The sequence below is a fragment of the Nicotiana tabacum genome, chromosome 3 (assembly GCF_000715075.1).
Source record: "Nicotiana tabacum cultivar K326 chromosome 3, ASM71507v2, whole genome shotgun sequence".
NCBI classification, from domain to species: domain Eukaryota; kingdom Viridiplantae; phylum Streptophyta; class Magnoliopsida; order Solanales; family Solanaceae; genus Nicotiana; species Nicotiana tabacum.
Window position 1 is genome coordinate 100687285 of NC_134082.1, and position 72089 is coordinate 100759373.

General features: G+C 40.0%; 2 protein-coding genes across 3 annotated transcripts; one reads left to right on the forward strand and one right to left on the reverse strand.

Annotated features, from left to right (window-relative positions):
• Positions 1-35616: 35616 nt before the first annotated feature.
• Positions 35617-36255, forward strand: LOC107806279 (uncharacterized). The gene has a single exon (XM_016630409.2). The coding sequence runs from the start codon at positions 35617-35619 to the stop codon at positions 36100-36102; it is 486 nt and encodes a 161-aa protein (XP_016485895.1). The 3' UTR covers positions 36103-36255.
• A 524-nt stretch (positions 36256-36779) lies between these two features.
• Positions 36780-43062, reverse strand: LOC107806264 (wall-associated receptor kinase-like 14). 2 transcript variants are annotated; one of them, XM_016630396.2, is made up of 4 exons: positions 42791-43062; positions 41878-42593; positions 38617-38691; positions 36780-38201 (listed from the first exon to the last, which is right to left on the reverse strand). In XM_016630396.2, the coding sequence occupies exons 1-4, from the start codon at positions 42805-42807 to the stop codon at positions 36913-36915; spliced, it is 2097 nt and encodes a 698-aa protein (XP_016485882.1). In that variant the 5' UTR covers positions 42808-43062; the 3' UTR covers positions 36780-36912. The 2 variants fall into 2 exon arrangements, with proteins under 2 accessions (XP_016485882.1, XP_016485875.1); XM_016630389.2 differs by having other exon boundaries at positions 41878-43062.
• Positions 43063-72089: the final 29027 nt, after the last annotated feature.

The window sequence follows — 72089 nt, forward strand, 5'->3', positions numbered from 1 at the left end:
TGAAGTCATTTTACACTTGTTCCGACCAAACAGACTCTATTGGGGATTTTTCTATGAAAGGAAAAAGATGAAAGGGAACAGAATAAAGACAAAGGAAAAAAATGACTCTTTAACAAAAGAAACTATAAATAAAAACCTATCAAATGCAGATACCGACTCTAATGGTCATGACATGCACATGTGGCCTATCCTCTACCGTCAATCATCTTTCAAGATCTTTAATTGGCGATTGCCCATCTGATTCTCAATCTTATTCGACTTGTAGTGCCCGAAGGGTTTTCACTATCAAGTCTCTCTCATTTTTGGTTTTCTCTCAGCTTTCATCGCCTTATGGTGCCTGTGAAGGTTTTCAGCGATAGGACTCTGTCATTTGTATCACTTTCCAGCTGGGGATTCGGAGTGTTGCCGGTATGACTCTTTCTGCCGGGGATTAGAGTCCTTTCCGCTGTGGAATAGAATGTTATGCTCACCGGTGAGACTCTCATTTGTCTGACTTGGCATCTTTTAAAGACTGATCAGAAGGTCTTTCTTTGGACCGTAATGTGGGTTTTGGATAGGGCTAGAAATAAAAGGTATTAAAGGCTCAAAAATGCATCGATTTTGGGTTATTAATTACAACCTTCGGAAATAGATTTATTTACAACAAACGCAACATTTGCCCCAGTTTCTTACTTGGGGATATTTTAATTGATTGATATTTTTTCATTTTTTCCAAAACTATGACTGAGCCGTGAAGCGCCTACGTATCCTCTTTGAGGAATCAGGTCAAACGTAGTTCCCAATTCCTCTTTTTTCGTTTGACTTTTTTTTTTTGGTTATCATTTTTCTTTTCTTTTCTCTTTTCTCTTTTTTTCGATTTGTTGTTTTCTTTTTTTTTATATGTCATGCTTGCGTTTTCTAGTCGTTTTTACTGATTCCGAACGAGGGGTACGAAAGAAAAACAATAAGGCTCAAAAGGGGTTAACGAAGGATAAAGTGTTTAGGTAGCAGAACAAAATGCCTTCGTCATTCCAGTCTTCAAAACATGCCAAGTGCAAACAACACAATTGAATATAGATTTATAGTCTCTTCCGATGGTGCTGGACTTGACAATTATATTCACACGTTTGCTTTTTCATTTGTCATTTCTAAAGCACCGTTGGGCGACACTCTCACTTCTCATTATCATGAAGACCCTTATGTCAATTTGGCGAATCTTGCCTTTAACGGTTTTCTTTATGTTTTACTTGCCCCAGTTCCACATGACTCGAGCTCCGAATAATTTCAAACCGTCCTTATTTCCTTTAAATGTTCTGATCACCTCTCCAGGGTTTTATGATTAACTTTAAAGACTAGGCCCAAACTGTGTGCGCATGTCATGTCACGAGAATCGGCGCTGAACAAAATGATAAAAGGACTAAACAAAAAGATGACTGGAAACAATAAAAGACCGGCTTTTGTATTAGACTACCGGCGAAATGGTTTGAATAATAAAACAAACAAAACAACCAGAATAAAATCCTAACACAACCTCGACAAAACTTAAACAAACTGATATGACAAACTGGAAAGATAAAAAGGTTTGACACAAGACAATATTCGGATTACAACCCTAAGAATAATCCGGACAACAGAAATGACAACAAATAAAGCCACCACAAGCTTCTCTCTTGCTAACCAAGGAACAGAGCGTCCTCCCACTTTATCAAAATTGGCATCTTAGCCATTGAGCGTTCGCATCAATACTGCCAAGACCATTATCAGCTTTAATATCATCAACCTCCGTCAACAAGTCCCCAATAGGATTCGAGTGCTTCTGTTATCAGACCCGATTCCCGCAGAGTGTGTATCATGAGGTGCAAGTAAAGGATTATGCGCGATATTATGGGTGTCATTGTCCGGCTTACCACAAACCAACCACCTTCTTTCTTTGTGATTCAAAACAACATGTTAAAATGGACTCAGTCGGTCCCATTATTAACAACATTTTTTTTTCATTTTTTTTCTTTTTCTTTTTCTTTTTCGATTTTTTCATTCATTTTTTTTCTTTTCTTTTCCTTCTTTTTTTCATTTTTTGTTTTTATTTTTGTTGTGGTCGAATCTTATGAAGATTGCCTACGTATCATGACCCCGCATGAATCAGACCTTGCGTAGTTCGGACCAATAAAAGATAAACAATACTAATCATTTTTTTTTCAATTTACATATTAAAATAAACTGAAAAAAATCAAACAAACCACATATTATAATTAAAGATTCATAAACTCAAAAACAAAAGGCTAGCTCCCTTTCTCTGTTCGACAAATGCAACCAAATGGTTATTTTTGCAAATGTGGCCCCTTCCAAATTTCACATGAATTTTGAGGCCGGGAGGGTTATTTTATAACACTTTACAAACTTGTCCGTTCTTTTACGAAAATAACCTTTCGACAACTGAAAGATACTCTAAGGCTATTTCGGCAAGAACGGTTTAAGACGCGGCCGAAGCTGGCTCGGCTTATTATGACAAAATTCAAACGGTATTTTTTTCTTTTCAAATTATAATAAAACCTGGTGTTGCAAACACGGCCCTTCAGCGCCTCGGGGACGAAGATTTTTAAGACTGTGCGGGTCAACTGGACCAAACTCCTAAACATGACCCAAAAGGTGGCTGTTTATGCAAAGTCAGCCTTCCGGCGTCCCCTTCGGGAACATTCGGCTATTTATGACAAACAACATCACCTGATTTATTTATGACTCTTTTTATCATTTTTCAAAAATAGAAAACTCAATATTGCAAACACGGCCTTTCAACGTCTCGGTGACGAAGATTTTAAGGCTGTGTGGGTCAACTGGACCAAATCTTAAATATGACCCAAAAGTGGCTGTTTATGAAAAGTTAGCCTTCCGGCGTCCCCTTCGGGAACATTCGGCTATGTCTTGATAAAACAGCGTCACCCGACTTCTTAGAAATTTGACATATATATTTTTGCTATTTTGTTTTTGTAAAAGGGGAAGTTGGACATCACCCGACTTATTTATGACAAAATTAAAAATCTTGACATGTTTTTTTTTTTGTTTTTTTTATTTGTTTTTGGCTTTTTTAGCAAAAAGGGGGGTTGGACCCGACGAGGGTTGCCTACGTATCTCACATCCGATGAGAATCAAACCCGCGTAGTTCGGGCCTCGTGAATAAGTAAATGAACTAACATTTTTTTTAATTGGAATTTGTGAAAGAACTGCTTCAAAAGAAGAAAGGAAGTATATATATTTTTTGATTGATTTCTTTTTGAAAGAAAGACTTGTAAAAATTCCTTTTCTTTTGATTTGCACTTTGAGAATTTCAAAAGTAAAAAGAGGATATTTTTTCCTAAATTTTCATTTGTTTTTTTTTATTCTAAAGAAAAAGAAAATATATTTGGAATTTTACTTTTAATAAAAGAAATGCTTCTAAAAAATATTTTTTTTGAATTTTGAATTTTCTTTTCAATTTTGAAAGAAGAATCAAAATATTTTCGGATTTTTTTTTATTTTTTAATTTTTTAAAAAAACGTTTTTATTATTTTTTGTTTTATCAACAATGGAAAATAAAGATATTTATATTATTTTTGCAAGACATGTCTTTTTGGAATTTTACTTTGAATTTTTTTGGCAAGACAAATACTCTTTGCAACAAATAAAGATATATATATCTTTTGGAAATAAAAAAACTTTTCGGATTTATTTATTTATATATATATATATATATATATATATATATATATATATATATATATATATATATATATATTTGCAACAAATAATAAAACCACTTTCAACGCCCAACTCATTTTCATGGCAAGACAAACTATTTTCCTTTTCTATTTTTTTTTGAAAAACAAGACAGAACAACGACTCTTTTTTTTCTATTTTTCCTTTGATTTTAATAAAACAAAATAATAAGACATTCCTTTTTTCATTTTCTCAAAATTTCGGCAGAGTTTTGACAGTATTTGGGTATTGGTTTTTTTCAAAAATAAACAATCAATTCCCTAACCGCTATATCTTTTTTTCAATTTCAAAACATTATTCCTGATATTCACAAGTCAGTCAACACACAAGTCCGAATCAAATAAATGCGCAAGTAGTAGCAAGTAAGATGCATCAGGATGGTCATTTTCATTTTTGGTACACCTGTCCTAGACAGACTCAACCCCTGTGTTGAGCCTCCAAAGTCAAATGCACGTGATGCAAACAAACGTTCCTACTAGGGATCCGGCATGAAGTCACGTTATTCTAAGTTCGTAACCTGGGTATATGTTCTAGACTGTGTACCCGAGCGGACAACTCGAGTCGAGGAGGGGCAACTTACCGGGAACCAAAAGGCCGTCCGGCTTCGTAACTTATCCGTCCTCTTTCTTATTTTGGGTATTGACACTAACAGAATAGGGAGCCTCGACCAGCGAGCTTCTCCCCGGAGGTAAGAAGAGAGAGGTTTCGGCACAGTTTATATACAGTTCAAATAATATCGAAGCGGTAAAAGCAACATTTAGCACATTAGGCTCAAATATGTAAAAATCAGATAGAACCAAATATAACAATTTATCTAAGCTCGAATTCTAACCCTGAACCAGTGGTTCTGGGTCGAAAATCCCCAGCAGAGTCGCCAGAGCTGTCACACCTCCTTTTTCCGTACCCGCGAGGGGACAAGGGAGTTTTTTCCAATTAAAGGACAATCGAAAGGGGATTTATTTGTTTATTTCAGAGTCGCCACTTGGGAGATTTAGGGTGTCCCAAGTCACCAATTTTAATCCCGAATCGAGGAAAAGAATGACTCCATATTACAGTCTACGTACCAGAAATTCGGATAAGGAATTCTGTTAACCCGGGAGAAGGTGTTAGGCATTCCCGAGTTCCGTGGTTCTAGCACGGTCGCTCAACTGTTATATTCGGCTTGATTATCTGATTTTATACAAATATGAACTTATGTGCAAATTTTAACTTTTTACCGCTTTCATAATTATTATTATTATTTTTACAAGGAATTGCAACGTTGTGAAAATATATCTCGAACCGCATTACAATCAATGTACCCGCGGTCGTCGACACACTTTGACTCCGTTGAGATTTGGATTTGGGTCACATCAATGTGCACCCGTGTTTAAGGAAATTAAATTATTAATGGCGCGCCTAAAGCGACTAGCGTATCATTTACTTTGGGTAGGGCCGTGGAATTTTGCTAAACGGTCCATCCCGAAATCTAAGTAAATTTAAAACAAGTATTTACTGAGGGCCCCGCAATTTTGTATTTTTATTCGGCGAGGCTCATCTCGTTCTTATTTTTTAAAAGGAATTTGCAACGTCATGGAAATGCATCTCAAACCACGTCACAATCAATGTACCCGCGATTAGAGACACATTTCGACTCCGTTGAGATTTGGATTTGGGTCACATCAATGTGCACCCGTGTTTAAGGAAATTAAATTATTAATGGCGTGCCTAAAGAGGCTAACGCGTTATTATCTTTGGGGAAGGCAGTGAAATTCACTAAACAGTCCATCCCAAATTCTAAGTATTTATTATGACTAATTATTGAGGGCCCCGCGATTTGCATTTTTATTTGGCGAGGCTCGCCTCATTTTATTCTTAAGGATAAACCTACAATGACTATATTTCTCTATTAAGTTCGTCTCTAAAATAAAGGAAAATTTCTTAATTATTTACATGCTGAAAAGCGTAACTTATTTATTAGTTCACGGCTAATGCGAATGGAAAATTGCGATCGAGTTTGTACAAAGAAAAACTGCTTTCATTTTATATTCTATTATTCAATAATACCAGAATGCGAGATTGACATACCATAATATCAAAACAGATTAACTACTCTTTGATTAACTAACATTTATTATATGAAGAAATTATACACATGCAACCCCATTACTTATTAATAAATCGACTACATTTTTATATAAAGAAAGGAAAATTATATTCAAACAACAAATCTAAACAGTTTGGATTCAACAGGAACAACGCCTGATTAATATTTCATTTCACTTCAAGCCGAGAGTGTACAAATGTGTACCTGGAAACAGCAGTACAAGAACAAAAGAAGGAGAAATCAGCAGCAATAATACTACAGCAACAGCAGATTCAGCAACACCGCAAACCAGTAACAACCAGTAGAATAAACCAGTAACAAGATTGAAAACTCAGCAGTGCCAAAGCGCAATCACAGTCAAAGCAGAAGAGAGAAAGATACAAGATGCAGTAGTTTCTGATTTTGAATCACACTCGAGAAAAGACAAACAGAATTTATTCAAGTAGAAGTTCAAGTTCTCTTTCTCTTTTACTATCACAAACTCTCTCAAGTATAAAAGTATGTCAACTCTCAAGTGTAAAAAATCTGTCAACTCTCCACCCTTTTTTCCTCTCAATGTTCAAATTCTAGTCCCCAAAAACTCCTCCTAAAATGTGTCAAATGACCCTATATATATAGCAAGACAAGTCTTCAATTCCCAACCCCAAAATTATTCCCCCAATGGCATGCTTTGTCCCACTACTTAATGTTTTCTTTATTTTAAACTTTGTCCCCCATGCCTACATTAAATAAGTACATCCACCCAATCCCATTATAATTTGTCTCCCATGCTTATATTAAATAAGTACATCCACCCCATTATGTTTTGTCTTGTCCCCCATTATATTAAACAAGTACATCAAAAACCCCACCCCATTATATTTGTCCCCCATGCTTAACATAAAGAATCAAAATAATGTTCAATTACCAAACTACCCCTCCGACCTTATTGCAATTACAAATCTACCCCCGAATGCAATACAATTTACCAAATTACCCCTCTGCTCTAAACAATCAATTAATCATAACTCAACCAAAATATAGTCAAGATGACCAATTTCTCAACAATCTTCAACAACAATTTACATGAACATGATGAACAATACAAACTCCAAATTAATGGAAATAAATCAACCATATCGGGAACCAATCCTGGTTAATTTAGACCATTAATGGATGAACAAAGAGACAATAATACAAACAACAATATGCATGATTCAAATTAAATCAAGCAAATCACAAACAAACATAAACTCACATTAAATCACTGAATTTATACATGAACTTCAAACCAAGACGAACATGAATTAAATCTATCTTTAAGCAACAAACATGACGGATTCTAACGATTCAAACAACATTAATATTTTCTGGAAAATACATAACACATGAAACAAATTGAAGAAATAATTAATTAAATTTCAATTTGAATCTAACAAACATTAAACCAACAAATATTCACTTAAACAACAATACAAACACGAAATAACATGAAAAACAATTAATTAATCTTTCATTTGGAATCTGAAAAATTAATTTAACAAACAACACATGAACATGAACTAAAAATTAATTCAAACGATAAACAAAACAAACATTTGCCGATTTTAGATTCGAAAATATCAAAACAAAATACGGACAAAATAAAATTCAAAAACTACTAACCGGACTGAAACGAAGAGTGTATGGACTGACTCGACGAACCTCGGCCAAAGTTCGACCACACGACGATGAACGAATTTAAGAAGCAAACCAAGCAGCGCCAAAGTAGTAGCAGCAGTTCGGCGCAGCGGAAGGGATGAAACAGGAGCAGAACTCGTCGAGCCATGGACGTCGAGGGTCATCCATGGACGTCGAACTCGACTTTGAGCTTGATGTTGCATGACGACGATGAAGCAGGAGCAACTGGGAGATGAAGCAGATGACCAACAAACACGAGCAGACGACAGTAGCAGCAACTCGGAGGAACTGGGAGATGGAGAAGGCAGTGACAGCAGTAGCAGCTGCGCGAGCTTGAAGCGGAACTGAGGTTGCCATAGACGACGCAGTAGCGATGGCGACGAGGTCTGTTTGGAGGTGAAGAAGCAGCAGCTGGGGGGGACTGGACGTCGAGCAGCAGCAGTCATGGTGAACTGCTTGAAACCGCGAACGGGAAGGAGGAAGCAACAACGATGGTCGACGCAGTAGTTGTTGTTGCCGTGTCGCCGAGCTGGAGGGTGAAGGAGGAAACTATAGACGTTGGTGTTTGGAAGGCGAGGGCATCCATGGTCGTCGTTTTAGGGTGGTGTTGACAACGGACAACGACGACGAAGGAGGGGACTATTTGGTCGAAGGACTGGACGATGCCATGGGAGGCAGCCATGGTTATCTTGGGTTGAAGGTTTTGGAGAAGAAGAAGATGGAGGGGGGAGGCGGATGTTAGTGTTAGGGTTTTTTTGTTTTGTTATTTTTTGTTTTGTTTTTGTGTTTAGACCAAAAAATGAAGAATGGGGTTGGGTATTGGGTTAATGGGGCGGACCGGGTCGACCCGGTCTGAAGTGGACTGGGTCATGGAGAAGATTGGAAAATTTTTTGGGCCTTTGGCTTACAATTGAAGAAGTGACCCAATCCGATTTTTCTTTGTATTTTTGTTCTCTTTTCTTCTTTTATTTTCTGAAACTAAATTATAAAAGTACTTAAATTATTATTAAGAACTAAATTAAGTTATAAGAGCGCAAATTAACTTCTAATAACAATTAACACACAATTAAGTAATAATTAAGCATAAAATTGTTCATTTGGACATTAAATGCTAAAAATGCAAAAGATGCTTATTTTTGTAATTTTTAATTTTTTGTAAAACTAATTTAATTACTAATAATTGTAGAATTAAATCCTACATGCAAAATGCGACATATTTTTATATTTTTTGTTAATTTAACAAATAAGCAAACACAAACAAATACAAATAATTATCCAAAAATATCACAAAAATACTCAAAATTGCGCACCAAGGAAAATCATTTTATTTTGCATTTTTTGGGAGTATTTCTCATATAGGGCAAAAATCACGTGCTTACAACCACCTCCTGAACACCCTAGGACCCCCTCACTCTCCTGAACATGGATCTATTACCCCCTAGCCTCGAATCCCCTTCCTTCATCTCGAATCTTCATTTGAAGATTCGAGTCTAACCCGGACCTATACCAAACCTCACCATCTTCATACCAGACACTCCCCTGACCCCCCTCGTGACCAAACCAGGCTTGGTTTGGTCCGAATCTACCCACAACTTCTAAAAAACCAGATCTGAAAATCCAGACATTAGAACACATGAACCTGGGGAATCCGGCTAGCCTTAACGAGGGTTTGAGGTCTAATAGACCTTAATCAAGGTGTTCTCATGTGAGAACACCCTGATTAAAGTTTGTTCGGCCTCAAAGGGTCAGGGTTGAGTCAGATTTGGATCAACTTTGTTTGGACATTTCTCGGTAAGTTTTTCTTTTCATTTTTGTTTTATTCAATTGCTAATTAAATTGTCAACATGTTTTGTTGTGTTTGTTTGTTATTTTTGCTATTTTTCATTCGGATTTCTTCCATCTCTGTCAAAGACCTTTTATTTGGTCGATTGTTTTCTGTGTGTTATTTGAACGTATCCTATGATAAACATGTCCGATTAAGATAGTCGTCGCATAAATAACTTATATAGGTTCCCAGTGATTGACCAAAGTTGTCCGAAGCCCTTCAGGTCCCTGTATGTATTGGTTTATATGAACGACTGATTGTTACCTGTTATAATTAGTATAGTCGACTTGATAAATGTCGTCGATTAACTTCCTACGACTGAATGTTCAAATATTCTAATTCGTACAACTTCACGTAAGTGAATGGACCTGTTGATTGTTAATTGGATGCTTGACATTAGCTGTGACTACTAGCTTGTAACTGCATTGTTAGCAAATTAAAAGAATCAGGCTAGGGCAGTCTTGAATTGAACTTTCAGAAGTTCAAAATGCCCTGATGCTGCAAGGGGTTTAAGGCAGTAATAATCAAGGTTAACAAGGGTAGTCTGGGGTTCGAGAAAAACAGGAAAAAGCTTAGTTTAAGTGAGTTGACAAGTAGGGTACTAATTTAGGATTAAACTAATGCAAATGGGGAACAAGACACAAGAGTATGGGGGTTTAAAAATGAATACTTAAATGAACCCATAACTCTTGATTAAAGAATAAGGCCAAGCGTGGGGAACAAATGGCTGGCATCAAAAAGATGCTTAGGCGTGGGATTTAATAGGTATGGGCAGTCTGCAAATTGGCAGGATCCAGGCAGCTTGACTGCACTGGTTGTTTGGCTTATAAATAGGCCATTTCAGAACTTAAAAGAGGCTGGAAATTTTAGTCTGGAAGAGAGGTCTTGTGAGTTGAAGAAAACTGAAAAAAAAACAGAAAGAAATTTCCAGAAATACTGTAACTGAACATTGTCCAAAAATTGCACAAAGAAACCAAGTTGGTTATCCTAACTGGGATTGTTATTTGTTCCATTAAGAGAAGTCTGTGTTCTTCTGCTGTGATTGTCACTACACTAAGCTTTCTGTGTGCTGTTGGTTTGAGTTTTAGTCTCCTTGATTGTCGAAACTGTGCTGGTTACTTGCTGAGCCTTGGTGGTTATTGAACTTCTGTGGCTATAGCACAAAAAATTTCTGTTTCCTTTCTCGACTGGTTTTGTTTCCTATCCCGTTTTCCTGGGATTATTAGTCCATTGCTCGATCACTTGTTGAGCTTCATCATTGTGGCTATTTTGGTGGTTGCTGTGTTGTTGTTGTGTATCTGCTGTTGCTGTGTTTGTTGCATATTACTCAGCTGATCATTCCCCTTTTGCTTTTGCTTGGCTATACCAGGTACACGTTCTAAATTCACTGATGTAATGATACGTTTGGAGCTGTATAAAAGCACAAGGTTATGGTAGTCCAAACATGAGCATGGCTACCTTTATTCTGCTGATCATAGTTTAGAATGTTGGTATTTAACATGTAAAGTTTAAATTTCAAACTATGTAATAAGATAGTTTCTCAGTCCATAAGGAGTTTGGTCTAGCAATCCATTGTTGTATGTAAATCAGTAGGAAGTTAGGTGGATAGTAGTAATACTCGGCCAGAAATGGCGTCGCGTCTGTTAAAATGAACGCAGTAATCACACTTGTTTCGCTTTGATCCTTCAGTAAATATGCGTATCTTGAGGGTACACTAGGCAATCTGAATTACAGCCAAAATATAAAAATCGCATAGCTAAACACGTGATAACACCACTTGAGTTAGACAGGATCACCATGCAGTCGTTTCGTTTTGTTAGTGTCAAGCATGTGATGAATAATTAACTGAACCTCATACGTATGCTCGTTAATATATATGGACGAATATGCCTAATTCTTCGCCTAAGGATAATCCGTTTCGATACTGTTGTGCGTCAATCCCATGTTTCAGTTTTCTTGAATAATAGAATATAGAACGAAGGTCATCCCTCTTTGTACAAACTCTGCTGCAATTTCCTCATTTTTGTGTCAGTTGTACGCTAATAGCTAATGAGTTGCATTTTCTCACCATGCAATCAATCAAGGTATTTTCTTGTGTTTTTTTTAGAGACAAACTTAATAGAAGAATGTAGCTGCTATAGGATATCCTTTTAAAATAAAGACGAGATGAGCCTCGACAAACAAAATGTACAAAAGTTGCGGGGCCCTCTAATGTGTAAATATATCAAAGTATTTAGGATTCGAGATGTGCCGTTTAACGAATTTTTACGACCTTCCTCAAAATAACAAGACGCTAGTTGCTTTAGGCGCACCTCTAATAATTTATTTTCCTTAATTCGGGTGCACATTTATGCGACCCAAATCCAAATCTCAACCGAGTCGAGATATATCGATAGCCACGGGTGCATTTATGTAACGTGGTTCGAGATATGTTTTCACGACGTTGCAATTCTTGTAAAATAATAATAACGACAAAAGCGGTTAAAAGTTTAAATTTGCACATATGTTCAATTTGTATAAAATCAGATAATCAAGCCGAATATAACAGTTGAGCGACCGTGCTAGAACCATGGAACTCGGGAATGCCTAACACCTTCTCCCGGGTTAACAGAATTCCTTATCCGGATTTTTGGTACGCAGACTGTAATATGGAGTCATTCTTTTCCTTGATTTGGGATTAAAATTGGTGACTTGGGACACCCTAAATCTCCCAAGTGGCGACTCTGAAATAGATAAATCAATCCCATTTCGATTGTTCTTTAATTGGAAAAAACTCTCTTGCGCCCTCGCGGGTGTGTAAAAAGGAGGTGTGACAGCTCTGGCGACTCTGCTGGGGACTTAAACCCAAAATCTCTGGTTCAGGGATAGAATTCGAGCTTAGATAAATTGTTATATTTTGTTCTATCTGATTTTTACATATTTGAGCCTAATGTGCTAAATGTCGCTTTTACCACTTCGATATTATTTGAACTGTATATAAACTGTGCCGAAACCTCTCTCTTCTTACCTCCGGGGAGAAGCTCGCTGGTCGAGGCTCCCTATTCTGTTAGTGTCAATACCCAAAATAAGAAAGAGGACAGATAAGTTACGAAGCCGGACGGCCTTTTGGTTCCCGGTAAGTTGCCCCTCCTCGACTCGAGTTGTCCGCTCGGGTACACAGTCTAGAACATATACCCAGGTTATAAACCTAGTATAACGAAACTCCATGCCGGATCCCTAGTAGGAACGCTTATTTGCATCACGTTGCATTTGACTTAGGGGACTCAACACAGGGGTTGGGTCCGTCTAGGACTAGCAACCTGATATGAAAGGACCATCCTAATGCATCCTGTTTATTTTCCGTGCATTTATTTGTCTCGCGCCCGCATGCTGACCGGTGTTTGAATATTATGAATAATGTGAAATTGGAAACAAAAAAGAAGAAGAAATAGCGGTTAAGGAGCTAATTGTTTATTTTTGGAAAAAACCAATGCCAAAATACTGTCAAAACTCTGCCGAAATTTTGAGAAAATAAAAAAAAAACGTCTTATTAGTTTGTTTTATTAAAAGCAAAGGAAAAATAGAAAAAAAAGAAGAAAAAAAGGGTCATTGTTCTGTTTTGTTTTTCAAAAATATATAGTTTGTCTTGTCATAAAAATGAAGATAAAAAAGAGTCGTATTTTTTTTAAAAAATGTTTTTTTATTATTTTTATGAAAATCTGAGTAATAATATGAAAATCCGAGTAATAATAATAAAATATATATATATAAATATATGTCTTTATTTGTTGCAAAAATATTTGTCTTGCCAAAAAGTCTTGAAAAGTTTTTAGACCCCTAATTTTCAAAAAAAAAAAAAACAAATGGTCGAAGATCTAAATAAAGTTTTTATTTTATTTTATTCACTTGGCATAATCACCCTAATAAATGTGCAGGATGAGCACGTTACAAAACGAACCTTTTTCAATAATGACCAAGATCCCTTTTGAGTTGCGGTTATGGTGGAACGACTTAGGCAAAGAAGGGCAAGACAAAGTAAGGAAATATCTGAAAGGGCTCCCGGACCTACTAAACGTTTAGCCTCGGGGTGATATTATCAGATCATTGGTCACTTGTTGGGATTCTGCACACAACGTGTTCCATTTTTTGGACTTCGAGCTCACCCCGACGTTGGAAGAAATAGCAGGGTACATCGGAAGTGATGAAGCCCCTTTTAGGTTCAAATACTTGATTGCACCTAGAGCTGTCACGGTACACCGGTTTCTGGATTTCCTAAAAATACCTCGAACGTTCCACCATCCAGATCTTGCCAAAGGGTTCTGCAGTCTCCACCTCATATATGCTGGATACGGCCACGTGGGCGGGTTCAATAAGCCGGATTTCAAACTATGCAGTAGAGGCAACCGACAAAAGTGGGACGAACACAGGCTAGTGGCTTTTATGACAGCCTTTCTGGGTCTTATAGTGTTCCCTAGGAAAGATGGAAACATTGATCTAAAGGTAACCGGGGTCGTCAATACTTTGCTTACCCAAGATAAAAGTACTCTGGCGCCTATGATTATGGCTGACATTTTTCGGGCTCTCACTGCTTGTCGAGCCAGGGGCGACTTTTTCGAAGGATGTAACCTACTGTTGCAAATATGGATGACCGATCATTTATGCTATCGCTCCTCGCTCTTGGGTTATGGTTCGCCCGAGAAAACTTGTATTGGAGAATTCTACACGAGAATCAAAGGGCTCAATTTACCTGAGGGAGTCATATCATGGACCTCATTTCTCCGAATTCTCACTGCCAGCCAAATCCAGTGGACGCTCGGATGGTCACCTATTGAGGAAATCATATACATGCCGGCAACCCGGCCTCACTTTCTGTTGATGGGACTGAAAAGTATCCAACCCTATGCACCGTATCGGGTTTTGAGGCAACTTGGGAGGTACCAAGTGGTACCGAAAGATGAAGATTTGAGTACCCAAGTGATTGAAATCAGTCCGAACGGTCATTTCCCTGAAGAAGAAGTTCGCCAAATCTGGAGTGAGTGCCAACATCTGACAGCGAACACTTGTGTGATTGATACGGCAAAAGGGGAAGTCGCCCCAGGATATCATTCTTGGTTTAGAGGTAGCTTGTCCTACGAAAGACCGGCTAAGAGACCGCATCTCAAAGATTTCGTAGAATCATCCCAAGGGCAATGGAACTGGTTAGCAAAAGAGAAGGGTTATCGGGCAGAGATTGGTGATTTGAAGCTACAAATGGACAACCTGAAATTCGATAACAGCGTACAAATCGCGGCGGATCGGAGCGAAAAGAATAGATTGATCCAAGAGAATGAAGAACTTAAGGCCCAAATCCAAAAATTGAGATTGTCTCTTGATGAGCAGCCTAGAAGTCGATCAGACCAGCAGTTGATAAAGGGTTTGAAAAGAGAAATCACGGAATGGCGAGACGGGTTAGAAGAATCCGAAAAGGTCATGGCAGAGTTCAAGGCACAGTGGGGAGCAAGAGTAGATAAGCATCGCCGATGCTTGAACCAATTGAAACGTGACCACGAGAAGACTGTTGCCAAAATAAAGAGAGAGATGGATACACTTGAGTTTAAAGCAGTTAAGCAGGCCAGGGATTTCCAAGTGGAGAGTAGATACTGTTACGACTTGTTGGCCCAAATGAAGACAGAAGTGCGGCAGCTGAAGAATCAGCATATACAGGACTCACAGTTATTCAAGACGTGTAGTGATCAGATAAGACACCTACTCATAGAGAAGAAACAAACCAGAGATAAGATCAGGGCCATTGCCCACGCCATCATCAGACGGTGTCGGCGGTGTGAGAACATGACCAACGTTACTATTCTCTCAGCAGTGATGGGTTATGTCAAATAGACCATGCACGAGTTGGAGCATCTCGAAAGGGATCTGGCACCTAGAACCGCGAAAAGGCCGAATGATGCCTCGCGGGTCCTTAAGTTGGAAAATTAACCTTTGCTCGAGTCTTGTTTATTTAGGCTTTGATGTTTTCCCATATGTTGTTTTCTATTTTTCCTTCAATAAAATAGGGTCAAAGAACCGTGGAGTCTGTATTGTTGTTATTCCTTGTTTGAAGTAATTTGTAATGGCAAAATTTTGAGAATGAATTTAATGATTTCACAAGAATTTTGTATTTCTTTACTTTAAGGTAGAACTACGCCTGGTCTGATTCGTGCGGGGACGTGATACGTAGGCAATCCCCATAAGATTCGACCTCTCTTAATAAAGAAAAAGAAGATACAAAAAATAAAATAAAATAACAGAAAAGGGGACAAATGAGCAAACCGGGATGACGCATGTTGTTCGAAGCAAAGCATGTAGAAACAGTTAACTGCCTAAGAGCATTGCATCCTCTATGTGTTATGATCAAATCTGTTAAACTCTAACGCTAACAAAAGTTTGTTGTTGTCTGATCCAGACAAGTTAGTTGTTAAAGAACTCTGGCAACACACTCCTATCAAACCAGATCCAAAGGACCGATAGCAACAAGCATGACTAATTCAGAGAATAGTAATGAGGAAGAGAGGTCGATGAGCCAGTTGTTAAAAGAAGCGATGGAAAAGATTGAAAGGATGGGACTAGAGATGAATGCAATGCAGCTAGCCCTAGCCAAAACACAAAAAAGCCCTGAAACACTGGGACACACGCCGGAATACCCTCACTCTGGCCCTTCCACAAGCCGCCCAAATCCCCTTTATCATCAAGAAAGAAGCCCTCATGATTCCCAAGCTCCACCACCCCATCAACCTCTCCCAACACCCAATATTCCCATTTTTGTGGGACCAACATCAGCCCCTTTGCAAAGAACGACCAGTGAGCCATTGTTTCAGGCTCACGATACACAGTACTATCCCCCGAGCCTATGTTTCATGCCCCCGAACCACAGGCTTACAATCCACATTTGGAAGTGCCGGCAGAGATTGAAAAGCCGGCTAAGGCCCCTGAACAGGATGAAGTATTGAGAAAGTTCAAAAGCCTGGAGCAGTCCTTCAGGAACTTGCACGGGCTGGGCAACCAAGTCAGCGTAGCATACAAAGATCTATGCCCTTTCCCAGACGTCCAACTCCCGGCTGGGTTCAAGATGCCTAAATTTGATCTATATGAAGGGCACGGTGATCCCATGGCACATTTGCGGGGATTCTGTAGCAAAATGAGAGGGGCAGGCGGCAAGGATGAGCTGCTGATAGCTTATTTCGGCCAAAGTCTGAGCGGATCTGCACTAGAATGGTATACCAGGCAGGATTCCAGTAGGTGGTATACTTGGGATGATCTGGCGCAGGCTTTTGCAGGTCATTTCCAGTACAATCTTGAGATAGTCCCTGACCATCTCACATTATTAAGAACTGGGAAGAAACCCGGGAAAAGTTTTCGCGAGTTCGGGTTCCGCTGGAGAGAACAAGCAGCTAGAGTCGATCCTCCCATGAGAGAGGGAGAGATGGTGGACTATTTCTTGCAAACATTGGATCCAACCTACTTTGGTCACTTGGTGACAACAGTTGGAAAATCTTTCAACGAGGTAGTCAAGATAGGGGTCATGATAGAAGAGGGTCTGAGGTCTGACAAAATCTTGAACTACTCGGCACTCAAGGCCACAACCCAGGCTATTCAGAACGGCACGGGAGGTGCGCTGAGAAGAAAGAAAGAAGATGTTGCCACGATCGAGGCAGGCAGTTGGTCCAGGGCTGACAAGCCATACTACAACCAACCCAGACCTCACAGGTCAAACTACCCATACAACCCACCACAAAATTTCTATCCACCTCGAGAACCACATTGTTCCGTACACCAGGCCCAATCGTACACTCAGCCTCCGTTTCGCCCGCAATGGCGCGCGCCGGCTCCCCAGAACATATATACGCCACCACAAAACACCTACCCTCCACCGAGGGCGTATAGAAACCCTTCAGGGGCAGGCTTTCGGGGAAATCCAGATGCTAGGAATGACAGGTTGTGGAAACAGAGAACCTTCACGGAGTTGGGAGAAACCTACACCGCTTTGTTCCACAAGCTGAGGCAATTGGGTTTGGTTAGTCCTGTCCAGACTCGAGAACCAAATCCTCCACCTCAGAATTTGGATCGATCGATAAGTTGTGAATACTGCTCAGGGATGCTCGGGCATGATACCGAGAAGTGTTGGAAATTTAGGCATGCCATACAGGATCTTATTGACACCAATAAGATCGAGGTCCAGACACCGGAAGCTCCTAACATCAACCAAAACCCACTGCCAGCGCACCACGAGACTCACATGATTGAGTTGGTGTATGAGGGAGGAGAGTTGAGAAAACCATCACAAACAGTGATGATGATCCAAGCCGCCCCGAAAGAAGTCTCAACCAGTGGGGGAACGAGGGTACAGTCACAGGGAGAAAGCGTCAAGCCAGTAGTGATATTGGGAAAGAGCCCGTCCGCCATAACAAGCAAACCCGAGCCAAACAAGTTGGTATTATCAGGGGTTCCGCCCGCACCTGCTGTTGTGTTAAATGGGGCATATAGAGAATTGGTCACCATAAAGCCTGTAGTCCAGCTGTCGATGATTGATAGCAAGGCTGTGCCTTAGAAATATGAAAAGGCGGTGGTGATGTACAGGGGAAAACAGGTGGAAGAAGTTAGTTGTGAAGCGCAAGGGCTGACTCGATCGGGTCGATGTTTTGCTCCGGTGGAGCTAAGAAGAACCAACCCAGTTGCAACCAAGAAACCTGTGTCCGAAGAAGAGGCTGAGGAGTTCCTGAGGAAGATGAAAGCGCAGGACTACTCCGTGGTCGAACAGCTGAGAAAAACACCGGCCCAGATCTCGTTGTTGTCATTACTGATCCATTCTGAGGAGCATCGACGGGCTTTGATGAAGATATTGAACGAAGCTCATGTACCCAATGAGATTTCTGTAAACCACTTGGAAACCATTGCCAACAAGATTTTCGAGGTGAACAGGGTAACGTTCTCAGATGATGATCTGCCGGTGGAAGGTATGGAGCATAATAAAGCTCTATACCTAGCTGTCAAATGTGAAGACTCGGTGGTAACTCGAGTATTGGTGGATAACGGCTCAAGCGCCAATATTTGTCCACTATCCACCCTGAACCAGTTAAAAATCGACCACGGAAGGATCCACAAGAACAGTATCTGTGTCCGAGGGTTTGACGGAAACGGAACAGCCACTGTAGGGGATGTTGTACTTGAACTGACCATTGGTCCGGTCCTGTTTACCATGGAATTCCAGGTGTTGGACGCCACAGTATCTTATAACCTGCTGTTGGGACGACCATGGATTCATGCAGCCAAAGCGGTGCCCTCCACCCTACATCAGATGGTGAAGTTCGAGTGGGAAAGACAAGAGGTCGTATTACACGGCGAGGATACAACGTGCACCACGGGCAGAGCCATTGTACCTTTCATAAAGACCACTGATGACAAAGGTCCTTGGGTCTACCAGATTTTCGATACAGGGTCGGCCAACAAAATTTCTGAAGGAGAAATCGTCCCGCACCCTAGGGTAGCTGCCGCAACAGTCATGATGGTCTCAGAAATGCTGGGTAATGGATTCGTGCCGGGAAGGGGCCTGGGAATCAAGCTTCAGGGGATTGTCCAACCTGTCACCTTACCTAAAAATCTGGAAACTTTCGGATTGGGGTTCAAACCAACCGCAGCAGATAGGAAGCAAGCGCGAAAAATGAGGAAGAGGGTTTGGTTTCTGCCTAAACCAGTGCCACGTCTCTCAAGGTCTTTTGTCAAAGCAAGTGCCAAGGGGTCACCGGTCCCAAAGATTCTAGGACATTTGATCGGTATAAATGAGGACCTGAATCAGAGTTTTGAGAGGCTATTCACGGATGTCAGTATGGTGGAAGTTGGAGAAGGTTCCAGCAGAGCAGAGATACAGTTTGTGGGGCCTGAGGCCAAAACCAACAATTGGACTGTTACTCCTCTTCCGGTCCGAGGGGAGTCTTGGTAGTAGGCTTTGATTTATGTTTTGTTTGTTTGTTTTGTTCGGATTATTCCATGGTGTAATCCAAATTTTACGTTTGTCTTGTAAAAGTGTGAACCCTTTTATCCCGCAAGTTTAATAAAGTTCTCTCTTTTTGTCCTATTTTAATTTTTGTTTTGTTCTTTTTCTTTCTGAACAGTTCTCTTTTTACTGGTTCTAATGACATGGCATGCACAGCGGATCTTCGACCTAGTCTAATAAATCAATCTGAATCTGACTCAATGATGCAAGAGGACGTTTGTGACAATGAATCTGAATGTGACGAAGGTGAAGCCCTCGAAGGGATAAACCGAGAACTGTACCAATTTGAGGAAAAACCCAAACCCAACCTAAATGACACTGAGGCTGTGAATCTAGGAGACGCTGATAACGTCCAAGAAACCAAAATTAGCATCCACATTGAGCCGAATGTCAGGGAATAATTGATCAAAACCCTCACGGAATTCAAGGATGTTTTTGCATGGTCATATGACGATATGCCTGGATTAAGCACCAATTTAGTGGTTCACAAACTGCCCACTGACCCGACATACCCTCCGGTCAAGCAAAAACTAAGGAAATTTAAAACAGAAATGAGTGTAAAGATCAAAGAAGAGGTGATTAAGCAGTTGCAGGCGAAGGTCATTCGGGTCACTCGATATCCCGAGTGGTTGGCCAATGTGGTACCAGTCCCAAAGAAGGATGGAAAAATCAGGGTGTGCGTCGACTACCGCAACCTCAACAAAGCAAGTCCCAAGGACAATTTTCCGTTACCCAACATTCATATCCTGATCGATAATTGCGCGGGGCGCGAGATCGGATCCTTTGTGGATTGCTATGCGGGTTATCATCAGATCCTAATGGACGAGGAGGATGCGGAAAAGATAGCGTTTATTACGCCATGGGGAACCTACTGCTATCGGGTAATGCCGTTCGGATTGAAGAACGCCGGGGCAACGTACATGCGAGCAATGACTGCTGTGTTTCATGACATGATACACAAAGAAATCGAGGTATACGTCGATGATGTGATCATAAAATCTTGGCGTCAGGAGGACCATGTAGCAGACCTAAGGAGGTTTTTCCAAAGACTCCGAAGGTATGATATCAAGCTTAACCCGGCCAAATGCGCATTCGGGGTTCCATCAGGAAAGCTGTTAGGGTTCATCGTCAGTCGACGGGGGATTGAGTTAGACCCATCCAAAATTGAATCCATCCGAGATTTGCCACCACCAAGGAACAAAACAGAGGTGATGAGTTTGCTGGGTAGACTTAATTACATCAACAGGTTCATCGCTCAACTCACAGTGACTTGTGAGCCCATATTTTGACTGCTAAGAAAGGATGCTGCGGTAGGTTGGACGGCAGAGTGTCAGGAGGCCTTCGACCAAATCAAAGGGTATTTGTCTAATCCACCCGTATTGGTCCCGCCTAAGCCTGGGAAGCCCTTAATTCTTTACCTGACGGTCCTAGAAAATTCATTTGGTTGTGTACTGGGACAACATGATGACACAGGAAGGAAGGAGCAGGACATCTACTATCTTAGCAAGAAATTCACAGTACATGAGGTCAAGTACACTCAACTCGAGAAAACATGTTGCGCCCTAACTTGGGTAGCTCAGAAGTTGAAGCACTACCTGTCTTCATATACTACTTATCTCATATCCCGTTTGGACCCATTGAAGTATATCTTTCAGAAACCTATGCCCACGGGAAGGTTAGCAAAATGGCAAATTCTGCTCACAGAGTTTGATATCGTCTATGTGACGAGGACAGCCATGAAAGCCCAGGCGCTGGCCGATCATTTGGCAGAGAATCCCGTTGATGAAAAGTACGAGCCCTTAAGAACGTACTTTCCCGACGAAGAGGTAATGCATACAAATGAGATGGAATTAACTGAGGAACCGGGTTGGAAGCTTTTCTTCGACGGAGCTGCAAATGCAAAAGGGGTTGGAATAGGAGCAGTACTCATTTCTGAAACAGGACGCCATTATCCTGTTACGGCTCAACTACGCTTCTATTGCACCAATAATATGGCCGAGATGAAGCTTGCATTCTGGGTCTGCGCTTGGCTGCTGACATGGATGTCCAAGACGTCTTGGTCTTGGGAGACTCGGACCTCTTGGTACATCAAATTCAGGGCATATGGGAAACATGAGATCTAAAGCTCATACCATACCGACAATGCTTGCATGATCTGAGCAAGCGATTTCGATCGGTGAAGTTCAAACATATCCCGAGAGTTCACAATGAGGTTGCTAATGCCTTGGCCACCTTAGCATCAATGCTGCACCACCCTGACAAAATGTATGTTGATCCTCTGCACATCCAGGTCCGTGATCAGCACGCTTATTGTAATGCCGTAGAAGAGGAGCCAGATGGCGAACCCTGGTTTCATGATATCAAGGAATACCTCGGAATGGGGACATATCCAGAACAGGCCTCTGGAGACCAAAAAAGAGCCCTTCGGCGTTTGTCGAATAGTTTCTTCCTCAGCGGAGGAGTGTTGTACAAAAGAACCCCGGATTTAGGATTGTTGAGATGTATAGATGCCGGTCAAGCCACGACGGTTATGGCAGAGGTACATGCTGGAGTTTGTGGGCCACACATGAGCGGATATGTATTGGTAAGGAAAATCCTTCGAACAGGGTGTTATTGGCTCACTAGGAACACGACTGTATCACTTTCGTAAGGAAATGCCATCAGTGCCAGATACATGGAGATCTGATCCATTCTCCGCCAACAGATTTACATACGATGACAGCACCCTGGCCGTTTGTAGCATGGGGCATGGATGTCATTGGACCTATCGAACCAGCAACATCCAACGGCCACAGGTTCATTCTTGTGACCATTGATTACTTCACCAAATGGGTTGAGGCTAAAACCTTCAAGTCGGTAACCAAAAAGGCAGTGGTGGACTTTGTTCACTCCCATATCATCTGCAGATTTGGAATCCCAAAAGTGATCATCACGGATAACGATGCGAATCTTAACAGTAGCCTGATGAGAGAGGTATGCCAACAATTCAAGATTACCCACCGCAATTCCACCCCATATCGTCCCAAGGCGAATGGAGCGGTCGAAGCAGCCAATAAGAATATCAAGAAGATACTGCGAAAGATGGTGGAAGGATCCAGACAATGGCACGAGAGATTACCCTTTGCTTTGTTAGGTTACCGCACTACTGTTCGGACTTCCATAGGTACAACTCCTTATTTGTTGGTGTACGGAACTGAAGCCGTAATACCGGCGGAGGTCGAAATTCCATCCCTCCAGATTGTCGCTGAAGCCAAGATTGATGATGATGAATGGGTCAAGGCTCGGTTGGAACAGTTAAGCTTGATAGACGAGAAAAGATTGGCGGCAGTGTGCCATGGTCAGCTGTACCAGAAGAGAATGGCAAGAACATACAATAAGAAGGTGCACCCTAGGAAGTTTGAAGTAGGGCAGCAGGTACTCCCGCATCAGGTCGAGGCAAAAGGCAAATTCGCCCTAAATTGGCAAGGGCCTTATATCGTGACCAGAGTATTGTCCAACGGTGCTTTATGTTTGACAGATATCGAGGAGAGATGTGTCGACATGGCTATCAATTCTGATGCAGTCAAGAGATATTATGCGTAATTTCTTTAATTATGGCAATTATTGGTTCGTTTGTTTGTATTTGACATTTATTGGATAATGAGATAACGGAGGCAATTCTTTTTTCTATCCAAACACTTTTAACCCTTGCTTCCCCTTTTGAGCCTTAAGTTATTCTTTCATACCCCTCTTTTTGAATCACTAATGGAAAAGACATGGAAAAAAAAAAAAAAAAAAAGAAAAGAAAAAAAGAGAGAAAAAAAAGAAAAAAAATCTTTAAAGGAAAATGAAAAGAATGAGAAAGAAAAGAAAAAAAACAACAAAGAAAAAAGAAGATAAAATCATAAGAAATACAAAACCGTGGGAACTACGTTTGACCTGATTCCTCAAAGAGGATACGTAGGCGCCTCACGGCTCGGTCATAGTGTGCATCACAGTGTATATAGGATGCATAATGTACATAGTGTGCATAATAGGCACAGTGTGCGTAACGCACGTAGCTCAACCTAAGTGTAAAAATAAGATTCCCCAAGCAAGAAAACTGGGGCAGAGGTTATGTTTTAAGTTCCAACAAAGGTTTGATTCCAAAAGTTGTAGCACATCACCCATCAAATTATTTTCATTTTTATAGCCTTTCTTTAGCCCCACACCAAAACCAACATCAACGTCCAAAAGACCTCCCGATCAATGTCCAAGAGATACCAAGTCAGGCAAATAAGGCCGAGAATAATACACCGATCACCAGCAAAGAAGAGGATCGTAAGACTGGGAATGAATTGATGGTCAAAGGAATCTCCAGAAGAGAGGGTCGTATCAACAACACCCCGATTCCTCGAAAGAAATAAAATGAGAGAGTCTTATCGGTGAAAACCTTCACAGACACCGAAAGGCGACGTAAGATGAGGGATATAAAATGAGAGAGTCTTATCGGTGAAAACCTTCACAGGCACCGAAAGGCGACGTAAGATGAGGGATATAAAATAAGAGAGTCTTATTGGTGAAAACCTTCACAGGCACCATAAGGCGCCGGGAGATGAGAGAAAGAGAGAGTCTCATTAGTGAAAACCCCTCGAAGGGCACTATGAGGCGACAAGACAGATCAACAAAAAGCGACCACATTCGCAATGAAATGGACACTCATTTATCATCCCCAGCAAGTCAGACCATCGGGCAAGTCGATTGATATGAATAGACTGGGTCGGGAATCTATGGTGCACGTCATGATCACGGGGACCAGTCATGTCCTCCAGATAAGTTCTTCTGAGTTTCTTCTCCCACCAAATATTGTTTCAGAAAGATCTTCTCCTTTTTCTATCTTTTATTTCTCTTCCTAAAATTTGTCTTGAAAAGGATTTTTCAAAGCTTACTACCAGAGACCGAAGGGGAATTCATCCAAGGCAGGATAACACAAACAGTCTTAAAGGCCGGCCCCAAGCAATGTAATGATCATGCCTGGCAGTTTTGGAGGAAGTAAGCTCCTAAAGGGAGTGGTTTAGAGAGTAAAAACAGACTCCCACAGCATGTGCTTAAAGAGCAGGAAAGGGGATAAATTGAAAACCGGCCCCAGCAGGCTAGAAACCCCCAGCAAGCAATTTTGTCCACCGACCAATTATGGAGGCGTAGAGCAAGAAAAGGGGAAGAGAGAAAAATCATCCGCCAGAAAGGTGCCTTCTACCACCACGATTGAAACTAACTAAATCCTTTTGTCTGCTGCAGGAAAACAAAGGATTGATAATGGCAGCAAGACGCAACGCCAGGGAAATCACCAAAAACCAGGGCAGAATTTTTTTTTACCGATCGTCGAAAATTTTCTCGGAAGAACGGGGAAACAATTTCAATACTTTTAAGTTCTAGGTCGCCCACCAGTATAATGCGGGAATACATTTAAGTTCTAGGTCGCCCACCAGTATAATGCGGGAATACATTTAAGTTCTAGGTCGCCCACCAGTATAATGCGGGAATACATTTAAGTTCTAGGTCGCCCACCAGTATAATGCGGGAATACATTTAAGTTCTAGGTCGCCCACCAGTAAAATGCGGGAATACATTTAAGTTCTAGGTCGCCCACCAGTAAAATGCGGGAATACTTTTGAGTTCTAGGTCATCCACCAGTATAATGCGGGAATACATTTAAGTTCTAGGTCGCCCACCAGTATAATGCGGGAATACTTTTAAGTTCTAGGTCGCCCACCAGTATAATGCGGGAATACATTTAAGTTCTAGGTCGTCCACCAGTATAATGCGGGAATACATTTAAGTTCTAGGTCGCCCACCAGTATAATGCGGGAATACATTTAAGTTCTAGGTCGCCCACCAGTATAATGCGGGAATACATTTAAGTTCTAGGTCGCCCACCAGTATAATGCGGGAATACATTTAAGTTCTAGGTTGCCCACCAGTATAATGCGGGAATACATTTAAGTTCTAGGTCGCCCACCAGTATAATGCGGGAATACTTTTAAGTTCTAGGTCGCCCACCAGTATAATGCGGGAATACATTTAAGTTTTAGGTCGCCCACCAGTATAATGCGGGAATACATTTAAGTTCTAGGTCGTCCACCAGTATAATGCGGGAATACATTTAAGTTCTAGGTCGCCCACCAGTAAAATGCGGGAATACATTTAAGTTCTAGGTTGCCCACCAGTAAAATGCGGGAATACATTTAAGTTCTAGGTCGCCCACCAGTAAAATGCGGGAATACTTTTAAGTTCTAGGTCGCCCACCAGTATAATGAGGGAATACATTTAAGTTCTAGGTCGCCCACCAGTATAATGCGGGAATACTTTTAAGTTCTAGGTCGCCCACCAGTATAATGCGGGAATACATTTAAGTTCTAGGTCGCCCACCAGTATAATGCGAGAATACATTTAAGTTCTAGGTCGCCCACCAGTATAATGCGGGAATACATTTAACTTCTAGGTCGCCCACCAGTATAATGCGGGAATACATTTAAGTTCTAGGTCGCCCACCAGTATAATGCGGGAATATATTTCAGCTCTAGATTTTGGAATCAGTAACCCCACCTGAAGGCGGAAGGTTACAACAGAGACCCCCAAGCAGGAAACAAAAAATCCCCAGCACCAAGAAGCAGAAGGCTGCAAAGGCAAGCGCGCGACTCAAAAAGAAGAAAGAACGCGCCTCAAAAGAAGCAGTTTGGGAGCATTATAGCATGCCCAACATAACAATTTTGATGAAGAAAGTCATACCACTGAAGAAACCATTGAAAGGCTTAAAGAAGAGGGCCATGTTCCCAGCAGATCAAACGAAGTGGTGGAAACTGGCATTCAGAAAAGGCGAAGGACCAGTATCATCCCCCAAGTTCACAAAAATAAAGGCATCGGAGGAAAGCGTTAGCGGATAAGAAAGCAAGGCAACAAGAACAAGTTGAAGATAGATGAGATCTCATAGTCTAGCTTAGCTTCTTGTTTTTCCTTTCAGAACAATGTAACAGGGAGATCGGTTGAGCGGTAGCATCCTACAGCAGCATGCAACAGCGCACAACAGCAGCGAGCACTACAATCACACGGTAGTCCCAGCTACCAAAATTTCCCGAACTACATTGACCTGATTCCTGTTCAGCCCAGGATATGTAGGAAACCACTGAAGCAAAGGTTCGGTCAAATCTTTTTTTTAAAAATGCTTCACACGGAGTACTCGGACGAGCAAAAATCGCCCGTTTTATCTTTGCGCGAAAACCCTTCGTGTCTTCGTGCAAAGAGAGGCAGCTGTAAGCACGTGATTTTTGCTTCACGGACAAGTACTCCAAAAGAAAACAAAAATAGTGACCAGTGACCTCGCTGTACAAATTTTCCAATTTTTCATGACATGTACTGCTAGTCATTTGTGGTTCATCCCATTTTTTGCATTTTTTGATCTTATCAGTCAAAACACAAGGTATGTCTGTCATAGTAATCAAACCGTAATTCAGTAGTTAAAAGAAAATTCAAAAATATGTGCATTGTTCGTTCTAGGTTGTGATTTAACTTACTTGAACATTTTAATTTGGTGTGATAATGGTGTTGAAGTGTTACATTGTTGTTTGTTTTAATTTCATTTGTTTTGCTATTTATTTGTTATTTTTCATTTTTTTGTTTTAAAATTAGAAAAAAAAATAAAAAGAAAAGAGTTGAAAATCGGTTTGGGCCCAAAAATGAAACGAAATAGGCCTAAAATCGGCACTCAAGTCCTGTCCAAATCCGGCCTGCCCAAGCACCAATTTAAACGACGTCGTTTCAGGCAAGTCGATCTGAGCCGTCTAAGCCTCTTGATCCAACGGTCCACATCCGCACCCGTGACCCGACCTGTTTAGCCGGTCCAACCCAATCCGTCACTTAAACCCAAACGACCCCGTTTTAATACCAAACGACCTCGTCTCACCCCTCATCATCAGATCCAAGCCGTTGAGATCATCTGATCCAACGGTTCAGATCTAAACCCCTAGACCATATATAAGCTTTCTATCACACCCCACGCCCCCTAGTCGAACCCCCCTTCACTCATCTCCTTCCTCACCAAGCCCTGAAACCCCCCGAAACCCTAGCAGCCGCCCTAGTTTCCCCTTCACCAGAACCCGGCGGCATGAACGCCGGTGACCACCTCCTGAACACCCTAGGACCCCCTCACTCTCCTGAACATGGATCTATTACCCCCTAGCCTCGAATCCCCTTCCTTCATCTCGAATCTTCATTTGAAGATTCGAGTCAAACCCGGACCTATACCAAACCTCACCATCTTCATACCAGACACTCCCCTGACCCCCCTCGTGACCAAACCAGGCTTGGTTTGGTCCGAATCTACCCACAACTTCTAAAAAACCAGATCTGAAAATCCAGACCTTAGAACACATGAACCTGGGGAATCCGGCTAGCCTTAACGAGGGTTTGAGGTCTAATAGACCTTAATCAAGGTGTTCTCATGTGAGAACACCCTGATTAAAGTTTGTTCGGCCTCAAAGGGTCAGAGTTGAGTCAGATTTGGATCAACTTTGTTTAGACATTTCTCGGTAAGTTTTTCTTTTCCTTTTTGTTTTATTCAATTGCTAATTAAATTGTCAGCATGTTTTGTTGTGTTTGTTTGTTATTTTTGTTATTTTTCATTCGGATTTCTTCCATATCTGTCAAAGACCTTTTATTTGGTCGATTGTTTTCTGTGTGTGATTTGAACGTATCCTATGATAAACATGTCCGATTAAGATAGTCGTCGCATAAATAACTTATATAGGTTCTCAGTGATTGACCAAAGTTGTCCGAAGCCCTTCAGGTCCTTGTATGTATTGGTTTATATGAACGACTGATTGTTACCTGTTATAATTAGTATAGTCGACTTGATAAATGTCGTCGATTAACTTCCTACGACTGAATGTTCAAATATTCTAATTCGTACAACTTCACGTAAGTGAATGGACCTGTTGATTGTTAATTGGATGCTTGACATTAGCTGTGACTACTAGCTTGTAACTGCATTGTAAACAAATTAAAAGAATCAGGCTAGGGCAGTCTTGAATTGAACTTTCAGAAGTTCAAAATGCCCTGATGCTGCAAGGGGTTTAAGGCAGTAATAATCAAGGTTAACAAGGGTAGTCTGGGGTTCGAGAAAAGCAGGAAAAACTTAGTTTAAGTGAGCTGACAAGTAGGGTACTAATTTAGGATTAAACTAATGCAAATGGGGAACAAGACACAAGAGTATGAGGGTTTAAAAATGAATACTTAAATGAACCCCTAACTCTTGATTAAAGAATAAGGCCAAGCGTGGGGAACAAATGGCTGGCATCAAAAAGATGCTTAGGCGTGGGATTTAATAGGTATGGGCAGTCTGCAAATTGGCAGGATCCAGGCAGCTTGACTGCACTGGTTGTTTGGCTTATAAATAGGCCATTTCAGAACTTAAAAGAGGCTGGAAATTTTAGTCTGGAAGAGAGGTCTTGTGAGTTGAAGAAAACTGAAAAAAACAGAAAGAAATTTCCAGAAATACTGTAACTGAACACTGTCCAAAAATTGCACAAAGAAACCAAGTTGGTTATCCTAACTGGGATTGTTATTTGTTCCATTAAGAGAAGTCTGTGTTCTTCTGCTGTGATTGTCACTACACTGAGCTTTCTGTGTGCTGTTGGTTTGAGTTTTAGTCTCCTTGATTGTCGAAACTGTGCTGGTTACTTGCTGAGCCTTGGTGGTTATTGAACTTCTGTGGCTATAGCACAAAAAATTTCTGTTTCCTTTCTCGACTGGTTTTGTTTCCTATCCTGTTTTCCTGGGATTATTAGTCCATTGCTCGATCACTTGTTGAGCTTCATCATTGTGGCTATTTTGGTGGTTGCTGTGTTGTTGCTGTGTATCTGCTGTTGCTGTGTTTGTTGCATATTACTCAGCTGATCATTCCCCTTCTGCTTTTGCTTGGCTATACCAGGTACACGTTCTAAATTCACTGATGTAATGATACGTTTGGAGCTGTATAAAAGCACAAGGTTATGGTAGTCCAAACATGAGCATGGCTACCTTTATTTAGCTGATCATAGTTTAGAATGTTGGTATTTAACATGTAAAGTTTAAATTTCAAACTATGTAATAAGATAGTTTCTCAGTCCATAAGGAGTTTGGTCTAGCAATCCATTGTTGTATGTAAATCAGTAGGAAGTTAGCTGGATAGTAGTAATACTCGGCCAGCAATGGCGTCGCGTCTGTTAAAATGAACGCAGTAATCACACTTGTTTCGCCTTGATCCTTCAGTAAATATGCGTATCTTGAGGGTACACTAGGCAATCTGAATTACAGCCAAAAGATAAAAATCGCATAGCTAAACACGTGATAACACCACTTGAGTTAGACAGGATCATCATGCAGTCGTTTCGTTTTGTTAGTGTCAAGCATGTGATGAATAATTAACTGAACCTCATACGTATGCTCGTTAATATATAAGGTCGAATATGCCTAATTTCTTCGCCTAAGGATAATCCGTTTCGATACTGTTGTGCGTCAATCCCATGTTTCAGTTTTCTTGAATAATAGAATATAGAACGAAGGTCATCCCTCTTTGTACAAACTCTGCTGCAATTTCCTCATTTTTGTGTCAGTTGTACGCTAATAGCTAATGAGTTGCATTTTCTCACCATGCAATCAATCAAGGTATTTTCTTGTGTTTTTTTTAGAGACAAACTTAATAGAAGAATGTAGCTGCTATAGGATATCCTTTTAAAATAAAGACGAGATGAGCCTCGACAAACAAAATGTACAAAGGTTGCGGGGCCCTCTAATGTATATATATATCAAAGTATTTAGGATTCGGGATGTGCCGTTTAACGAATTTTTACGACCTTCCTCAAAATAACAAGACGCTAGTTGCTTTAGGCGCGCCTCTAATAATTTATTTTCCTTAATTCGGGTGCACATTTATGTGACCCAAATCCAAATCTCAACCGAGTCGAGATATATCGATAGCCACGGGTGCATTGATGTAACGTGGTTCGAGATATGTTTTCACGACGTTGCAATTCTTGTAAAATAATAATAACGACAAAAGCGGTTAAAAGTTAAAATTTGCACATATGTTCAATTTGTATAAAATCAGATAATCAAGCAGAATATAACAGTTGAGCGACCGTGCTAGAACCACGAAACTCGGGAATGCCTAACACCTTCTCCCGGGTTAACAGAATTCCTTATCCGGATTTCTGGTACGCAGACTGTAATATGGAGTCATTCTTTTCCTTGATTCGGGATTAAAATTGGTGACTTGGGACACACTAAATCTCCCAAGTGGCGACTCTGAAATAGATAAATCAATCCCGTTTCGATTGTCCTTTAATTGGAAAAAACTCCCTTGCGCCCTCGTGGGTGTGTAAAAAGGAGGTGTGACAGGGAATATTTAGCTAAAGTTATAACAAATTTGGAGGAGTTTCTCTTAAAAATTTGGATTAAAATCTTGCTTGGAACAAGAACACACATGAAAATTGTGAAGAACACCAAGACCACTAATTATTTTGTTTATTAAATAGATTTAACATAGTTTTTTCCTTTTTTTTTACTCAAAATAATATATGTCTTTTTTTTATTCGTCATTCGCCACGTCAGCAGCGAGTGCATTGCACAAAATTTGTAAGTTTGGCTGATTGTCAAAAAAGTGCTCAATTAAAATAAGTTTCGGGTAGTATAAGTGCTCAATAGGAACTCCCTTAAGTTCAGGTATCTAAATGAAAAATCGTGCCAACTTTAAATGTCTCTGTATGTATTCAGCCTAATATGAATGACATATTTGTATATAAACTCTTCGAGAGCCTTCATTAATTACCCACAATCTAATATTTATCGGACATTAGTGGTGTCATATGTCTTCTAAACAAACAGCTAGCTCTTCAGGAGTTGTTGATATATTTTGTACTATCAAATATTGCTCAGACACTTCTGGTATTATGAGAGAAAATCATAATCAAATTAACATTATAAAGATAATTTTATATTTATAAATGCAATAAATTAAGAATTTCAGTATTTTTACCACCAACTTTGTGACAAATATCTCATTCAGGGAGAAACGCCATTAACATCTGAATATTTTATATCAAAACGGTAACCACATAGTCATTACATCCTTCAGGGAAAGATACATGAGTTGTTATGTCCTTCGGGTAACTCGATAACTAACCATAACATATTGATATGGTTATTGTAGAAAGCATTCTACAAGAATACTTTTGTCTTGAAATGATATTTAATAAAATTATCCAAGATGTTTTACGTACAACAAGTGCGTGCGGTAATGATCTTTATACCACAAAAATAATATTTATATCTTCTGTTATTCTAGTTCTCCAGGAGGTGAGTTGTGATATTTACACCGCTTTATAATATTTTTCTGCTTCAAGAGGAATCGATTGGGTTACTTCTTCAGGGGCAAAAATGAAAAATTGAGTATATATTCTCTAAATCATATTACCTCTTCTCGAGGTGAATCGTAATATATTTGCATCAAGAGCGCATTCATATTTAGAAATTTATTAATATTGTCACATTTATTTCAGAGAATGAATTAGTATTATCAAAAGTTCTCATCCTTTAGGAAATCGAACATAATTATCTGAACATGCACTAATCACATCAAATTGTGATACTTCAACCTCTTTTAAAATATTTACTACTTCAGGAGTAAATCGAGACGTGCATTTAATATAGAGAATATTTATGCAGTTTTTCTTCAATTGTAACCATAGAAAGCCTAAATTATCATTTATGGTGGTCATATGCATATATAACTTCTGGTGGTTAACAAAATTAAGTTACAATGAGATATACAAAATATAACCACTTATGGTGGTTGTATATTTCTTGCAAACTCTGCTGGAGTTTAAGTGGATCTAACAATGTTATTCACTTTGTAATTTTTTATTAAGATAATAAGGATAAAAACAAATACCAAAATATGTACCGTATACGTAGCATATAACCAAACAAGCGATGATAAAAATATTAAATTAAATATAAACAAAAGACTCAAATTACTTCACACAGGTTTGGCCACTCACGCTTAAATTAAATCGGAGATGAACACTGCTCGAGTGTCAGCTGCTGCTGCATCACGCTTAAGACCTTTCTTCTTCAATATAAAACTTGTTCCAATAAACAAACTTGATGATACTGCCAGAATTAACCCTCTGTTATGGTCCGAAATTGTCATCCTCTTTCCCTGTCCGTCTAAGTTCTATCCTTTACTTTCTTCTTCAACATATACAACAAGGTCAAATGTGTACCAAATGCACAATTCCAAAACAATATCACGATAAAGACCTTAGAAAAGACAAAATTGAAAAAATCACATGGGACCAGCCAACAACTCAAGCTAGTAATTGAAGATTTAAGGGTCAATGGATTCTGAGTTGCTACAATCAATTACTATATATAAATCTTTCTAAATCGATTTTACATATAGATACATAGATCCGTCGAAAAAATGTAAGGGTTTAGGAGAGGGAGATCTGAAAATTGATAAGAATTAGGAAATTAATTTCGAAGTAAGTGTTCAAAATGATAGAGTCTCGTACTGATAACGTGTTATAAAATAAAGACTGTAAAGTAAATAAATCGAAGACAAGTATAGAGGAAAATTGATATTTTTATTAAACTTCAAACTAATGTACATAATAAACTGAAATTTCTTCTATTTATAGAAGAAAGGAAGCTGCTGTTAAAGCTGCTATTATACCAGATATGGATAATCTTCTGCTGAAAGTAATGTTTATTCATAACGGAGTAGTGAAATGATAAGTTTATTGTACCCGATATGGATAATCTTCTTTCGGGGATAATGTTTATCCATAACGGAGTATCGAAAGGATAAACTTATTGTATCCGGTATGGATAATCTTCTACCGGGGATAATGTTTATCCATAACCGAGTACCGAAGTGATAAGCTTCTTCAGGAGGCTTATTTCCAATAGAGCACTAAATAGATAAACATATTTACGGTGGAGTCCATATGGATAGGCTTCTTCAGAAAGCTTATTTACAACGGAGTACTAAATGAATATCCATAATATAATATATTTATAACACAACTCCCAATTTTGTTACAGATATATGAAAATATTTCTTCGGACCTAGTGCATACATTACACGGAGAAATTTAAAATTAGCTTGATTTACAATTGCTAATTGAAAATTAGTCATTATTTTAAATTAATTGAAATTTAATTACTTTTTTATGCGATAATAAAATTTAGACAAAAATGTCCTAATTAAAATCCCAAAAAAATTCCAGCACAATATATTGGAGTTCGAACTTTTTTACATATGGAATTCCTACATAATATGTTAGATACCTTGTATGTGAACTCCAGCATAATATGCTGAATTTCGCATACAAATTGTATTTGAAGTTTAAACTCCAGCACAATGTGTTGGAGTTTCATAATTCATCACATTATGCTGTATTTTTCGTGTATCAGCTAAGGGTATATTTGTCCTATTTTAATTTCTGCATTAAATAGTGACTATTTTTCCATTAATTTACAAATACTTGCAGTATTTTTTAATCGGAAAAGGGCTAAAAATATTCCTATTGTTTGGTAAATGATTTGCTTCTACGCTCCGCCCATCTTTTAGTCCAAAAATATACTCGACGTTATCTTTCGGACTAAAAATTCCCCTGCGACTAATGGAATTTTCTGTGGTCCCTTTTTTAATGTGTTGCCAGTATGTTATTGGGCCACGTGGCTCTCATGTCCATATCAAATTTAACCCGCTCCAGATTTAAACTAGCCCCAGATTTGGATCTGCCTTAAATTTTTGGATTGAACCTGTTCTTTAACCTTCAAATTTGCTTTGAAAATTACCCAAATCCATCTCAAATCTATTTCAAACTCCCTCAAATTTCAGATTTAAGCTCCTATTTGTGTCCCCAACAAAATCTAATAAAACACATTCAAAATAAGTTACAATTTCAAAAAAATCCAATTTCGAACCAAAGATTTCAAAAGAGTTTTAACAAAATTACAACTCCATCTTCAAGGTTCTCATTCTTAAATCAATTTGCATAGATATATTTAGGCTCGTAGCACACTAATCAGCTAATTCCAACAAGTGATAAATGTTCACATTAAAATAAATTTTCACTTCAAACAGGTCTTCGAAAAGCTCTTCGTCGAAAATCTCCTAGTTTGCTATCGCTTTGGAGACTATTTGAGAATACTCATTATCATGTTGAGTGAAAAACTTAGAGAAAAACTATCCACTATTGAGCACCCCTTGGAGCTTCGCTTGAAAAAACTTCCAAATCTGAAATTCGTTCTCAAAATTGATTGGGTATTGCTGGGAATTAATTGTTGAACCTTAATATCAAATTTGGTTGGAACAAGAATTTGGTGCTCCACTTGAAAAACTTAAGCTGTTGATTTTTATTTTTTATTTTAGAAAAGTGATGGAAATGGAGGAGAAGGATAGGATCTACGGTTAAGATTGAAAAACTTAGTGGGTTGATCCGGAACAAGTTTAAATCTGGAGCAAGTTAAATTTGATCTGGACAAGGGAGCCACGTGGCCCAATTACGTGCTGCCAACACATTAAAAAGGGACTACATAAATTTTTGTTAGTTGCAGGGGTATTTTTAGTCAGAAAGATAACGTAGTGTATTTTTGGACCACAAGATAAATGGAACATAGAAGTAAATTATTTACCAAACAATAGACGTGTTTTTGGCCTTTTTCCATTTTTTAATTACCAAATCAAAAACTGGTTAGTATATGCTATTTCGACTATATTATGCCATGTTAGTTTATCGTGATTAAATAATAGATTGAGATAAAAATATGTTAATTTAAATTTATTAAATTAAATTTATTTTATAAAAACAGGTCATCCATTTATTGGTTTGATGCATAAATTGGTGTAAGGAATTATATTTTCAGTGTTGTCTAACCTTTAATTAATTAAACAGTTTCAATCCTACTATAATTTCTTCATCTTTAACTCCGTTCTTCATTATTCACGAGTCGATTTTCGGAAGGATTGAAGTTGTCGTTTAATGCATCATTTAAGTATGGTACCAATATACCAAGAGTCCACACTATTTTTAACACATCACTCTAGAAAATTTATATTGAAAAAAAAAACAGAAAGAAAAAAGAGAAAAAGGAAAAATTTCGGAAAGAAAAAAAAGCCTTTTCAGGTTCGAGTATTTATATTTATTTATATGTCCTTCTGTCCGTTCAAAAATATCCGACCACACACTTCGCTGTGGTATCGAGGGAGCTTTGCTAGCCTCAATTTGATTGCAGAGAAAGAGCAAAGCCATGGCTTTCACCACCAGCTCAATCTCCGTACGGACATTCCCAATTCGTTGTGTGCTAGATGCAAACACAACTCCTACTAAACAGGCGCCGGTGGTTCTCCCCGGTCGGAGGCAGTTAATATCTTTGCTGACGGCGACAACGGCACTGAAAGCGCTGGAAATGCCGTCAAAGGCAGAGGATATTGGTCTCTTCGGACTGAGAAAGAAGCTGAAGAAAGTAGAGGAGGAAGCAGAAGTGTTAGTGAAAGAAGGATTCGAGGCAGCAGATAAGGGAATTGTAGCAGCAGAGAAGGGAATTGAAGCGGCGGAGAAAGGATTGGTGACGGCTGAGAAGGGGATAGAAGCTGCAGAGGAGAAGATTGAGAGCTCGGTGAGTTTTGGAGGGTTGGCTCAAGCTGGAGCAGTGGCTGGAGCTGAATTAGTTGGAGTTTTGGTCGCCTCAACTGTTGTTAATGGTATTTTAGGACCTGAAGCTCAAAAATCTTGAAAAGATTCTTGCTTTTCATGTAATATTTCATTTTTGTTACTGTTATTTGCAAACTTGATTGTGCTTTGCTAAATGCGAAGGCTGGCATTCTGATACGTATATTCCGATTTGTAATGTCACTTATAATTTTATTATATGTAGACTTATTTAACATATCCGGTGGACTAGAATTCTTGAAGATGATGCAATTGATGCAAGAGTGTTCTTATTGAATTCAAAGAGGAAATCGAGATAGTCGTCAAACTTTTTTAGAAAGTTCCTTTCCGTGAGCCGAGGTCTACTGGAAACAGGCTCTCTACCTTCTCAAGATAGGGACAGGTTTGCGTACACGTTAATCCCAGACCCCACTTGTGAGATTCTATTGTAGAAAGCTCCTTTCCCATGAAGGATGGGAAGGAAAGAATGCAATCTCATCCGTACCAATTTGTTAGGAGTATTTGAAACTTCTGATACATTCTCTGATGCTGATTGCTGAAGCAAATTGTGCAATAGGTAGCTAGATAGGAATGCACAGATATGTAAGGAATACTTAAATTCAGGCACTGCAATACGAATTCGGATGTAGTCACTGATCTTTCTGGTAGTTTTTGGCACTTGTCCAATCACTATTTCACATTCCTTTTATGTATGAAGCTGCAGATGCAAGAAAAAAGCTAGTACTAGTTCGAGCATGTAATGACAAAGAGGACTGTTGTATTACTCTTTGGTACGAGTCACTATATAATAAGATAAGAACAGGTGGTAAACTGGTAATAGATTACAGGTGATCACCTCAGTTTTCTACCTAAAGCAGACTTTCTTTTCAAGTCATCATCGACCAGCACTACCCAGTAATCTGTTTGTTGAAGGAGGACTCTCTTCGCTTAACCAAGGATCCTGCACTGAAACAGGGGAACTATCCTTTATTTCCTCCATGGTTGACAGTGCATTCCCTATCTTCTGCGGAAAAATCAACCTCCTACTCCCAACTCCTCCTTTCTTAGTTGTTGTACTACGAAAAGATGTCTCGCTCATACTACGCGGAGATGAGCAAGAGGAATTCACTGATGATGTCATACATATATTGTCCTCCAATGATGTCCAACTGCTGAGCCTGATCTGTTCTAGTTCATCTGCCACTTCTATCATTGAAGGCCTCATATCTCTATGAAATGCGAGGCATCTGAAAGCTAGCTCCGCAATTCTATGAACTGATGATAGAGTCCATGCATCCCTGTGTGGCTCAAGAAATGGATCGATTATCTCATCCACACGACCTTTCCCAATTCTGTCAATTGCAAGTGCAGCCAAGTTAATCTCACTGTGTGGTCTAGAGAAATCAACCACCTTCAGTGCTGTAATGATTTCTATAAGAACCACTCCAAAGCTGTACACGTCACTCTTGTCGGAAAGATGGTAATTCTGATGGTATTGAGGATCCACATATCCTGGAGTGCCTTGTGGTGCTGTAGAGATATGAGAATCATCTGTCATGCCAAATCTGGAAAGACCAAAATCTGCTACCTTTGAGTTGAAGTTGTAATCTAAGAGTATATTACTAGATTTGATATCCCTGTGGTATATTGGTGGATTCATTGCTGAGTGAAGGTGAGCTATCGCTTGAGCAGTTTCTGTGGCGATAGTGAGACGTATTGTCCATGGAAGTCCTGAACCCCTTTCTCTCTGTAGATGCTGAGCTAGAGTTCCATTGGGCATGAATTCATAAACAAGAATCTGTTCACCATTTTCAATACAACAACCTAAGAGGCGGACTAGATTTGGATGGCTTACAGAAGACAAAAGTTTAATCTCATTCATCACTTGTTCAACGCCATCTGGATCTCGATGTCTTAGTTTCTTAATTGCAACCCATTCATCACTGTGGAGCTTTCCAGCATAAACTGTGCCATAAGCACCTATACCCAGCCTCTGTTTCTCAGAGAAACTATTTGTTGCTTTCTCAATTTCTTTGTATTGGAACATAGGAACACTGGAGCTACCTGCAGCTTCAGAAAGAAGGCGCTTCGCGCTCATTCTTTTCTTCAGAGATGCAGAACGTCTTCGAATGCAGTAGCAGAGAATAGCCAAAGCAGCCATTAAACCAGCTCCAGCAATAATCCCTGTAAGTGATCGACAATTTCATTAAACCAGGAAGAGGTCAAACTCGCCATTTACATTGAATCCAGTAAAATTAAATCAAGAGGCTGTAAAAGTAGCAAGCTTGGAAGTTTACGGATCAGCAAGTTCAGCAACTCTTTTGCAACTTTGCAAAACCAAAATCTCTTACATAATAAGGTCATAAAACCAACATGTGCCGGCTATCAAGCTCATTTAAAGAAAACTAAAGAGTGCACATTTGGTAACTGAGCGGTGTCGCCAAAATGAAGCAGGAGGATCAGGGATGATTCAGCAGGAGATGCTAAACTGAACACTAGTGCATTAAACGACTGGAGAAGTAATGGTTCCATACATCACAGGGAATTGGGCGAAAAATCAAAGTAGCTATTTACTAGTACCAATTTTAGGAAAAGTTACCTCCAATGAGCACACCAATTCTTGTAGTTCCACCACATCGGCCAGACAGGTATCTTGAAGGATTGCATTTAGATACTGATGGAGACATAAACACAAAAAGGAAGTTATTAAAGGATGACATACTGAAAATAACATAGAGAAAGAGGTAGAGGGATATATGACCAAAATATCAGGGTTGAGGTTGGGGGCAAAAATTATTTCTTTTCTGGACATAGAATTAATTGAATATATAGGTAAAAGTATTTTAGAAAAATGTATGCCCTCCCAGTTATGAAGCAAGTACATGATCAACAAATGAAACCAGTTCTCCGAAATCTCCAAGTCAAGATGTTTCTTTTTAACACACAATTTCCTGGACATTGAATTAACTGGTAAATGAATCAGTTTCAACTTTCATCCCTTCAAATTATGCTTGATTCAGGCGAAGTACTAACTTGTCTTAAATTAGACTGGCATAATAATGAACTGTCTCTCACACAGGTAGGAAAGGGATCACTTAGCCTGCTCTTTATCTAAACTCTATCAATTACAATATGGCAAACTTGTATTAGAGTCTTAACTATTAAATTATCTCATTACTCATTAACCAATTTGGAAAAGCGCCAATGTTGGTGCCTGATCTATCGAAGGTCCTGCCTTCTTCTACTATCCCTCCTCCATTATTCAAGTGCCAATTCTCTCCAAAAAAAGAAAAAAGATAAAAAAAAAAAAAAGTTTACTTTTAGACTTGGCATTGATTCAAGTCCCTGTTACTATAATGTTTACTCAACAATAAAATATGAAATTATTCAGCAATGCAGGTCCTCTTGATCCTCTGACTTTCACCCGTTCAAACTTGTAGACATCCAGTTACCATGTGCTCCTCCGTGTAATTAATTTAAAATACAACAGAATCATTGAAGCTGTTGACGCTGGGGATTATCCAATTCACAATCTCGGAGTTGAATAATTCTGACCTTGTCAGCAATCACATTCACCGATCTTGGAGTCAGACAAGGCCAAAACAAATCAGTTAAACTCTTATTTATTTCCTTTTTTCAGTCAGATCTTTGTTCGTGTCATGTAAGACCCAAGAAATCCCCTTTCTGCTATGTATGCAATTGGGTAAGAGAACTAATTAACTCTTCAAGACAAGCAAATTCCTTTGAGTGGAGATAGAGGGCTCAATATCACTAAATTACACAATTTAAGCTCATCGAGCACAAACTTGTCATTTTGATTTGAACTAGACAAAGTTACAATACCACTTTGAATAGGCAGCCTCATAAATACTTCATTAGTCCCTGTGATCATCTTATTAAGGAAGACCATATATTTTTACGATCTATGTTAGAGGTGAATCTGTAATTTAAAATTCGTGGAAGAGTAAAATATTGCAACTACTCTGTATAAAAGTTACAAACTTAGTATAAACATGACACTTTTTGCAAATATTACTTAACTTTATACTATTTGGTTTTAAGTCAAGGGCAATGAAAACTATGGCCCTCATTGTCCTAATACTCCCTCCGTCCCATTTATGTGACCCTTCTTTAGTATGTTCCGAAAAGAATAGACATATTCTAGAAACAATCTAATCTTAGTGGGCGTTTGGACATAAGAATTGTAATTTTCTGAAAAAAGTAATAAAAAAAAGAAAAATTTCAAGTTAAAAGTGGTATTTGAAAATTAGAGTTGTGTTTGGACATGAATACAATTTAGAGCTATTTTGAATTTTTGTGAGTGGTCTGAAGTGAAAATTTTGAAAAATAACCTTTTGAAGTTTTTTCTAATTTCGAAACATTCCGAATTCAATTTCAAGTGAAATTTGAAATTTCCATGGCCAACATTGATTCCAGAAAAAAGTAAAAAGAAATGAAAAAATGAATCTTTTTTAATGGCCCTTATAATCTCGGTTTTTACCTTTAATGATATAAAATTTTATTGTCATAAAAATATGATAACATGTTTGAGATCACATGTTTTAAATTTTCTTTCTTTTTTATGCTTCGTATAGAAACAAATATTTTTTGCATAAAATACGACGGATTGAGTAATATATTTGCCCCGGATCCATATGGCAGGAAGAAGAGAGGAAAGGGGACGGAGTTGTGAGTAATACCTAAAAGCCAAATACACGGAAATGCTGGCAGCTGAAGGTAGGAACCTGGTGGGGGAAAAGTAAGTGAGACCAAGTCCCACATGTGGAAGTCGACATTCAACACTCGACAGCTTTAGAACGCAAATTAATTCAACAAAACCAAAATGTAGAAAAGGCTTTATTGACTACACCAGCCGCATATGCACTACTACTTTTAAACACAACTTGTGCAATATTTGGATTTCCTAATAAACTTAATCACACTAAAATAATCATTGTTTAATCATAGTCAATTCCTGTAAACTCATGATTCACTAATAAATGCCCATACTATACCTCCATTGAAATCAACAGCTTTTCTTATTTGGCGTGTCTCTACTGGTCAAACCAAATATAAAAAACTACACTAGTCTCATCATCTCTCACGTCACATCTTGCCCATAGTCAAACAACAATTAGGCCATCTAGCAATTATCTTTGAAATTTACCCGTAATTTGATAAGCATTGTTTTTTATTGGATTGATATATACCAAAATAAGGAGACATTTTGAATTCGACTATCAGCATTATCCATTAATGATATACTTCCAAGTAATTGGTTTGAAAGATCAAACCTATACGTCAAGGTGGAGAGAGTCTCAATTATTGAATTCAACTAAACCTAGTATTTTTTAATACGCCGTGCAAATATGTTATATGACAAATTACTAAAATTTCAATGAGTATTGAGTTTTAATCTTGTAATTTCAAAAGCGACAATAATTTCATTGGTAAGATCGAAGAATTTAAATATTGAACCCATCCACTTTAAATTTTGAATTGGCATCTACATGTATCCTCTCTATCTAGTAAATAAATGTGTCATATCTCTTAACATTTAAATTAGATTGTTCACAATTCAACATTAAAGTGTGTGGATATGAATTCATCGAACCCAATAAATTTGACTTATACCTTATGTGTTCAAAATTCACTAAATAACTTCAAATAATTGATTTGAAACTTAGTAAATCAAATGGGTTATAATGAAATTCTGAATTCGAACCCATAAAATTTTAATTTTGATCCGCCAAATGATAGAGAGCAAATAATGTTGCAGATAATTATTTTAACGTTCAAAAAACAAAGTGAAAAAGAAAAAAAGAAAAATTTAAAAGGAAAACGGAAAAGTCGAACTAACCTTTCCGGCAACCATCACCGTCGCGGAAACCATCACCTACGAAACCATCTTTACACCGGCACCGGAAGCCGTTTCTGTTCCCCGGAAGAAAAATATTTGTACAATTCGCATGTTCATCACATGCACAATCTCCTTCCAATCCCCACTCTAATTCAATCGTCTGAAATTCTAAGTACATCGAAGAGCTCTTCTTTGTATTATTATCCATACCAACCAATATGGAGGAGACCACAAGTCCACACCCTATATTCTTCAGTTTCCAGTAATCCAAATAATCAGCAGTCGCCTCTGAATAACAACTCACATTCTCATTCTTCGAATCACACGACGGTATGTTCAAACGCGCGCTTAAAAGGTCCGATGGTATGGTACACTCGCTCTTCGGGACTGTACAATTCTGTAGAAGCAGCCCGTTTCTCCAAGTCATACCGTAATTGGTTCCGCTAAATTGCTTAAGATCCTCAATCGGACGGCGGCAATTTACTGGAAAGTTGACCATTAATGTATCTGAAGTCACATTTTGTATTAGATATTCTCCAATTCTAATTTCTCCACTTTGAGTACAATTCAAGCGAATCGTACAACCCTCTGAGAATCCAAATGGATAAGGAACACGCTGGCCATTAGAAGCAGCTCCACTGTACTGATTGCACTGAGTTGAATTAGCAGCACCAACTGATGATGATGACCAGACCAATAAAATTGAGAAGACGAATCTGATAATTGTTTCATCAAAAACCATGGTTCGAATTAAAGAGAGGTAAAAGAAGAAGAAGAAGAAGAAGAAGAGTTTGACTTAAGGGAGGACACTTAATTGAGGGGAATTAAAGGGGAGCAGTTGAGGATGGTGGGAAGTTCATTGTTTCTCAATAAATGCTAATTTCTGAATTCCATATACAAGAGGAAAGAGTACCGTGGGACTGGTTTCATCAGTATTAATTAATGTTGTGCTTAGCCTCTTAGCTAGTAGCTTTTACTTCCCCCTCTCTTTCTTGCTCTGCAACTTTTCTTTTCTCTGATTGGTAGCAATTAATAAGAGTCCAAAATTTGAAATACCTGAGCTTCAAACGCCTCTCGTAGAAGCTGGGTTTAAATTGGTTTCTGTAGATATATGAAGCTATCCAACAGTAATCTGAATATCAGAGATACAAGGAAAAGTCGCCAGTTGCATTTCCATTTCTCACTTTCCTTAATTTATATTTTTTAATTTTTAAAATATGAATTTAAATGCGCCTTTGCAAATTGGTGCATTTCTCACTTTCCACGACGGATGTCCAGGTCATTTTCCACTTTCCTCAATATTCCTTCCTGTCTGATAAAATCCATATTTATGTTTTAAATTTTTTATATACTACTTAAAAAGGATATTTGTAAGAGTAACTTTACTCATAAAATTAACTGTTTAAATTTCTTTTATCTGTCATTAAGCATTTCACATAGCTAATAACTTCATTATTGAAGTAGTGAGGGTAATCTAAACAAAAGTAAAATAGATTACTAGATCTTTTAAAGTCAAATATTTCAATATGTCTAAATCAACAAATATTGAAACCAGATTTAATTTATTTTCTTTCATTTACATAGTTAAGTTGGAGTTCATCTGTACAGTAATCTATCAGTGAATATGGGATCATTAAAGTTCAATGTACTACTATTCGTTGAATGGTGACACCTTTGCCACTATCACAGAGGCAGAATTGGGATTTTTAGTTTATGAGTTATGTACCAATGTTCTTTTTATTTACTAGGTTTTAGATATATTATTTATATAATTTCATATAAATATAAGATTTAATTCATAGACGCTGAGTTCTACTGAACCCAGAACTAATAAAGGATGGCTACGCCCCTGACCATCGAATTATACTTTTAGTGAATAACTTGTAAATTTTGAAACATTTATAATGTCATGCATGTAGATATAAGTGTTGTGTCATGCATAGGTACTGTCATGGGCTGCTTTCCAGACATGCCCCATGACCCCTTGGCCGCGCCCCATGGCGGCCTAGCAAGCCTCACAATGCCTAGCGCCATGGTCGGCCCCGTGGTCTTGGCTGCGCCAAGTGACAAGCGCGCATGTGCCTCTGTCGCCCCACCGATGCCTCTTGCCAGCGCCCAAGGGCTGGCCAATGACAACAGCGCCGCGCGCCCTGACAATGCCGCGCGCGCAGATCCTGATGCCTCGCCAGCGCCTAGCTGCAGGCCCATTCCAGCAGCGCCTCGCGCACAGACCCTGATGCCAAGCACCAGCGCCCAGCCTCAGGCCAGCACATCAAGTGTCGCGCGCGCCCACAGCAACGCGCGCGCAGACCCTGGCCCGCAAGACAAAGATGCTGCCATCGGACTTAGTTTTACCTTGTAATAATCTAAGTCCTTTTCATTGTAATTATAAGCTAGTTTTCATCATTTTCATTTCAGTGTGCTTCTACAGCTTTATTAGGACTAGTCTTGTAATGTTGGTTTATTTTTTTTTAAGCATTATTAAGGGGGACCAAACAATCAAACATTTTCAAGCAAGCATTTTCTGGTGTCTCTCCCCCTCGACACCGCATCATTGTAATCAGCATTTTCATTCATCAATAAAATCATCATCATCATTCAAAACCCAATTCTCTCTCAGCTTCCGCAATTGCTCACGACATTGGTTTTCCCGCACGGCACTGACAATCTAGTCTAGCGTGCGGCGAGGACCTCATTGGCGGACAGCAACCGCACTGACATCGGTTGCTTAGCCTTACGTTGCCCTTCCAAAGATCATCAGGAAGGCGTTGCGTAACAGTTGGTATCAGAGCCTAGGCTCGACATCGGACGAGGGAACATTTGCCATCATCACCATTTCTGACCATGGTGAATCATGGGGAGCGTCTAGCATCCCTAGAAGAGACGGTTGACCGATTACGACCCATCGTAGAAACGGTGCCTGATCAAAGCAACAACCTAGTGCAAAGGTTGGACGACCTGGACCGCCGAATGCGGCAGGCGGAAAATGACATTGCAAACATCAGTCGTGACTCCGACGAGGACCGACAAACGGCAGCCATTGAAACTGCCAATATTCATGGCAAATTTGAGGACCTCCAACAAGAGCGTGCCGACGATTTAGCCCATCAGCAACAGGAGGCAGACAGACTGACTGCCATGCAGCAAACCATAAACGACTTGACAGACAAGCTCAATGTTGTCAATGCTGCCTTACAGAGCCTACTTCGAGAAGGCGACCATCACATCAGGGGTGCAGCAGACCTCACCCCCATTCCACAAAAGCTTAAGATACCGGAGCCAAAGCCATACGACGGATCCCGGGATGCTAAAGAAGTGGAAAACTTCATCTTCGACATCGAACAATACTTCGATGCCGTGGGCCATTTGGAGGAATCCAAAAAGGTAGCGACTGCTGCCATGTATTTTCAGGGCGATGCCAAACTTTGGTGGCGGGTCAAATACGAAGCCATCAAGGCCGGTGAAGATACTCTTCAGACATGGGACGAATTGAAGGTAGCCATACGCCTGCAGTTCTTTCCCGAAAATGTGGAATACAATGCAAGGAGAAAGCTACGGGACCTCCGCCACACCAGATCAGTGAGGGAGTACGTGCGCGAATTCTCCGCACTCATGCTAAACATACGCGACATGGGGGACAAAGACAAACTCTTCGCATTCATAGAAGGTTTGAAACCTCATGCCCGTATGGAACTACAATGACAACGGGTAGACACCCTGCCCAAGGCCATTCAAGCTGCAGAATGCCTTGGCGATTATCATTTGGGAACTCAGAACGACAGGCCCCAGCCGTCTGTCCGAGGGGGATTCAACGGGCACTATCCCAGCAATGGTGGCCCAAGCAAAAGTGGGGAGATCGGAGTGCATCCAAAACTAAGACTCCTCCCTCCAACAGCAACAGTGCTGCATCCATCAACAACAATCAGGGGAGAAAGCCTCCCTCAGAATGCCGTCATTGCGGCGGGGCACATTGGAACAATGAATGCCCAAACATCAAGGTCAATGCTCATCAGACTGTCGAGGATGAGACAGATGCATCAGACACATCTGAAGACAACCAGGTAGGCGCCTTCAATGCAATTGTTGGCTCTATCCCACATGCCTTAGCGGGGACCAGTGCATGTCCTCCTAAGAAAACATCAGTCCCTATCACCAAGAAAGGGAAAGAAAAGATGGACGAGAGGCCTCCTAAACAAGCGATGACCCTAATGTTCGTCGAATTGAAAGTGAACGGCAAGCCCCTTCACGCATTGATAGACACGGGTGCCACCCATAACTACTTGTCATCAACGCAAGTAGAGCGCCTAGGTCTTGTGGTACAAAAGAGCAAAGGCCGCGTCAAGGCTATCAACTCACCACCTCAGACATTGGGTGGAACAGCTACAAATGTCCCAGTGAAACTTGGCCCATACAAAGGAAGCATCGACCTGCGCATCGCAATCATAGATGACTTCGACATCATAGTGGGTTTGGAGTTCATGAGGCAAACCAACACCATTCCAGTACCATTTGCCAACATGCTCCTGATGATGGGAGAAAACGGGGCCAAGCCCTGCACCATACCATGCTTTCCCATAAAGATGGCCGCTGAAAACATCTCGGCCATGCAGTTGGAGAAGGTAGTCAACAGACATGAACCTCAGGTTCAGGCTACCCTTCGCAGCAACAATCAGCCATCATGTCATCGGCCTCAAAAGACTGGTGACGCTCATCATCGTGTGAAGACTTGTCAGCCATGCCACAAGGACAAGTCGGATCACTCATCACAGCCGGGACCCTCGCAGCCATCACATGTCCCTCAGAGACCATGGGAAAGTGTTTCCCTCAGATTCATCACGGGATTGCCCCAAGTCGGCAATCTTGCATCCATCATGGTTGTCATAGATCAGTTCTCAGACTATGCAACTTTCATAGCAGCCCCGCAAAACATCTCAGCAGAAGATACAACTCGACTCTTCTTCTCGCACATTGTCAAACATTGGGGCCTGCCCAAAAACATTGTTAGTAGGCGCGACTCACGCTTCACTAGCAACTTTTGGACCCATCTCTTCAGGTGCTTTGGGTCAACATTGAGTCACAACACAGACATCCATCCACCATCGGATGGCCAGACAGACCGGTTCGATGACATGCTGGAGGAATATCTCCGCAACTTCGCAACCGGATCACAGAAGCATTGGGTGAAGCTCCTGGATGCTGCTCAACTGTGTTTCAATTCTCAAAAGAGCCATCATACAAACAAAAGCCCTTTTGAAATTGTTACCGGACAGCAACCGCTTCTCCCGCAAACGGTGAATGCATCAACCATGCCGAAATCTCCTCGAGCTGCCAACTTCTCGAGCGAATGGGAGCGCAACATGGAGATAGTGCGGAGCTATCTCATCAGGGCCCAAGAGCGGGCAAAAAGGTTCACCGAACAAAAGCTTTGCTTTGCCCAACATCAACCAGGGGACAAAGTAATGCTATGCATCCCAAAGCGGTACTTGTTTGCAAAAAGGACCCATGACCCTCGGCTGCAACAAAAATACATTGGGCCCCTGCCCATTGAAAAATGCATTGGGAAGTCCACATACCAGGTAAAAACTCCATCCTGGTGGAAGATCCATCCAGTCTTCCATGTCAGCCGCATGAAATCATTGCTTCGCTACAACAACAAGCTCAAACAACAGAGGGGCGCAGACCTCCCATCCAACAACCATCAGAAACATCATCATCATCATCATCATCATCATCATCATAAGGCTCCGAGGACGGCGCCAACTCAGGTGGGGGAGAATGTCATGGGCTGCTTTCCAGACATGCCCCATGACCCCTTGGCCGCGCCCCATGGCGGCCTAGCAAGCCTCACAATGCCTAGCGCCATGGTCGGCCCCGTGGTCTTGGCTGCGCCAAGTGACAAGCGCGCATGTGCCTCTGTCGCCCCACCGATGCCTCTCGCCAGCGCCCAAGGGCTGGCCAATGACAACAGCGCCGCGCGCCCTGACAATGCCGCGCGCGCAGATCCTGATGCCTCGCCAGCGCCCAGCTGCAGGCCCATTCCAGCAGCGCCTCGCGCACAGACCCTGATGCCAAGCACCAACGCCCAGCCTCAGGCCAGCACATCAAGTGTCGCGCGCGCCCACAGCAACGCGCGCGCAGACCCTGGCCCGCAAGACAAAGATGCTGCCATCGGACTTAGTTTTACCTTGTAATAATCTAAGTCATTTTCATTGTAATTATAAGCTAGTTTTCATCATTTTCATTTCAGTGTGCTTCTACAGCTTTATTAGGACTAGTCTTGTAATGTTGGTTTATTTTTTTTAAGCATTATTAAGGGGGACCAAACAATCAAACATTTTCAAGCAAGCATTTTCTGGTGTCTCTCCCCCTCGACACCGCATCATTGTAATCAGCATTTTCATTCATCAATAAAATCATCATCATCATTCAAAACCCAATTCTCTCTCAGCTTCCGCAATTTGCTCACGACATTGGTTTTCCCGCACGGCACTGACAATCTAGTCTAGCGTGCGGCGAGGACCTCATTGGCGGACAACAACCGCACTGACATCGGTTGCTTAGCCTTACGTTGCCCTTCCAAAGATCATCAGGAAGGCGTTGCGTAACATAACATATTCCTTTGGGGACATAGTAGGCATTTGGATATAAAAAACTGAGATTTGAAAAAAAAAGTATTTGAAAATTAAAATTGTGCTTGAATATTTATTTCACTTAAAAAAATATTGCTTGATTATGAGGAAAAAATATTATTTACTTGAAAAAGAGGTAAAAATCATTTTTTGAAATTTAAAACTCATCTTCCACAATTTTTGAAAATTATCTTCAAAAATTCAGTTAAATGTAAAGCAAACACTGATTTGAAAAATATTTTTGGAAAAAGGAAAAAAAATTATGTGCAAACGGCTCTATAGTAGAATAGTTTTATTAACTCATTAAGATGATTATCTTATGGTACGTGTTTGACCAAAAGATATTGAAACCTTTTCGATTAAATCAATTAAAAAAAAGTTGAAGAGGTAAATCTTAGTCAAACATAGTAAATTCCAGATCTATAAACAAACTAGAAATGATATATAAAATGAAGTAGAAACGGTAAATTATTGAAGCCTTTCATTTTTTCTTTCACCAATCGATGAAGATGACTGTTGTAGATATATATTGGAAGATTGTTTTTCTTCCTTTTCACTAAGGAGATTACAGAGGAGAAGGATAGAAAAAAGGAAGGTCTCATCCCTATATATAGCCATGGAATCCTTGCCATGTATTTGGGCCCTAGCCCCCTCACACCGCGTCCATTTTTGTCGTTCGGTGAATGCGTGGTTTGGAGTAAATGATGTCGTCTTTCCTTGTCCCATTGTTTGGACGTGGTCTCAATTGGGTCGACCACAACAGTCAGATTTTGACCAATACAGTTAGTCCCTCCGTCTGCTGGGGTCGTCCCTTATAGGGCCTGGCAATCGGATGATGATTTCCGCTTATCTAGGAGAAATCTGACTGTGTACTCCTTGGGTATGATTTTCAGAATCAAGTAGCATATTGTCACCCCTTTCGATATCTTTGAACCGTTGTGGCCGTTTCGGAACCAAAACATCGTTTTAATCTTGAAACGTTGTTCGTGGTTGCCGCCATTATGACACACGTTCCCAAGGAATTGAACCGTTTCGTGCCCCATCAAATTCGATTGGCGACTCTTGGGTTTCGAGCTTGGAGAATTTATGTCTCTTATAAATAGGAGGAATGCATCATTCGAGCGACACACTTCCTTACCTTTACTTGAAAGAACTTTGCGAATTCTCCTTTCTCTTGATACTTCGGATTTGTGATTTTCTTTGGTTAGCCAAGAACTTTCATCTTTTCTTTTCTTTGCCCCTTTCCTCCAACAAACTGATACAAATGGATGGTGATTCTTCTCGTGCTGACCTTCCTGCCACAATTTCGGCGCCAGAAGATGATGTTCCGGCCACTGGAGAGGTAGAAACGGTAAAAGATGAGGAAATTCCGTTGGTGGCTGAGATCTTACCTCGCCCTGGGAAGGCATGGACCAATTTCCAAAGTCCCGCCGGAGAAGAACCGGAACCTTCTTCCTCCACCATAAATAAGGATGGGATTGCAGACTTGAGGGCTAAGTGGGGAATTCCTCCCTATGTCAAAATACTGCCGGCGGTGGGGGTCGACATAGTCTATTTTGACCGCCCAGGGTATTGTGCATTCTACGCCTACCCCTTTATTGTTGGGTATACGCTTCCTCTTCCTCTTGGTGGGTAGATTTCTGTCACTTTTACCAGGTATGCCCGGCTCAACTTACACCGTACCTGTATAAATTGTTCCTTATGCTGCTCAAATTTGCGGAACTTGCCGGTCGTGAGATCACTTTGAGTCACATGCTCAATATCTTCTCCCCTCAACGCATTCGTGGCACGATGATTCATATGCACCATCGAGGGTCGAAGAGCTTGGTGGTAAAGATGGACGACAAAGCCAACCGTCGCTTCTATGAGGACTACTTTTATGTGCAGACCGAGCATCTCGTAGCGGATCCTACAGGATTCCTAGAGAAATGAAATTTTACATGTAAGTCCCCATACTTTGGGTCGGAATGACACCCAACTACAAAACTACCTCCTACACCCGTTGATGGTATCCGCGAGTGGGTTAACGTCATCCTTCCTCATACGGCGGGGGTCCGCACATGGTCGTCCTTCTATGAGAGATATGGACGCAAGCCCCTTATTGGTGAGTAACATCATATTCGTTTGCTGCTCCTCTTCCTTCCTCTTTTTTTATTTCTTATGTGTTGTTCGTCGATACCAGGGAGAGTGCGGAGAGCGAGGGCTACCCCATTAGCCTTTCGTCAGCCTTCATCGCTTGTTCACCCTATTTCAGCGTCTACTATCCGACCTTCATCGAGGGCTGTCTCAGTTGAATCTTTAGCTACGGTTGTTCGCACGGTGGCTACCCCTCGAGCTAGGACTCCGACCTCGGTCATTCATCCAGCGGAGGGACCTTTCTGTGCCGCAGAAGGGGAGGGGCCGTCAAAGAGGCGGCGAGTGGAGACTAAAGCGACTCATGCGGCTATGATAAATCTGGAGGAAGATCTTCCCTTGATGGGGTTTGAGGCGGGGGTTGATGCCATTCCACCCGTGGAGATAGAGCCAGCAATTGCGTCTGCCCTACCAGCGGAGATTCCGGCCGCTATGATTGACCAGTAACCTGCCGCGATGGGGGGTCAGACTTCTGAGGCCACTGTTGCCACTTTGGACGGGCCTCCATCTTTGGTGCCGGGTCGTGCTTCCTCTTCGGCCGCAGAAAGGGGGAATGGTGTCATGGTTGACAACTATGAATCTGAGTTCGATCTTGATCCTGGCGATGTTAGGATGTTTGAAGAGGGTCTTGCCCGTTCGGTGGTTCATGCGGGAGGTCCGTCCCGTATTCTTGAGATCTCATCGGACATTATCTCCTAGGAGATACGGAGGACCTAGTGCCGCAGTTTGACATCTTGTGTTTTGCTACCGAGAATATAGCTCTTCGGGACATTCCCGATATTGATTTGATGCATGAAGTGGCCGCTATGGGCTTGAGAGTACGTTGTATTTTTCTCCCGTGTTTCTCTTATTTTTCTTGGTGATATGGTTTTAACCCATCTTTTCGTTTTTCAGACGTACATGGTGGAAATAGAGAGTGCTCATAGGGCCGACATTCGGGCCAAGATTTTCTTAAAGATGTTGGAGAAGTACTAGCGTTGTCACAACAAATGCTGTGAGATGCACGAGCGGCTGAAGGCGAACCCTGGCGATCGATCTATGGGCGAAGAATTGGAGAAGAGGGATCAGGAGTTGATGCAAGCTATTCGCAGTAAGAGTGTACTCGAGGAGAAACTTTGTGCAAAGGACGAAGAGCTTGAGTTGGGCAAAAGGGTTGCTGCGGAATGTGAATATCTTCAGGGGAAGATGAGGTCAATGCAATCTGAGATGAATCAGAATTTTATTAGGGTCGAGGCAATGAGTGCAGGGTGGATGGGAAAATTGGCCGAGTTGGAGAAAAAAGGTTGCTGGGTTGGAGAACATCGAGAGCGCCTGGTCGGCGGCTTTGGTGAGGGCGGCAGCTCTAGAGAATACTATCCGCATGCTCCGGTCTGAGCAAGAGTCGAAGAGGGCGACAACCATGCTAATGGAAACAAAGCTTGAGGAGCGTATTGGCGAAATCAACCATGAGGCATCGTCCTTAGGAGACCGGGTTGCTACCCTTGAGGCTGAAAAGGAGCAACTGTTGGCTCAAATTGGATCTCCTTCCGCCGCTGTTCCCGGTCATTTGTACGAGCTTTGGGTTCATGCTGAAGCCCAGCGAGACATATATAAGAACTTGTGGGAGACGGTCAGCGTTACCGAGGCCGTATATGAAGGAATTCGGGCAAAGGTACGAGAGGCTCGTGTCAATTGTGGATATGACTCTGCGACGCCGGAGGCCGATGAGGGCGCGGATGATGAGGGAGGACTTACTGTAGATGGTGGTGATGGTGGTGGCGGTGATGACGCCGAGTGAAAGAATGCTGTATTTGTCTATTTTCTATCTTTTTTTATATTCGTTGTTGATTGTCGTTGTTTCTTCCCCCCCTTTTTTAGACTATTGGTTCGGGCCGTATGTAAATTGCGACTGTTTGCGCAGTGACTTTGTATAAAGAGGAATTTTTCATTGTTATATGCCCTATGTATTTTTTTTTATTTTGCTCTTCATACTTTGGTGCGAAGTAGATTCTCACATGACGAGTTCACTACTCTTTGGGATTTTAGTGTCACGCGGGTATAATGGGACCTTGATGGCGGCTTTGGCTAGCGAGACGGTGTTTTCAAACTTGTGTCGAGATACTGTTTTATCATAGTCTGAATGGTATCGTACTATTTTTCTAATAGCGACCTTAGCGGTAAGGATATTACTTTCGGGCTTATATCAAAGTATTATCCCGTCATTAGTCCCAGTCTCTCTTTCCCTTTCTTTTTTCTCATAAAGTATTGCCCTATTGTCATTCGATCGAGGTCGAACTTTTTTTTTTGGCGAAGGCCCTTGGCCTTAAGGGTATCATTTCGAACTTTCATCGAAATATTAACCCGTCGTTATTCGATCGAGGCCGAACTCTTCTCTTTTAGCGAAGGCCCTTGGCCTTAAGGGTGTTATTTCGAACTTTTGTCGAAATATTGACCCGTCGTTGTTCGATCGAGGTCGAACTCTTTTCTTTGGCGAAGGCCCTTGGCCTTAAGGGTGTTATTTCGAACTTTTGTCGAAATATTAACTCGTCATTGTTCGATCGAGGTCGAACTCTTTTCTTTGGCGAAGGCCCTTGGCCTTAAGGGTGTTATTTCGAACTTTTTGTCGAAATATTAACCTGTTGTTATTCGATCGAGGTCCAACTCTTTTCTTTGACGAAGGCCCTTGGCCTTAAGGGTGTTATTTCAAGCTTTCGTCGAAATATTAACCCATCGTTGTTCGATTGAGGTCGAACTCTTTTCTTTGGCGAAGGCCCTTGGCCTTAAGGGTATTATTTCAAACTTTCGTCGAAATATTAACCCGTCGTTGTTCGATCGAGGTCGAACTCTATTCTTTGGCGAAGGCCCTTGGCCTTAAGGGTGTTATTTTGAACTTTCGTCGAAATATTAACCCATCGTTGTTCGATCGAGGTCGAACTCTTTTCTTTGGCAAAGGCCCTTGGCCTTAAGGGTATTATTTTGAACTTTTGTCAAAATATTAACCCATCATTTTTCGATCGAGGTCGAGCTATTTTCTTTGGCGAAGGCCCTTGGCCTTAAGGGTGTTATTTCGAACTTTTGTCGAAAGATTAACCCGTTGTCGTTCGATCAAGGTCGAACTCTTTTCTTTGGCGAAGGCCCTTGGCCTTAAGGGTGTTATTTTGAACTTTTGTCGAAATATTAACCCGTCGTCGTTCGGTCGAGGTCGAACTCTTTTCTTTGGCGAAGGCCCTTGGCCTTAAGGGTGTTATTTCAAACTTTCATCGAAATATTAACCCATCGTTGTTCAATCGAGGTTGAACTCCTTTCTTTGGCGAAGGCCCTTGGCCTTAAGGGTGTTATTTCGAACTTTCGTCGAAATATTAACCATCATTGTTCGATCGAGGTCGAACTCTTTTCTTTGGTGAAGGCTGTCACACCTCCTTTTTCCGCACCCGATGGGGTGCAAGGGAGTTTTTTCCAATTAAAGGACAGTCGAAACGGGATTGGTTTAATTATTTCAGAGTCGCCACTTGGGAGATTTAGGGTGTCCCAAGTCACCAATTTTAATCCCGAATCGAGGAAAAGAATGACTCCATATTACAGTCTGCGTACCAGAAATCCGGATAAGGAACTCTGTTAACCCGGGAGAAGGTGTTAGGCATTCCCGAGTTCCGTGGTTCTAGCACGGTCGCTCAACTGTTATATTCGGCTTGATTATCTGATTTTATACAAGTGTGAACTTATGTGCAAAATTTAACTTTTAACCGCTTTTATCATTTACTGTTTTTATCAAGAATTGCAACGTTGTGAAAATGTATCTCGAACCGCGTTACAATCAATGTACCCGTGGTCGTCGACACACTTTGACTCCATTGAGATTTGGATTTGGGTCACATCAATGTGCACCCGAGTTTAAGGAAATTAAATTATTAAAGGCGCGCCTAAAGCGACTAGCGTATTTATTTTGGGGAGGACCGTGGAATTTTACTAAACGGTCCATCCCGAAGTCTAAACAATTTTTAAAGCAAATATTTACTGAGGGCCCCGCAATTTGTATTTTATTTGGCGAGGCTCATCTCATTCTTATTTTTTTTAAAATGAATTTGCAACGTCATGGACACGCATCTCGAACCACGTCACAATCAATGTACCCGTGATTAGAAACACATTTCGACTCCGTTGAGAATTGGATTTGGGTCACATAAATGTGCACCCGAGTTTAAGAAGGTAAGATTTATTAAGGCGCGTCCTAAAGAGTCTAACGTATTGTTATTTTAGGAAGAGGCCGTGAAGGTTCATTAAACGGCCAAATCCAAAGTCTAGTCAATGGTTATGTATTTTATTGAGGGCCCCGGCGGTTTGTGATTTATTTGGCGAGGCTCGTCTCATTTTTATTTTAAGGGATAAACCTATAGTGACTATATTTTCTATTAAGTTCGTCTCTAAAATAAAAGAAAATCTCTTAATTATTTACATGCTGAAAACGTAACTTATTAGTTATTAGTTTACGGCTAATGCGATTGGAAAATTGCGATCGAGTTTGTACAAAGAAAAACTGCTTTCATTTTTATATTCCATTATTTACTAATGCTAGAACATGAGAGGAATACACACTAATATCAAAGCCGATTAACTATTCTTCAAATAATTTAAACTAGCATTATTAGATGAAGAAATCATACATATGCAGCCTCGTTACTCATTAATTAATCGACTACATTTTTATACAAAGAGAGGAAAATTAATTTTCAAACACAGATCCAAACAAAAGAATTCAACAGGAACAGGAGCCTGATTAATATTTCATTTTTCGCTTCAAGCCAAGAGTGTACAAATGTGTACCTGGAAACAGCAGTACAAGAACAAAAGAAGTAGGAGTCAGCAACAGTAATAACGCGGCAACAGCAGATTCAGCAACACCGCAAAACCAGTAACAACCAGTAGAATGACCCAGTAACAGATTGAAAACTCAGCAGTGCAAAAGTACAATCACAATCAAAGAAGAAGAGAGAACAGATGCAAGAGGCAGTAGTTTCGGATTTTGAATAACCCTCGAGAAAAGCAAACGGAAATTATTCGAGTGAAAATTCAAATTGCATTTCTCTTTTACTCTCAAAATATTTCAAGTATGTCCGCTCTCAAAATGTAGAAAAATGTTTTATGTTCTACCTCACGTATTAAAACTCTCTCCCCAAAAATCCTCTCAATAATATTCAAGTTCTCAAAACTCTCTCAAAAAATCCCCTCTATTTCAAGTCAAGAATGACTCTATATATAGCAAGACAAGTCTTCCATTCCCAACCCCAAAATTATTTCCCCAATGGCATGCTTTGACCCACTATTAAATGTCTTCTTTATTTTAAATTTTGTCCCTCATGCCTACATTAAATAAATACCACATTCCCAACCCATTACAATATGTCCCCCATGCCTATATTAAAAAAGTACAAGATTCCTCCCCATTATGTTTTGTCTTGTCCCCCATTACATTAAACAAGTACATCAAAACCCCCACCCCATTATATTTGTCCCCCATGCTTAACATAAAGAATCAAAATAATGTTCAATTACCAAACTACCCCTCCGACCTTATTGCAATTACAAATCTACCCTCGAATGCAATGCAATTTACCAAATTACCCCTCTTCTCTAAACAATCAATTAATCATAACTCAACCAAAATATAGTCAAGATGACCAATTTCTCAACAATCTTCAACAACAATTTACATGAACATGATGAACAACACAAACTCCAAATTAATGGAAATAAATCAACCATATCGGGAACCAATCCTGGTTAATTTAGACCATTAATGGATGAACAAAGATACAACAATAAACAACAAAATACATGATTCAAACTAAACAAATCAAAACAAACATAAACTCACATTAAATCACTGGGTTTAAACATGATCTTCAAACCAAGACGAACATGAATTAAACCTATTTTTAAGCAACAAACATGATGGATTCACATGACTCAAACAACACTAATAATTTCTGGAAAATACATAACAACATGAAATAAATTGAAGAAATAACCAATTAAATTTCAATTTGAATCTAACAAACATTAAACTAACAAATATTCACTTAAACAATAATACAAACATGAAATAAACATGAAAAATAACTAATTAACTTCCATTCGAAATCTGAAAATTAATTTAACAAAACATATGAACATGAACAAAACCAAAAATCAAATATCTAACCATAGACATGAACAAAACAAACATTTGCTGATTTTAGATTCGAAAATATCAAAACAAAATACGGACAAAATAAAACTCTAAAACTTACTAACCGGAGATGAACAACGACGAATTCGATTGTATGGACTATTTCGACAAACCTCAAATGAGAATAAATTTGTCCGGACTCAACGACTAACTCGACGACGAACTCGACTTTAAGAAGTACGTCGAAACAGTAACGGCAAACACCACAGAAGCTATGATGGTTTGGGAAGGTTTTCCGGCGGGCTCGACATCATCGTGAATGGGAAGAGGCAGAAGAAGCTGGTCGACGATGGCAAAGCTGAAGAAGATGAAACAGTAGCAGCAGCTCGATGGGTCTGTTTGGCTTAAGGACGTCGAGCAGATGTTCGTCGAGGAGGAAGATGAAGCAGCAGCTCGGAGACAACTTGGTCATGGCGATGCTCAAGCTGAAGAAGACGAAGTGAGGCAGAACAGGAGCAGCTGGTCGACGACGTCCATGGCGGAACGGGCTGGATGACGAGGGCAGTGACGAAGTAGGGTTGAGGATAAAGAAGAACGTGAAGCAGCAGCAGCAGCGACAGCTGCTGCTCGACGGGGGTCCAGCGGTTCAGGCGTCCATGGTCGTCGTTTAGGGTGGTGTTGACGACGAAGAAGAAGGCTGGTACGAGCAGCCATGGTTGGGAGCTTAGAGTTTGAAGGTTTGGAGAGAAGAAGATAGAGGGGGCGGATGGTTTAGGGTTTTTTGTTCCTTTTTCTTTTGTTTTGTTTTGTGTTTTTGACAAATGAAGAATGGGTGTTGGGCATTTGGGTTAATGGGGCGGACCGGGTCGACCCGGTCTGAAGTGGACTGGGTCATGGAGAAGATTGGGCAATTATTTGGGCCTGGGGTTAAAATTTGAAGAAGTGGCCCAATCCGATTTTCTTTTGTATTTTTGTTCTCTTTTCTTCTTTTATTTTCTAAAACTAAATTATAAAAGTACTTAAATTATTATTAAGAACTAAATTAAGTTATAAAAGCGCAAATTAGCTCCCAATAACAATTAACGCACAATTAAGTAATAATTAAGCATAAAATTGTATATTTGGACATTAAATGCTAAAAATGCAAAAGGTGCCTATTTTTGTAATTTTTAATTTTTGTAAAACTAATTTAATTACTAACAATTGTAGAATTAAATCTTACATGCAAAATGCGACATATTTTTATATTTTTTATTAATTTAACAAATAAGCAAACACAAACAAATACAAATAATTATCCAAAAATATCACAAAAATACTCAAAATTGCACACCAAGGAAAATCATTTTATTTTGCATTTTTTGGGAGTATTTCTCATATAGGGCAAAAATCACGTGCTTACAGCTGCCCCTCTTTGCCCGGAGACACGAAGGGTTTTCATGCAAAGATAAAGCGAGCGATTTTTGCCCATCCGAGTACTCCGTGTGAAGCATTGTTTTTGAAAAAGATTTAACCGAACCTTTGCTTCAAAGGTTTCCTACATATCCCTGGCTAAAGGGGAATCAGGTTAATGTAGTTCGGGAAGTTTTGGTAGCTGGGACTACCGTGGGACTGCGATGTTACTGATGTTGCATGTTGTTATCACTACTTACCGATCTCCTTGTTACACCGTGCTTAAAAGAAAACAAGAAGTTAGGCTAGATTGAAATTTGTTCTTGTTGCCTTGCTTTCTTGTCGACTTGTGTTTCCTCCGGTGCTTTTCTTCCGTGAATTTTGGAATGATACTGGCCATCTGCTTTTCTGAATACCAGTTTTCTTCATTTTGCTCGGTCCGATGGGGACATGGCTTTCTTCATTAAGCTTTTGGTGGTTCCTCTGTTGAGTTCGGCTTTCTTCATCAGACTTGTTATGCTGGGCATGATTTAATGTTCACCAGCTGCTTCTTTCAAGACGCGTCTTTTCTTCCTTTTGAGTCATGCGCCTGAATTTGTGCTGGGACCTCTTGTTGCAACCTTCTATTTCCGGTGCTGAGATTTTATTGTTTCCTGTTGGAGATTCTTGTTGTAACCCTCTGTTTTATTGTCTTCTGACTTGATCTTGAAATGTATGCCTCTGTTATTATGGGCGGGCTTCCAACTTCAACACTTGAAAAGTAAAGACTGGAATGTATGCCTCTGTTATCTGGGCGGGCTCCCAACTTCAACACTTGAAAAGTAAAGACTGGAATGTATGCCTCTGTTATCTGGGCGGACTCCCAACTTCACTACTTGAAAATTAAAGACTGAAATGTATGCCTCTGTTATCTGGGCGGGCTCCCAACTTCAACACTTGAAAAGTAAAGACTGGAATGTATTCTTCTGTTATTATGGGCAGGCGCCTGGCTTCATCATCTTGAATTTAACAACCTCTATTCTCCAGGTGAGATCCTACAACCAAAACAAACAAAACAAACGAGAATTTCCTAACCCAGTTTGCACTGGGAAGATTTGTGAGTCGTTAGCAAAATTGTAACCTATTTATACTACTGATGCAATGATGAGAGTAAACTAAAGACTAGGCTAGGATGTGCATCTCCTACGAGTAAAACCAAAACTCTTGCTAGCAAATGTGTCTGCTAAAAAACCTCAATGACTCAAACTAGAAAGTGCTTCTTCTATGGTTGAATCGGAATGAGCTAAACTAGGAAGTGCGTCTCCTAAGGGTGAAAACTTCAAAGAACTAGACTAGGAATTGTGTTTCCTATGGTTGAACTCAAAATGAATCAAACTACGAAGTGCATCTCCTAAGGGTGAAATCTCAATTCCGGAAGTGCGTCTCCTGAAATAAAGTATAACCTGAAAAAGCCAAACTAGGAAGTGCATCTCCTAAAGTAAAAGTATAACCTAAAAAAGCCAAACTAGGAAGTGCGTCTCCTAAAGTAAACTTAATTCAGGAAGTGTGTTTCCTATGCACGAAATTAAACTTAGGAAGTGCGTCTCCTAGGGGTTAAATAGTCTTAGGAAGTGCGTCTCCTATGGGTGAAACCTTAATGATTTTGAACTAGGAAGTGCGTCTCCTATGAATGAAAATAATTTAGGAAATGCGTCTCCTATGCGTGAAATCTTAATTTAGGAAGTGCGTCTCCTATGGGATAAAAGTAAACTTAGGAAGTGCGTCTCCTATGGGCAAAACTAAACTTTAAGGAAGTGCGTCTCCTATTGGGTACAATAAACTTAGGAAGTGCGTCTCCTGTGGGTACAATAAACTTAGGAAGTGCGTCTCCTATTGGTAGAACTGAACTTGGGAAGTACGTCTCCTATGGTAAAACTGAACTTAGGAAGTGCGTCTCCTATTGGTAGAACTGAACTTAGGAAGTGCGTCTCCTATGGTAAAACTGAACTTAGGAAGTGCGTCTCCTATGGTAAAACTGAACTTTAGGAAGTGCGTCTCCTATGGTAAAACTGAACTTAGGAAGTGCGTCTCCTATTGGGTACAATAAACTTAGGAAGTGCGTCTCCTATTGGGAAAAACTAAACTTAGGAAGTGCATCTCCTATTGGTAAAACTTACTTAGGAAGTGCATCTCCTATGGGTACAACTATACTTAGGAAGTGCGTCTCCTGTTGGTGAAATAAACTTAGGAAGTGCGTCTCCTATTGGTGAAACTTTTCTTAGGAAGTGCGTCTCCTATTGGGTAAAACTAACTTAGGAAGTGCGTCTCCTATTGGGTGAAATAACTTAGGATGTGCGTCTCCTATTGGGTGAAATAACTTAGGAAGTGCGTCTCCGATTGGTACAACTAAACTTAGGAAGTGCGTCTCCTATTGGTGAAACTATTCTTAGGAAGTGCGTCTCCTATTGGTAAAACTTGGCTTAGGAAGTGCGTCTCCTACTGGTGAAACTATTCTTAGGAAGTGCGTCTCCTATAGGTGAAACTATTCTTAGGAAGTGCGTCTCCTCTTGGTGAAACTTATCTTAGGACTAACTTAGGATGTGCGTCTCCTCTTGGTGAAACTATTCTTAGGAAGTGCGTCTCCTCTTGGTGAAACTATTCTTAGGAAGTGCGTCTCCTTAGGATGTGCGTCTCCTATTGGTGAAACTTAGCTTAGGAAGTGCGTCTCCTATTGGTGAAACTTAGCTTAGGAAGTGCGTCTCCTATTGGTGAAACTATTCTTAGGAAGTGCGTCTCCTATTGATGAAACTATTCTTAGGATGTGCGTCTCCTATTGGTGAAACTGACTTAGGATGTGCGTCTCCTCTTGGTGAAACTTACTTAGGAAGTGCGTCTCCTCTTGGTGAAACTTAACTTAGGATGTGCGTCTCCTGTTGGTGAAACTAACTTAGGATGTGCGTCTCCTGTTGGTGAAACTAACTTAGGATGTGCGTCTCCTCTTGGTGAAACTATTTTTAGGAAGTGCGTCTCCTTAGGACGTGCGTCTCCTATTGGTGAAACTTTTCTTAGGAAGTGCGTCTCCTCTTGGTGAAACTAACTTAGGATGTGCGTCTCCTCTTGGTGAAACTATTTTTAGGAAGTGCGTCTCCTTAGGACGTGCGTCTCCTATTGGTGAAACTTTTCTTAGGAAGTGCGTCTCCTCTTGGTGAAACTAACTTAGGATGTGCGTCTCCTCTTGGTGGAACTTACTTAGGATGTGCGTCTCCTATTGGTGAAATTGACTTAGGAAGTGCGTCTCCTAATGGTGAAACTTATCTTAGGATGTGCGTCTCCTATTGGTGAAACTTAACTTAGGATGTGCGTCTCCTATTGGTAAAAATAAACTTTAGGAGGAAATACATCTCCTATGGGTAAAAAACAAACTTAGGAGGAAATGCATCTCCTAAGGGTGAAACTAAAACAAACTTAGGAGGAAATGCATCTCCTATGGGTGAACCAAAACAAACTTAGGAGGAAATGCATCTCCTATGGGTGGAACTAAAACAAACTTAGGAGGAAATGCATCTCCTATGGGTGGACTAAAACAAACTTAGGAGGAAATGCATCTCCTATGGGTGAAACTAAAACAAACTTAGGAGGAAATGCATCTCCTATGGGTGGACTAAAACAAACTTAGGAGGAAATGCATCTCCTATGGGTGAAACTAAAACAAACTTAGGAGGAAATGCATCTCCTATGGGTGGACTAAAACAAACTTAGGAGGAAATGCATCTCCTATGGGTGGACTAAAACAAACTTAGGAGGAAATGCATCTCCTATGGGTGAAACTAAAACAAACTTAGGAGGAAATGCATCTCCTATGGGTAAAAATAAACTTAGGAGGAAATGCATCTCCTATGGGTGAAATAACTTAGGAAGTGCGTCTCCTATGGGTAAAGCTTAGGAAGTGCGTCTCCTATTGGCAAAACTAGACTTAGGAAGTGCGTCTCCTATTGGTAAAGGCTAGGCTTAGGAAGTGCGTCTCCTATTGGTAAAGGCTAGGCTTAGGAAGTGCGTCTCCTATTGGAACAGACGTGGAATGTATTCCCTTGTTATACAGGTGGGCGCCTAATGGTAAAGACATGAAATGTATTCCCTTGTTATACAGGTGGGTGCCTGAAATATGAAATGCACAGACAAAAAGTATTCCTCTCGTTATTCAGGTGGGCGCCTGTCTATACTAAGACATAAAAGTATTCCTCTCGTTATTCAGGTGGGCGCCTGTCTATACTAAGACATAAAAGTATTCATCTCGTTATTCAGGTGGGCGCCTGTCTTCGAGAAAATTTTCACAATGAGAAAATTTTCTGCCCCGGTTTGATGATTTTCTTTATGGCCTGTCTTTCCGCCATCAATAACGTTCATTTTCCCTGTTTCTAAATCAAAGAAAAATTTGTTAGTTTAAAAACATGGTAAGTGGTCATGCCACTCTTGTTGGGTATGGTTTCCTCTTTCTCCTTTCCCAGCTTTGTGTTCCATTATGCTATCAAACTTGCTGGGGATGATATTAATTGCTGACACTGGCCCATCCCTTTTATCAATCTCATCTTGATAGGGATACCCTTCTTGACACGGGTTTTGCGCCTGTTCCTTGTACCACTTGGATGTACTAGTTGATGGCCTATTTTGAAGTCATTTCCCACTGGTTCCGACCAAACAGACTCTACTAGGGAATTTTCCTATGAAAGGAAAAAATAAAAAGAAACAAAATAAAGACAAAGGAAAAGATGACTCTTTAACAAAAAAAACTATAAATAAAAATCTATCAAACGCAGATACCGACTCTAATGGCCATGACATGCGTATGTGGCCTATCCTCTGCCGTCAATCGTCTCTCAAGACCTTCCCTTGACGATTCCCCATCTGATTCCCAATCTTATTCGACTTGTAGTGCCCGAAGGGTTTTTTCACTATCAAGCCTCTCTCATTTTGGTTTTCTCTCAGCTTTCATCGCCTTATGGTGCCTGTGAAGGTTTTCACCGATAAGACTCTCTCATTTGTATTACTTTCCAGCTGGGGATTTGGAGTGTCGCTGGTATGACTCTTTCTGTTGGAGATTAGAGTCCTTTCTGCTGTGGAACAGAATGTTATGTTCGCCGGTAAGACTCTCATTTGTCTGACTTGGCATCTTTTGAAGACTGGTCAGAAGGTCTTTCTTTGGACCGTAATGTGGGTTTTGGATAGGCTAGAAAGAAAGGGTATAAAAGGCTCAAAAAAATACATTAATTTTGGGTTATTAGTTACAACCTTCGGAATTAGATTTATTCACAATAAACGCAACCTTTGCCCCAGTTTCTTGCTTGGGGATATCCTAACTGATTTTTTTTTCATTTTTCAAAACTATGACCGAGCCGTGAAGCGCCTACGTATCCTCTTTGAGGAATCAGGTCAAACGTAGTTCCCAATTCCTCTTTTTCATTTGACTTTCTTTTGTTGTTGTTTTTTTGTTATCATTTTTCTCTTCTTTTTTTTTCTTTTCTCTTTTTTCGTTTTGTTGTTTTTTTCTTTCTCTCTTTTTTCTTTTATTCTTCTTTTTCAATTTTGTTGTTTTCTTTTCTTTCTTTTCTCTTACCTGCCATGCTCGCATGTTTTATTCGTTGCTACTAATTCCGAACGAGGGGTATGAAAGAAAATAAATAAGGCTCAAAAGGGGTTAACGAAGGATAAAGTGTTAGGGTAGCAGAACAAAATGCCTTCGTCATTCCAGTCTTCAAAACATGCCAAATGCGAACAACACAATCAAACAATAGATTTATAGTCTCTTCCGATGGTGCTGGACTTGACAATTATATTCAACATATGTTTGTTCATTTGTCACTTCTAAAGCACCGTTGGGCGACACTCTCATTCTCATTATTATGAACGACCCTCATGCCAATTTAGGCGAATCTTTCTTTAACGGTTTTCTTTGTGTTTAACTTGCCCCAGTTCCACATGACTCGAGCTCTGAATAATCTCAAACCGTCCTTATTTTCTTTAAATGGTCTGATCGCCTTTCCAGGGTTTTAGGATTAACTTTAAAGACTAGGCCCAAAGTGAGTGTGCATGTCATGTCCCTAGAATCGGCATTGAATGAAATGATAAAAGGACTAAACAAAAGACGATTGGAACTAACAAAAGACCGACTTTGTATTAGACTACCGGCGTAATGGTTTGAATAATAAAACAAACAACATAACCAGAATAAAATCCTGACACAAACTGGACAAAATTTAAACAAACTGCTATGACAAAATAGAAAGATAAGAAGGTTTGACACATGACAAAGTCCCAATTACAACCTTAATAATCCGAACAACAGAAATGACCACAAAATAAGCCACCACAAGCTTCTCTCTTGCTGACCAAGGAACGAAGCGTCCTCCCAAAAAAATTGGCATCTTAGCCACTGAGCTTTGCATCAATACTGCCAAGACCATTACCCGCTTCAACATCGTCACCCTCTGTCAACAAGTTCTCGATAGGGTTCGAGTGCTCCATGTCACTGTTATTAATCACAATCCGCCCTTCTTGGATCATTCTTTCTATTTCTCTTTTCAAATCCCGACAGCTTTCAACATTGTGCCCCTGGACATTGGAATGGTATTCACACCTTTTAGAAGGGTCAAAGCTTCTTGCACGTGAGTCCACACGATTTGGAGGAATAGGTGCAATCATGTTATGATTCTTTAATTTCTCAAATAAGCTTTCATAGGACTCTCCTATTGGTGTAAAATTATCTTTCAACCTTTGTTCCCCTTTATACCACTGGCTTGGCTGTGGGTTATAGGGCACCTGAAAATTTTGTGGAGACTTTTGGAGATTTTGTGATGCTCGTGCTCGCCTCCTGGGTGTTTTGGTGGCTGGACAACATACTGAGGTGGAGCGACAGAGTATTGAGCGTCCTGAGGTGGATAATACTGCTCAGGGGAGCCATAGAAAATTTGAGGAGGCTGCTCATACTTTCGAGATGTTCTCCTAGGACCTCTTCTAGACCCTGATGTCATCATGATTTCTTCAATCTCCTCATTTGTGTCGCTAAGATTATCTGACTCAACCAGGACAGCCTGAGTTGCGGCTTTAAGAACAGCTTGACTTATAATTTTGCCTGTCTTAAGACCATTCTCTACCATTTCTCCAATTTTGATTGCTTCCGGGAAGGTTTTGCCAACTGCGGACACCATGTTTTGAAAGTAATCTGGCTCTTGCGCTTGAAGGAAGACAGTAATTAGCTCGTGGTCATCCATGGGAGGCTTAACTCGAGCTGCTTGCTCTCTCCATTTTATGGCATATTCCCTGAAACTTTCACTTGGTTTCTTCTTTAGGTTTGAAAGGGAAATGCGGTCTGGGGGAATGTCGATGTTGTATTGGAACTGTCTGACAAAGGCCTGTGCCATGTCATCCTAGACATACCAGCGAGACGTGTCTTGATCCATAAACCATTCGGAGGCTACTCCCGTAAGGCTTTCCACAAAATAAGCCATCAACAATTCTTTATTTCTTCCCGCACCTCTCAGTTGATTGCAATACCTTTTCAGGTGGGCTATGGGATCTCCATGTCCATCGTACTTTTCAAATTTTGGAGTCTTGAAACCAGGCGGCAAGTGGACATCGGGGAACATACATAGATCTTTGAAGGCAACACTCTTTTGGCCTGCCAACCCTTGCATGTTTTCCAACCATTGTTCTAAGCTTTTCACTCTTCGGGTCATTTCTTCCTGTACCATCTTTCGGGCAGGCTTCTCAGTTTTTGCATCAAGATCAAACGAGTACGAGTGATACTCAAGAGAGTGGTACTGCTCTTGTTGTGTCGCAAATTGTGACTCATGACGAGGAACCTTCCCACTCTGAGTCTCTGGAGCACTTGTAACAACTTCGACGTTAGTTGTCATTTTTCTTTGAGGCACAAACCAACCACCTCAACTTTCTTCACAATTCAAAACCAAATATGTTAGAATGGACTCAGTCGGTCCTTATTATTATCAATATATATATATTTATTTATTTTTTTATATTATTTTTTTACCTTTGTTTTTCTTTTTCTTTTTTTTCTTTTTCATCATTTTTTTTGTGTGTGGTCGAATCTTATGGAGATTGCCTACGTATCATGACCCCGCATGAATCAGACCTTGCGTAGTTCGGACCAATAAAAGATAAACAATAATGAACATTTTTTTTTCCAATTTTCATATTGAAACAAACTGGGTTTCAAGGATTTAAAGATGACCCGCAAACTTGAAAATCAAACAACCCGCATGTTCTAATCAAAAGATTGGTAGACTCAAAAACCAAATTCCAGCTCCCTTTCTCTGTTCGACAAATGCAACCAAATGGTTATTTTTTTGCAAATGTGGCTCCTTCCAAATTCACATGAATTTTGAGGCCGGGGAGGATTATTTCGACACTTTACAAACTTGTCCATTCTTTTACGAAAATAACCTTTCGACAACTAAAAGATACTCTAAGGCTATTTCGGCAAGAACGGTTTAAGATGCGGCCGAAGCTGGCTCGGCTTATTATGACAAAAGACGGTATTCACATGACCGCTGACTCTTTGATTTTTTTTCTTTTCAAATTACAATAAAAGACTTGGCGTTGTAAACACGGCCCTTCAGCGCCTCGGGGACGAAGATTTATAAGGCTGTGTGGGTCAACTTGGACCAAAAATTTAAAAAAAATGACCCCAAAGGTGGTTGTTTATGCAAAGTCAGCCTTCCGGCGTCCCTTTCGGGAACATGCGGCTATGTCTTGATAAAACAGCGTCACCCGACTTCTTTATGACAAAAAGTAAAATTTGACATATTTTTTTTTTATTATTATTATTATTTGTTTTTTGGCTTTTTAGCAAAAGGTGGGGTTGGACCCGATGAGGGTTGCCTACGTATCTCACATCCGGTGAGAATCAAACCCGCGTAGTTCGGGCAATCAGGAATAAGTAGATGAACTAACTCCTCTTTTCTTTTTGTGAATTTGTGAAAGAACTACTTTAAAAGAAGAAATGAAGTATATTTTTTGGATTTTTGATTGATTTTCTTTTTAAAAGAAACACTTCTAAGATATATTTTTTGAATTTTCATTTGCATTATTTTTTGTTCTAAAGAAAAAGAAGAATATATTTTTTTGGAATTTTACCTTTAATAAAAGAAATGCTTCTAAAATATTTTTTTTTGAATTTTGAATTTTCCTTTCAATTTTTGAAAGAAGAATCAAAATATTTTCGGATTCGTTTTTATTTTATATATATATATATTAACAATTAAAAAGACTTTCTAAAGAAGTGAATAATGGAGAAAATATTTTTGGATTATTTTAATTTTGTCATTTTCATAAACAAATAAATAACACAAATTTTAAAAACAAGACTCTTTTTTTTCATTTTTATGGCAAGACAAACTATTTTCTTTTCTATATTTTTTGACAGAACAATGATGAGTTTTTTTTTCTATTTTTCCTTTGCTTTTAATATAACAAACTAATAAGACATTTTTTCATTTTCAAAATTTCGGCAGAGTTTCGATACTACTCGGACATTCGTTTTTTTTTTGTTTTTTTTTATTTATAAAAATAAGTAGTTATGTCTCTACACTGTTATTTTCTCATTTTTTTTAATCCGTGGAAAATGATGGAAACATACAAAATCTTTTGAATTTTCATGCTTTGTTTTTATATGTATTTTTATTTTTTTATATTTATTATTATTTTCAAAAATGTGGCATGGGAAACATAAGGATTTCCAAGACTTCTTGGATTCCACAAATGTTCCCCATGTGCTTTCCCAAAAGCAAGCGTGGGGGACATAGGGAATTCAAAGGCTTCTTTGATTCCACAAATGTTCCCTAGGTGCTTTTCCCAAAAATGAAGCGCGGGGGACATAGGGAATTCCAAGGCTCCTTGGATTCCACAAATGTTCCCTAGGTGCTTTTCCCAAAATGAAGCGTGGGGGACATAGGGAATTCCAAGGCTCCTTGGATTCCACAAATGTTCCCCATGCTTTGATTAAAATAACGCCATGCTGGAAATGACCAAATGACCCATTCGCCCTTGACTAAATACAACATGTAGCACATAGGATGCCAGAAGCTGGTCTATTATTTTCAGGTTGCTTGTCCTAGACGGACCCAACCTCTGTGTTGAATCCCCTAAGTCAAATGCACATGATGCAAATAAACGTTCCTACTAGGGATCCGGCATGTGGCTTTGTTATACTAGGTTCAGAACCTGGGTGTTTGTTCTAGACCTGGCTTACCCGAGCGGACAGCTCGAGCCGAGGGGGGCAGCGTACCGGGAATACAGAAGCTTCACCGGCTTAGCAACTTGTCCGAACCTCGTTCTAAATTGGGATTTGACACTATACAGAAAAGAAGTCGTACGAAGTACACCCTTCTTCATGATTTAGAAGACTCAGAAAGGATATGGGTTTCGGCACAGTTTATATACAGTTCAAATAATATCAAAGCGGTAAAAGCATCATTTAACACATTAGGCTCAGACATGTAAAAATCAGATAATAGATAAAGCCAAATAATAACAATTATTTTAAGCTCGAATTCTTAACCCTGAACCAGTGGTTCTGGGTCAGGAGTCCCCAGCAGAGTCGCCAGAGCTGTCACACCTCCTTTTTCCGCACCCGATGGGGTGCAAGGGAGTTTTTTCCAATTAAAGGACAATCGAAACGGGATTGGTTTAATTATTTCGGAGTCGCCACTTGGGAGATTTAGGGTGTCCCAAGTCACCAATTTTAATCCCGAATCGAGGAAAAGAATGACTCCATATTACAGTCTGCGTACCAGAAATCCGGATAAGGAACTCTGTTAACCCGGGAGAAGGTGTTAGGCATTCCCGAGTTCCGTGGTTCTAGCACGGTCGCTCAACTGTTATATTCGGCTTGATTATCTGATTTTATACAAGTGTGAACTTATGTGCAAAATTTAACTTTTAACCGCTTTTATCATTTACTGTTTTTATCAAGAATTGCAACGTTGTGAAAATGTATCTCGAACCGCGTTACAATCAATGTACCCGTGGTCGTCGACACACTTTGACTCCGTTGAGATTTGGATTTGGGTCACATCAATGTGCACCCGAGTTTAAGGAAATTAAATTATTAAAGGCGCGCCTAAAGCGACTAGCGTATTTATTTTGGGCAGGACCGTGGAATTTTACTAAACGGTCCATCCCGAAGTCTAAACAATTTTTAAAGCAAATATTTACTGAGGGCCCCGCAATTTGTATTTTATTTGGCGAGGTTCATCTCATTCTTATTTTTTTAAAATGAATTTGCAACGTCATGGACACGCATCTCGAACCACGTCACAATCAATGTACCCGTGATTAGAAACACATTTCGACTCCGTTGAGAATTGGATTTGGGTCACATAAATGTGCACCCGAGTTTAAGAAGGTAAGATTTATTAAGGCGTGTCCTAAAGAGTCTAACGTATTGTTATTTTAGGAAGAGGCCGTGAAGGTTCATTAAACGGCCAAATCCAAAGTCTAGTCAATGGTTATGTATTTTATTGAGGGCCCCGGCGGTTTGTGATTTATTTGGCGAGGCTCGTCTCATTTTTATTTTAAGGGATAAACCTATAGTGACTATATTTTCTATTAAGTTCGTCTCTAAAATAAAAGAAAATCTCTTAATTATTTACATGCTGAAAACGTAACTTATTAGTTATTAGTTTACGGCTAATGCGATTGGAAAATTGCGATCGAGTTTGTACAAAGAAAAACTGCTTTTATTTTTATATTCTATTATTTACTAATGCTAGAACATGAGAGGAATACACACTAATATCAAAGACGATTAACTATTCTTCGAATAATTTAAACTAGCATTATTAGATGAAGAAATCATACATATGCAGCCTCGTTACTCATTAATTAATCGACTACATTTTTATACAAAGAGAGGAAAATTAATTTTCAAACACAGATCCAAACAAAAGAATTCAACAGGAACAAGAGCCTGATTAATATTTCATTTTTCGCTTCAAGCCAAGAGTGTACAAATGTGTACCTGGAAACAGCAGTACAAGAACAAAAGAAGTAGGAGTCAGCAACAGTAATAACGCGGCAACAGCAGATTCAGCAACACCGCAAAACCAGTAACAACCAGTAGAATGACCCAGTAACAGATTGAAAACTCAGCAGTGCAAAAGTACAATCACAATCAAAGAAGAAGAGAGAACAGATGCAAGAGGCAGTAGTTTCGGATTTTGAATAACCCTCGAGAAAAGCAAACGGAAATTATTCGAGTGAAAATTCAAATTGCATTTCTCTTTTACTCTCAAAATATTTCAAGTATGTCCGCTCTCAAAATGTAGAAAAATGTTTTATGTTCTACCTCACGTATTAAAACTCTCTCCCCAAAAATCCTCTCAATAATATTCAAGTTCTCAAAACTCTCTCAAAAAATCCCCTCTATTTCAAGTCAAGAATGACTCTATATATAGCAAGACAAGTCTTCCATTCCCAACCCCAAAATTATTTCCCCAATGGCATGCTTTGACCCACTATTAAATGTCTTCTTTATTTTAAATTTTGTCCCTCATGCCTACATTAAATAAATACCACATTCCCAACCCATTACAATATGTCCCCCATGCCTATATTAAAAAAGTACAAGATTCCTCCCCATTATGTTTTGTCTTGTCCCCCATTACATTAAACAAGTACATCAAAACCCCCACCCCATTATATTTGTCCCCCATGCTTAACATAAAGAATCAAAATAATGTTCAATTACCAAACTACCCCTCCGACCTTATTGCAATTACAAATCTACCCTCGAATGCAATGCAATTTACCAAATTACCCCTCTTCTCTAAACAATCAATTAATCATAACTCAACCAAAATATAGTCAAGATGACCAATTTCTCAACAATCTTCAATAACAATTTACATGAACATGATGAACAACACAAACTCCAAATTAATGGAAATAAATCAACCATATCGGGAACCAATCCTGGTTAATTTAGACCATTAATGGATGAACAAAGATACAACAATAAACAACAAAATACATGATTCAAACTAAACAAATCAAAACAAACATAAACTCACATTAAATCACTGGGTTTAAACATGATCTTCAAACCAAGACGAACATGAATTAAACCTATTTTTAAGCAACAAACATGATGGATTCACATGACTCAAACAACACTAATAATTTCTGGAAAATATATAACAACATGAAACAAATTGAAGAAATAACCAATTAAATTTCAATTTGAATCTAACAAACATTAAACTAACAAATATTCACTTAAACAATAATACAAACATGAAATAAACATGAAAAATAACTAATTAACTTCCATTCGAAATCTGAAAATTAATTTAACAAAACATATGAACATGAACAAAACCAAAAATCAAATATCTAACCATAGACATGAACAAAACAAACATTTGCTGATTTTAGATTCGAAAATATCAAAACAAAATACGGACAAAATAAAACTCTAAAACTTACTAACCGGAGATGAACAACGACGAATTCGATTGTATGGACTATTTCGACAAACCTCAAATGAGAATAAATTTGTCCGGACTCAACGACTAACTCGACGACGAACTCGACTTTAAGAAGTACGTCGAAATAGTAACGACAAACACCACAGAAGCTATGATGGTTTGGGAAGGTTTTCCGGCGGGCTCGACATCATCATGAATGGGAAGAGGCAGAAGAAGCTGGTCGACGATGGCAAAGCTGAAGAAGATGAAACAGTAGCAGCAGCTCGATGGGTCTGTTTGGCTTAAGGACGTCGAGCAGATGTTCGTCGAGGAGGAAGATGAAGCAGCAGCTCGGAGACAACTTGGTCATGGCGATGCTCAAGCTGAAGAAGACGAAGTGAGGCAGAACAGGAGCAGCTGGTCGACGACGTCCATGGCGGAACGGGCTGGATG

What these genes read in the sequence shown, in the direction of transcription:
- LOC107806279 (XM_016630409.2), top strand. Translation starts at nt 35,617, where the DNA reads ATGGCTTTCACCACCAGCTCAATCTCCGTACGGACATTCCCAATTCGT.
- LOC107806264 (XM_016630389.2), bottom strand. Translation starts at nt 42,619, where the DNA reads ATGGTTTTTGATGAAACAATTATCAGATTCGTCTTCTCAATTTTATTG. An exon ending in CGGTGATGGTTGCCGGAAAG is followed by an intron (nt 38,692 to 41,877) that starts GTTAGTTCGACT and finishes TGTCTCCATCAG; the next exon opens with TATCTAAATGCAATCCTTCA. An exon ending in AATTGGTGTGCTCATTGGAG is followed by an intron (nt 38,202 to 38,616) that starts GTAACTTTTCCT and finishes GATCACTTACAG; the next exon opens with GGATTATTGCTGGAGCTGGT.